Genomic DNA, 60989 nt, shown 5'->3' on the forward strand with positions numbered 1-60989 from the left:
TTGCGTACTATCTTCTGTCTTTTTGCTGTAGCTGACTTATGGCAACCCCTGATGGGGTTTTCTAGGCCAGAGACGTTCAGAGGTGGTTTGCCGTTGCCTGTCTCCATGTCACGACCCTGGAATTCCTTGGAGAATTCCCATCCAAATACTTGCCAGGGTCAACCCTGCTTAGCGTCTGAGATCCGAATCATCCGATGAGGTCAGGCTAGCCTGGGCTATCCAGGTCAGGGCGCCTACTATCTACCCTGTCTAAAATGTGTTGACTGACATAAATATTCAAATGAACCACTAATGCTATTAAATGTTAATAGCTTTATCGGGTATACTGATAAGCCAACAACACTATAATTGAAGTCAATACATTTTAGAAGCTTGTTGTGACAAGCTTTTTTTCCCTACTGAGGGGACGCTCACAGCGTCCTCACATACTTGGTATTTAGGTTTGTTTTGAACCATAAACCTTTCCCTCAGTTATCAGGTGTTCTAACGGAAGCAGTATATAGGCCTTGGGTTCACTGCCATGAGGTACGTTTTGTGGCGTACAAGGAGTTTGTGGAGATCACTGAGGCAGGATTTGAATATAAACAACTAAGATTTATTTATTTACAGGTTCGTTTTAAAGGGACAAACCAGCGGCACAGGTATCCATGTAGACAAAGTAGAAGCCTGGCTCAGGCACATAAATTTAAATTGGTTGTGACTTCAAAGAGTAGTTAAGAAGCAGAAGCAGAAAAGAAGAGTTAGTTTTTATATATATACCGATTTTCTCTACCTTTTGAGGTGAATCAAACCGGCTTACAATCTTTTTACCTTTCCCCACAACAAACACCTTGTGGGGTAGGTGAGACTGAGAGAGCTCTAAGAGAACTGGGACTAGCCCAAGGTCATTCAGCTGGCTTCAGGTGTAAGAGTGGGGAAACCAACCCAGTTCACCAGAGTCCACCGCTCTTAACCACTGCTCTTAACCAGTACGGCATGGTGGCTCCCATACAGGGATTTATTTATAGAACATTCAGCTTGCATGTCTTGGTGCAAGTTAAGCTCAGGGATTGTTACTTTTACTCGGCAAGAGGCAGACAAGTATGAAAACTCAGCAGGTTTGCTGCAGTGTGCACCATCCTAAAGGGAGGGATGAGGAATAGGAACAAAGAGCTTGGGAGAGGGTTTCTTTGTTTATCCCCACCCCAATGAATGGAGTTGCACTTCTGTAAGGGTAGACTGTGCTTCCCCCCATTTTAAAATTTAGATCCATTTTAAATTTTGACAAAAATGCATTATAGCCTTCTCTAGCTGCACACCCGTTATAATTTAAAATTATGTCAAATATGTACTGACACATATATTGATAATAAGTGGATTCATGTATAGGATATTCAGTTTGCATGTTGAATCATTCTTACATAGAAGCTTTTTGTAAACAGAGACATATAAAGTGTCTGTTCTTTAGGCAAGCACATGGTCTCACTTATTACTCAAAATTGAAATAACTTTCACTCAGTTTAGATTAGAGCCTGCATAATCTTGTTACATAAACACTGAAGTCAAACCACATGCTTTACATGGGAATGGGTATACAAGTGGTAAACTAGGAGAAACTGCAGCAGAGAAACAATTAAGATAAAACATTCGCAGGCATCAAAAAGGGAAACTTTGATAGCAAAACCGAAAAAGCAAACACACACATCAAAGTTCTACCTAACTAACAGCCTGTTCCCTTGTGGAATGGTCCTCTCTCCCCAGTGTTTTCCATGTCACACAGCCCGTTTATCGTCAAAGGTCTTAGGAGAAAAGAAATCCTTCTTAAAATATGTCACCTTTTTTCTTTCTTTTATAAAACACTCCAACACATTTTCTCCTGAGTTGAAAATGTTGCATGCCAGCCGCTAAAGCCAAGTTATAAACTTCTAGAACGCAGGATTTATAATGGAAATCAAGGACTACGTAATCACGAGACACATGTTAAAGTATTCTTTTGCCATTTTAAGGCCTGACCTTAGATCTGGGGGTGGAGGGAGTGCACTTCATCAGAATTTCACACTAGGCAGGACAGAACTTAACAGAGAAGCCAAAGCACAGTAACACAGGTTAGAGTTTACATTATAAAACTTTACCTCATTGTTAAACAATGTCATTAGCTTGAGTCATCCCTTTTCAGAAGCACAGTCAAATCTGCCAAAACACACTGCCAGCCCGGCACAGCTGTAGAGGACAATTTCTGCCCACGACGATATCACTTCTTTGCAACCATTCTTTCAATATGACTGCGTCTTTTAAACTAATATTGATGCAGGCTTAAGTTCAGTTCTTAAGAATGCTGCAGTGGTCGTGAGGGTTGAGGCCCTGCGTGCTTTCGCTGCTTGCTCTAAGCCACGGCAATTCCAAAGAGTCCTTCATCATGGCGGTTAAAGCATTTGTACGAGCACAGCAGTATCCTGACAGGCAAGGGGTGCATGTTTCGGCTGGTCATCATTCGCTTTAAAGAAAGGAAAGGGGAAATATTTTGTGACACAAATATTACAGTACGTTACAGATCACTCCACACTGTGGACTTATAAATTTGTGCACGAACCGAAGCCTCCTTGCAAATCTCCCTCACGGCAATCAACGTAGCGAACAATTCCTGACGTCTGTCAGGGCTTACCCAGTCAAAGGGAACAGCAAAGGGACAACAGTCACTATGCTCAAAAATTAAGAAATCTTTGTGTCAAGGTCACAGCTCTGTCCTCTCAGAGCTTGGAGCCACATTTATCACTGAAGAGCAAGGCAATAGGAATTTTGCATCTGTGAAGAGAGATTCATCCAGCACTATGTAATCTGGTGAGGGAGACTGGCCAACAGGAGTCCAGGGAAAGCTAATTTATTGAATGATACTCCAAGAGCTGGATAGTGAAACTGAGACTCAAGATGTCATACCCTGATGATGAGGTGTTAGAAAATAACGTCAGCTTTGCCACTTCAACACAGGCTTTAGAACGGGTAGCAAGCAGTTGCCCTTTTAGAGACCTTTGAAGTGTCGTCTCAGTTTTATGTGGGGATGCTGTTTGAAGTTCTCCTATCTTGTGTCTTTAGTGCACAGTCTAAAATTTAGTCGTTTCTCATAAATAAATAACAGAAGTATGTACCTTCTGTGCTTTGTTTCTGGGTCTATTTGAAGTGTGGCATTGGGGTACACTTAATGTATTACTAGATCTTAGTTCTTACCTGTGGTCACATCCCTCTATTGAAATTACCAAGGAGTGGTGGTGAGTTGTTTATTTTTATTTGGAAAAACCTACATCCACCTCTCCAGACATGTGCTCAAGGTGGTTTGCACCATACTCAGATCAAGTGCTGCATTTTCAGGATTTGCAAGACCACCACTGGCCCAAAGTATCAATATTTGATGTCTAAAAAGCAATCCCAATATTTACTTGTCCAGCTTTTAAAAACACGCAAGGAAACTGATTCCACGCTTCCCTGAAGGCTTTGTTCCATTGCTAAAGTGCTGTAAGGGAAGTTCTTCATAATGTTCACTCTTCTCATTGCTTCTCATTCTTTCCACAACAGAAAGAGTAAATAATTGTCCTCCTCCTCTTTTATAATACCTGAGGACAACTCAGCAGATTCCTGACATAACTAGACCTTTCAGCACTGTTTTTAGAAATAATATAATTCTCTCCTACATAGGACATTTATGCAAAGTCATATGGGAACAGCCAAGCAATTCACAGAATCACAATTCCCACAGTAATTCCAGTACCATAAAATAAGTTGATATATAACCAGCTTTATGGATACATTTAGAGGTCCTGTCATATTAAATACAAATCTATACAGATTGAGTTTTCAGAAATAAAGTTGCTTGCTGTACTTGCCACTCCCTTTGATAGATGCTCCTCTGCGTAACAATTTGGTACGCACTATTAACTGGTACCCATTATTATTTGCGATGTTTTTGCCTTGCCCTGTCTATCCAATTCATTTTTATTTCACCTCTCCTCCAAAGAGCTCAGGGCAGCATGCAGAGTTTTCCCTTTCCCATTTTATCCTCACAACAGTCATATGAGAGAAAGTGACTGGCCCGGGGTCATCCAATGAGTTTCACTGGAGAGTAGAAAATGGAACTGGAGTCTCCCTGGTCCAAGTCCAACACTTTAATCACTATGCCACACTGGCTCTCAAATGCCAAGGAACTCAAAGTCACATGTTATTTACCCAGCAAGCTTCAGAGTCTGACTGGGAACGTGAAGTTGAGCTTTCCTAAATTTAAGCTCAACGTTTCAGCCACTACATAGCCAATGACGTGATGGATGCCATAGCATCTTTTTGTCAGATTCACTTTCAGGAGCTATGAAACCAAACCCTGATACTGAAGGCTTGGTGATTATGGTGTCAAATATTAATTATGTATACCTGTCAGGCATGATATAATAGGAGAGCCAGGCTAGCCCTATCTCATAAGATCTCAAAAGCTAAGCAGGGTCAGCCCTGGTTAGTACTTGGATGGGAGACCACCAAGGAAGTCCAGGGTCACTATACAGAGGCAGGCAATGACAAACCACCTCTGAACATCTCTTGGTTTGAAAACCCTACGGGTGCAACATGATGGCACTTTCCACCACCAAACATCTACAAATATTGTGGTGGTGGAAAGTGCCATCTAGTCACAACTGTTTTCAAGGCAAGAGATGTTCAGAAGTGGTTTGTTATTGCCTGCCTCTGCATAATGACCCTGGTATTACTTGGTGGTCTCCCATACAAATACTAACCAGGGCTGACCTTGCTTAGCTTTTGAGATCTGATGAAATCATGCTAGCCTGGACATCCAAGTCAGGGCTCTAAAAAGATGAAAATGAGTTAAAATCCAAAAACTTGAACACCCTAAAAATGCTACCCCCTTCCAAGATGTTTTATTGTACTTGGCAAAAGTAGCATTATTCACCAACATGAGTGACAGTATGTGTGTGTAAAGTGCTATCAAGTCACAGCCAACTTATGGGGACCCCCATAGGGTTTTCCAGGCAAGTGATTAAGCAGTGGTGGCTTGCCATTGCCTTCCTCTGCAAAGTCTTCCTTGGCAGATTCCCATCCAAGTACTGCCCCTGCTTAGCTTCTGAGATCTGAAGAGATCGGGCTATATTATATCATTCCACATCCTGAGAAATGGTATAATGTTACATAAGTAGTGGAAGGGGGCCAAAGAACTGTACAACTAATTCAGTGCCCAAGAAGGCATTGAACCTGTTTCTCAAACATCAGCTACCCAGATGGCAAAACCACTCTGAAACTGAGGGGGGTCTTTCAAAAAGTGACAGTGACACAGTATCAAGGCTTGCTGCTCAAAGAAAATAGTTTAAAATTTTTCTTGGACATGTCCAATGTGGCTCTTGAGACAAAGGCCCGAATAGTTGAAGGCCATCTCTCTCTATTTATTTAGTACTGGATATGGATACTCAACTATCTGTAACTGAGAGGCCGCTGTAAACCCACCAAAGATAAAATTGTGATGAAATCTATGCATATTATTAGTAAGTTTTAAACCTGTTTAGTTTGTCGCATCAATACTCCTAACACATTGTAATAATTAAAAACCTACAAACATTATGGTTTTCAACTAATACAGCTTTCCATGGTAAACACTATTCCTTGTAAGCTAGAAAGGTAATTGTTATAAATCATGGAAAAATAAATAAATCACAGTGAAAATGAAACCGATGCCCTCTTTATTGGGGCTCAGCTGAATGTGTGATTGAAGAGTGTGCTGTAGTAAAGTTACAATGATTTTTCCAAAATGCAGATCCTCCAAGTCAAACTCATTTGGAGCAAGGCAGGTTCACTTTAATCTCTTTCAAAGTTAGTTTTTCATTACATTACATCATTTCATACAAGGTTGAAAGTTCATTATGCAACACACAAGTAGTTTACTCCCTACAGTTTTAACTTTGAGAGGAACTAGGGAAAAGTTAAAAATTGCACAGCTTAGAGAAATGAAAAAAAAATTAACAATCTGAGCCAGGCAATGGAATTCAAGGCCTTTCATTTCTCATCCATATTATAATCAAATGGCAAATCTCAAATTTGGTTACTAGTCACAGTCAGATTCTAGGAGAACAAGATAATCAGAATAGCTAAGAAACCATGAACAGACGTGTAGATTCATATATATTAACTTCCTAGGGCTACTGAAGATTTCTAAAGCACCATGCACTCAAGTCAAGTGCTAATTTCCACTGACAGAAGAGATTTGCATCAGCAGAACAGGGCTTCCTTGTCTTTCCCTTCCTGCTGCAGCCCAAAATACCACCCGCAAAATGCTGCTCCTAAGGGATAAGGAACCCCAGTACCAGCGTGAGTCAGAGATCTGCAGGGAGGGAAGAGCTTATGAAACATCAATCCATTGATGGAAATTCCATACTCACATACCCTTTCAGTTTGCAGAAAAGCTTCTCTAGATTCAAGCCATTTGCCACAACCCATTTTTAGGTAAAGTCTACTCCATTAAAAAAAAAAATACCTTCATCCTCTTCAGGCAATTATTAAATGACAACCTGACTTGCATGGGCTTCCACTGCTAGCCTGGCTGAATTCAGTGCAAGTGCACAGCCTCCCTCCCCTCCTTCCCCAATTATGCATACTGAGGCTGAAAGGAAGCAAATGAACTGAGACTTCTTCTGTGCTATAGCCACTAGGGATGCCGCAAATGTCTCAGTGAATCTGTATGGCAGTCAAACTTACCCTTTCAACACTTGCAATTAGACTGTGGCCGATCAGGGATATGTTTAGATTGCATCAAGCAATTTGAACAGCAACTCCAACATGTTTGCAGTTGCCTGCTGGTCAAAAGCTAATTTACAATTCATCAGGGGGTCAGCTGGGAGTTGGGGTCTGATCCACTATCAACATTCAGCAAAATAGCTTCCTTAAACAGACAGCCAGAAATCCAAAATCTTCCTGACATCTGTTTCCCCTTCTAGAAGGAGGGATGGGTTTCAACTTGCATTGCTATGTAGCCTGAAAAAACAGTTCGACTAGAATCCATGGAGGGCCAGGAAAAATATACATGAATGTTGTAGGCAGTGAATCCAATATCAAAATCTTCTGTTGACCTGCAAGTACACTCCAGAGTCCTTTGAAGATGCTAGTAAAAGACAGCGTGAGAATCCATCTTGGCTACGCCAAGATGACTTTAACTGACTATTCAGTGAAATCAAACAAAATGAATGCTGACTCATTATGAGGTAACAAGGAAGTTGTGAATCCCCTCTAACCTGCAACTTCATATCACCTCAAAACAGGAAAAGCAGGATAACTGGCACTTATGAGCCATCAGTGGCCATTCCCACATCAACAGAAAAAATCTGGTGCTATATAACAGAGCAATCAAGCTACTTCCAGAATTAAATAACAACAGCAGAGCTTTTCCTGTGCCCAATGGTATCCAGACCCTGAATCACTCCCAGTGAAATAATCTTTATCCTCCTCTTACACCATCTACAGGAGCCCCGTGGCGCAGAGTGGTAAGCTGCAGTACTGCAGTCCAAGCTCTGCTCACGACCTGAGTTAGATCCCAACGGACGTTGGCTTCAGGTAGCCACCTCAAGGTTGACTCAGCCTTCCATCATTCTGAGGTCGGTAAAATGAGTACCCAGCTTGCTGGGGGTAAAAGGAAGATGACTGGGGAAGGCACTGGCAAACCACCCCATAAACAGTCTGCCTAGAAAACGTTGGGATGTGACGTCACCCCATGGGTCAGGAATGACCCGGTGCTTGCACAGGGGACCTTTACCTTTACCTTTTACACCATCTGACCAAAAAACCTGTAAATTTTGAGTTAAAAGGAAGGGCTTTCAAACCAGAAAGCGAGGTACAGTTTATCGCAAACTGTCCTCCACCCCCATGCAGCTACTTCTGGGCCTCACAGACATTGTTCATGCTTTGGATCAGGCAACGTGTGACCCAAACTTCTCTCCTTCATTCCTCTGCTCACCCTCCCAGATCAAAAGCCCTCTTCTTTTCTGTCTCCCCGTTGCTTGCCACATTCCCTTCTGCTATTGCAATCCAAAACCCTCTTCTCTTCCCTCACTCCCCTTCTCCCTCTTCCCCAAACAAACCCTCTGCACCTTCCTCCAACCAGCTCTTCTCCTTCCTCAGAACAGAAATCCTCTCTACCCAAGACTGCAGCCTTTTCCACATGGGTTTTTCCTGTTGTTTCTAGCCAACACTGCTTCGGTTTATCCCCCAATTTCCGCAGACATTTTTGTGACTTTATTTTTAGCTTATTTTCTGTTGTTGTTGTTTTGTTATTCTTTCTTTTTGTTCCTTCAAACCACTTTCACCCTGATCTTTTTCTGGAAGCCAATTTTGAGTCAGATTTTTCCTCATGTGTAATATTTATATTGAGTTTCCTTGTCCCACCCATCTCCATCCCACTTCCCAATGACTGGACTGTCGTCATTGTCAAGCCACTCCCTCTCCTCCCCGAAGACAAGTGGTTTCAGTATTTATTTTTTAACAGCCCTAAAAAATTAATATATCAATGTAGTGTTGTGATGATAGTTTAAGCAGGGTCTCTAAATTCCCAGCTTCCATTAAACAAAAAAAGTCTCTAGTAAATCCCTTCCCTTGTGGAGATATGCCTTTTCCCTTATAGCTCCACAAGGAAGATGCTAGAGACTTACTTTTAAAAAATGAAAGCTGGGAATTCAGAGAATCTGCTTAAACTACTGTCACAACACTAAATCAATGTATCGATATTGTAGGGCCTTTTTTTAAAAAATGAGGGGGATGCTATGACACCACTTGTAACAACACCAATGATGACAGCACCCTCCATTGAAAATCCTCATTATTTAAGGCATGTGTGGAAAAAATAAACTGACTCTGCAACTGTAAAAATACACGGGGAGGGCAGACGTGCCTAAGAACCATGCCTAAAGCGATTTCAATGCTCGTGAATAAACTGCCAAGAAAATCAGGAGTAAGTTGAGCATGCAGAAAAGGTCTCAGACCAATTCTCATCTCTAACCCTTCCCGCTCTCTTATTCCCTGCACCACTGTGTCCTTGTCAGCTGCAGCACCCAGCTCCTCTAATCCCCCTGCTTTCCCTCTTACTGATACTTATTTTCCCTTTGTTTGTTGACACTTTTCAACCAGCTACCAAACCGATGGGCTTAGTCTTTGCTTTTTGTGGGTTGGGTTATAACTGGGTATGATTACTGTTTACACAGTGGATTATATCTCTTTGAGTGGCACTTCAACTGCCTCTTTTCTTACCTTTTTGACACCTTGTAGTCAATAACATTGTAAATTTAGAATTGCCTCCTCTTTTTCCCGATATCGCCGCAAAGCATGCTTGTGTACACACAGATATAAAGATTCTGAAACCACAGTTCGGATTACACTTCTGAAGGCACCTACACACATAACCTCTTGTTAACTCTAGTGCTAAGAAAATGCTACAGCAATCTTCAAGTTTAAAAGCTGCATCATCAGCATTGAAAAAGAGAGAGCCATTGTGATGTAGTGGCTAGAGTGCTGGGCTTGTATATGGAAAGCTCAGGTATGGCGTAGTGGTCAGAGTTTAGGACTAAGATCTGAGAGACTTGAGTCCCAATCTACACTCTACCACGAAGCTCGCTGGGTGACCTTGGGCCAGTCACTCTCTGTTAGCATCACTTACCTCACACGGTTCTTTTGAGGATACCATGAGAAGGAGAGAACCATGAACTCCTTTGAAAGAAGGAAGAGATAAAAATGTAGCAGACATGTAGTAGGTTCAAAACTTCATCCAGCTATGACAATTATTGGGTTATCTTGGGACTATAAACATGCATTATGAGTTTGTTGTAAAGATGGAATGCTTCATTGTAGGATGGCTGGGAGATTTTAAAAAATTGATTCAATAAATGGGAAGAAAGGCTGCAACATATAAGAACAGCAACTATGGCAGACAAACAGAATCATAGAGTTGGAAGGGACCACCAGAGTCATCTAGTCCAACTCCCTGCACAATGCAGGAAATTCACAAGTACTTCCCCCACACACACCCAGTGACCCCTACTCCGTGCCCAGAAGATGGCCAAGATGCCCTCTCTCTCATGATCTGCTTAAGGTCATAGAATCAGCATTGCTGACATATGAGTAAGGCTATAGTAACTCAGAAAGCAGATGGCTAACCATGGTGATGGAAACAGAATGCTGGCCTAGATGGACCTCAGTCAGATCTAGCTAGTCTTTTTTGTGATCAGGAATCATTTATTTATTTATTTTTGTGATTTATAGCTCACCCGCCCTGGCCAAAGCCAGGCTCAGAGTGGGTAACATCATATAAGATACATTAATATAATCAATAATAAAATTAACCAAACGAATCTAAATTCAAAACAATAAAATCCCAATTTAAAACTTAAAAAACTACCTAAACTACAGATGGTGCCTAAATACTACTCATATTTCTGGATATAAGCAGCAGGTTACCCCTCAGTTAACATCAATAATAAAACAGGAGGGGGAATAGGGAGGCCAGCAGATGACATTCACGGCTGTCCTCAACCATAGGCCTGGCGGAATAGCTCTGTCTTGCAGGCCCTGCGGAACTCTTTAAGGTCCCGCAGAAAACAAGGAACTGGCTTTGGAGTTGGTCAAAAGTAGCAGGGCACAGCAGAACTTAACAAAATACTTCAAATATCATTATGTCTAATTCTGAACTGGGCCCAAGAATGTGGACAAGACAATCCACACAATGCAGCCAGGGAGAGACAGGCCAGATTTTTCTACAAACCCAAAGGGAAACTGAAAAAGACAAAGGTCTGATGGGAGAGGAGGAAGCAAGGAAATGGGAGTGAAGAAAGAAAGGTTGACTAGCAGGAGAACTTTAAAAGGTAGTGGTGGGACAGAAGAAAAAGGGCCGACAGTGGGCAGGAAGGAGGGAAAGCTAAAGACCTGGGAAGACAGATATAGGTAGGTAGTTAGGTAGGTAGGTTGGTGGCTGGGTGAGAGGGAGGGAGGAGAGGCTACGTGGGTCTGTCTGGGGGAGAGAAAGAATAAACAGTGGGGGATACAAGAGCAAAATGAGATGCCTCCTGTGGGTTTCCCACTTGTTTTACCTGTTTCACATCTACAAACTGTACACATTCTAGCCACATATTCAGAAAACCACATCCACACTGAGCACATTCTTCTTGCTGAGAAAGTATATCCTGTGCTTCTGCATTCTGCTTGATTGCTCTGAGTAAAGAAAGGTTGTTGCTTTTCAGCTGAGCAAGAATAAATCTTGCTGTTATTTCCTGTTTTATTGGGGGAGAAACCAGAATATCCTGTATTACTGAAAAGATGACAAACTCAAAATTAACACTTCCTACTCCAATATTTAACATACTTTTATACAGAAACCACCAGTTAACGAATTACAATCAAGCTATGTATTAAGCATGCTGCATTTATTCTTTATAATTAATTTAACAATCACTTCCAACAAAGTGGCATGGGTCCAATCAAAAGACTGACATAGCCTTAGCTAGTGGCCACATCTATGAGTAGTGAAATCCAAAGGAAATTTGGTTACAGATAGATAAGAAAATATTCTAGAAAGAATTCATACAGTAATCCAATGAGAGAATTCTCATTGGAGTTTCCTGAGACTTGTTCTTTGTGTAGATAATTATTATCTCAACCAACCTACCCAATGTGAGTAGCTGCAGAAAAATATACATGTGCATCATCATCATATGTCAGTAGTTTTCAGGAAAGCCCAGGAATGATGGAGAACTGGTATGAATTTGCTGTTACATACAAGAATGAATTTTAAAAAATGCTACATTTGATGTGGACATGCATTTATTTATTAACTGATGAGAACAGAAAAACACTTTTAAAATTCCTATTTGTTATAGTCCTTGGGTTGTTGACCTCCAGATAGGGCCTGGAGATCTCCCAGAACTACAACTGATCTCCAGACGACAGAGATTAGTTCCACTGGAGAAAATGGCTGCATTGGAGGGTGGACTCTAGCTATGGATTTATATCCTACTGAGGTCCATCCCAGGCTCCTCTCTCAAAATCTCCAGGAATTTCCCAATCCTAATTTGGCAACTCCTAGATAATGAAAACAAATAGGGAAACTAACAACATAAATTAATCTTAGTTAATATGTTTTATTTGGGTACCTGACTATCTGGTTTCAAGCGGAGTTCTGAGTGGGGCAGTCAAGAGAAACCGAAACTAACTAGCAGGGATGTAATTTCATACAGTCCATCTTCCAAAACTGCCTTCCTCCAGGGAAAATGATCAGTGCAGTCTGGCAATCAATTGTAATTCTGGGAGAACTCCAGGCACCATCTGGAGGCTAGCAATCTAGTGGCTGACGATACAGTACAGAAGTAATGGGGCTTCCACACGGCAGGTTTCCTGCCTCAGTATCCCTACCTCAATCCCTCAGCAACAGTCATTTCCCTCTCCCCTGGGCCACTGGGATATTTAAGGTTGTTGTTTTTATTTTATTTTTATAATAATTTTATTGGTTTTTATAATACAAATTTTCCATGATAGTAAACAACAATAAAAGCAATATGAAATTCAAAATCAAAATTCTAACTCTATGTTGTTATAATTTCTTGAATTCATAACAAAAAAAAACAAATTAGAGGAAAATTTATGACTTCCCCATCACCTCTCTCCTCCTCTTAATAAAATATTCATCCCATCGTAATTGGTCTGATCTTAACTGTTATAAATTCATTTAACTTTCATAAAACATTTTCTATTAATCTATATGATTATAACTCTTAATATTAATTGTATCTTCTAGATCAGATTAATAAGTATTCTTCCATTTTCCCCAGTTTTAATTCATATTCACAGTATTTCATCCAATCCTCCCATTCCCCTAAGAATCGAACTTTGTCTTTTTCATTTAAAATAGCTGTAAGTTTTGCCATTTCCACCAATTCGAACATTTTCCCAATCCAGTCTTTTTTCTCGGGAATTTCTGCCCCCTTCCATTTTGCTGCATAAAGCAGTCTCGCAGCTGTTGTAGCATAAATCAAAAAAGTTCTTTGTATTAGCAAGTCGTCAGGTATCATACTTAATAGCATCATTTCTGGTGTTTTGGGTATATTTTTTTGTACTATTAGTCTCAGTTCATTGTATATCATATCCCAAAAGTCTTTAGCTTTATCACAAGTCCACCACATATGGTGAAAGGAACCAATTTCCTTATTGCATTTCCAACATTTGGGGGATGTCACTTTATATATCTTTGCCATCTTCTTAGGTGTTAAATGCCATCTATACATCATTTTATAAATGTTTTCTCGAATTGATTGCGCATTTATTCCTTTCAAATCTTTTGACCAAAGTCTTTCCCATTTGTTTAAAGGAATATCATGTCCAATATTTTGAGCCCAATCAATCATAGTTGGTTTAATTGTCTCCTGCTCACAATATAATGTTAAGAGTAGATTGTACATTTTAGAGATCAATTTCAGATTGTTCTCTAGTAACATCTTGTGGAAAGGGGACTTTTCTTTAGAAAATCCATTTTTCATATCTTGTACAAAAACTGATTTAATCTGACAATATTGCAACCATTGTAAATCCTCTTTGAGAAATTGAAATTCCTTTAATGAACATTTTTTCCCCTCCCAATTAATTAATTCCTGGTAAATTATGAATTTGTCCGGTCTAAGTGGTCGAAGTGTTAACATTTCTTGCGGTGAAATCCACATCGGAGTTGTTGGTTCCAAAATATGTTTGTATTTCATCCAGATGCGCAGTAGAGAGGACCTGATTATATGATTCCTAAATGATGCTTGTATCTTAATTTTATCATACCATAAATAGCCATGCCATCCACTAATATTATTAAAGCCTTCAAGCTCCAGTAAACGTGTATTTAATAAGGTTATCCAGTCTTTTAGCCATGTTAAGGCTACCGCTTCAGCGTAAAGTTGAAAGTTTGGTAGTGCTAAGCCTCCTCTAACTTTAAGGTCCACCAGATATCTATAAGCAATCCTCGGTTTTTTCCCTTGCCAGATGAAATTTAAAATGTCTTTCCTCCAAGTATCAAAGTATTTAACATGTGATATTATAGGCAAGTTTTGGAATAAGAAGAGCATCCTTGGTAACACATTCATTTGAATTGTTGAAATACGTCCCAATAGTGACAACTTTTTATTTGACCAAATAATCATATCAGTTTTTATTTTACCCCATAATTTAAGGTAGTTGTTGGTTAACAGTTCTTTGTTCTTCGCTGAGATCCAGATTCCCAAGTATTTAACTTTATTGGCCTTCTCCCAATCTGTAAACGTACTGAATTCCTGTTGTTCTATTTCTGATAAATTTTTGAATATTGTCTTTGTTTTTTCTTGATTGACTTTAAATCCCGATATTTCCCCAAAGTCGTCCAGAGTCTCTTGTAGTAACTTCATTGATTGTGTTGGGTTTTCCAGAATTAACAGGAGGTCATCCGCGAATGCTCTCAATTTAAATTCATGTTTTTTAATTTTTAGACCACGAATGTCCTCCATACTCCTTAGTTTACAACATAGTGTTTCCAACACCAACAAAAATAATAACGGAGACAAAGGACAGCCTTGTCTAGTTCCTTTCTTAATTTGACAATTTTCCGACATTGATTCATTCACCAAAATTTTCGCATGTTGGGATGTGTAAATGGCTGATATACCTTTCAAAAAACGGTCTCCAAAATTTAATTTTACCAATGTTTTTTCCATAAAGTCCCATGAGACCATATCAAAGGCTTTTTCCGCATCCAAAAATACAAAGGCGGCTGATCGTTGTATATTCTGGTCATAATATTCTAATGAGTCCAATAAGATTCTTATATTATCTTTAATTTGCCTTCCTGGAACAAAGCCCGCCTGATCTTCATGTATAAGGTCTTTGATAAATTTTCTTATCCTATTCGATAAGATCGAGGCATAAATCTTATAGTCCACATTTAACAACGAAATAGGTCTATAATTTGATGTTCTTTCTGGGTCTCTTCCTTCCTTGGGTATCAACGATATGTATGCATGCGACCAAGTTTCTGGGGCTACTCCCTTATCCAAAATTGTATTGCAAAGTGATACGAAGAAGTCTGCTAAGTTGTCACTAAATGTTCTATAAAATAAAGCAGTTATTCCATCTGGTCCAGGTGTCTTATCCGTCTTTTGTTTCATTATTGCTTCTTGTATTTCTTCCCTTGTAATTGGAGCGTCTATCCATTCTCGTTGGTCTACTGAAAGAATATTCATCTGTATTGAGCTTAAAAACTTATCTATTTTCTGTTTGGAGATATTTTCTTTCTGATACAGCTTAGTGTAAAATGAAACAAATTCTTTTTGTATATCTATAGTTGAATGAACTGGTCCTTTAGCAGTTTGAATTTTTGTTATAATCTTCTTCTGAAATGAGTCTTTCAATTGTGTTGCTAAAAATTTCCCAGGTTTATTAGCATGTTCAAAATATTTTTGTTTGGCAAATTTTAAGTTCTTATTCATTTCCTCCATTATGACCAAATTTAATTGATGTTTAGATACAGAAATCTTCATTTGTATTTCATTTTTCTCTTCTTCTTGTAACGCCATAACAAGTTTTTGTTCCAAATTTTGTAATCCCAAAGTATATTGTTGGTAAGTTGTAGTTGAGTTTTCCTCCACGCTGCATGTTTCTGTATCATAAATCCTCTTAGAACTGCTTTAAACGCATCCCACACTGTATTCAACGTAGTTTCTCCATTAAGATTGGCTTCAAAAAAATATTTAATCAGATCATATAATTCTTTTTGAATCTTGTTTTCCTTTAAAAGTTTATCATTCAATCTCCATCTAAATGCTTGTTTATTGTTCCACTCAAATGTAATCGGATTATGATCAGAAAAAGTTCTTGGTAAAATATGTATTTTACGTAGTTGCGTGAATATTGATTTACTAGACCAAATCATATCTATTCTGGAGTGTGAGTCGTGTCTTGCTGAATAAAAGGTATATTCTTTGGCTGTAGTGTTCATTGTTCTCCAGGTGTCTTGTAGTTCCAATTCTGTAGCCATGGTGAAGAAAGTTTTAGGTAAGCATCCTTCATTTTCGTCTTTTGCTTTTGTTTTTTTGTCCAAAGTTGGGAGAGTAACACCATTTAAGTCACCCATCAATAAAATCTGGTCATTGGCGAACTGAGAGATCAGTTCATGCAATTGTCCATAGAATTTTGTTTTTCCTTCATTGGGAGCATATATTCCTACCACAATCGTCTTTTGCCCCAATATTTTAGTTTTTATAATTACAATTCTCCCTTCGTTGTCTTTATATAGTAGTTCAGGACTAAGGCTAGGATGAGCATATATTACTACTCCCTTAGTTTTTGTTTCAGCCGATGCCACAAATGCTTGTCCAAGCACTTGCCTATCCAAATATTTTTTGTGTTTTTTTGCTATATGAGTCTCTTGTAAACAGATTAGGGAGTATTTATACTTCTGTAAATATTTAAAAATTCTAGCCCTTTTAGTTTTTTCATTCAAACCATTCACATTCCAAGAAATTACTTTTGCCATGGTACAGTGATTGTTGAAGCAAAATATACAGTCTATAATTTAGTTCCTCCTGCTGCTCCCTGTGATTCTTCTTCTTCTTGTTGTTCTTCTTCCTCTTCCTTTTGATCCCCAGTTAATCCTTTAAGGTCTGATTTATATTTTCTCAGAAATTTTCCCACATCTGCTGTAGATGTGATTGTCATTTTCATTTCTTTGTAGGTAAAAGCCAAGCCTTGTGGCATAATCCAACGATATTTAATACCATTAGCTTTCAAAACAGACACAAATTCTCTGTAATTATTCCTCTGTGAAAGTAAATGTCTTGGTATGTCCTTTAATAAAATTAGAGGAATATCTCCTGCTGACACTGGGTTGTCATAATGCATCTTCATGATCTTATCCTTGATCCTAGTGTCATAAAACACTATCATCAGGTCTCTTGGCTTAGATCTTTTCATTCTAGCAGGTAATGGTATTCTGTATACTCTGTTAATAGCTTGGTTCAATTCTTGTTCATCCATCTGAAACAGGTAAGCCAGATTTGGGATTACAGTTTCTTTGTTGTCTCCCATCATATCTGGAAGGTTGCGCAGACGAAGGTTGGTCTCTCTCACTCTCATCTCCATCATTGCTATTTGATCTTTTACAGTTATCTGATTTAATTGTATTGTTTCAATCTGTTTTTCTTGGCTTACTAATTTTTTCTTTGTATCCTTATGCTCTTCCATCACTTTCTTTATTGATAAGTCCATTGTTTGCATGTCTGACTGCATAATGCTCATTTGGGTTTTTACTTCTTTAAGATCTCCTGTTATCACACCCAATTTGTGATCAATAGCTTGAGATGCTTGACCTAGGTTTGTCATCATAGAAGTTAACTGTGCCATCTGTGTAGACATCTGTGTAGACATCTGTTCAAGCTGCTTATTTGTTGCCTCTGTTTGTTTGGCTAACATATCTTGTAATTTCTTATCCATGGCTAAAACTTGTACTGAGTCCTTCAGTTTAGTATAGGCAGGGCTATGCAATGAGCCAGAGCGGGGTCGAGTTCCAGACATTTACATTGGAATAAGACTGGTAAAAGTCATATCTTCAGACAGGGCCCTCCAGGTGGTAGTTAATAGAGGGTAATTCAATGATCAGCTTGATAATTTTTCGGGTTGAAAAGAGCTAAATTTGGCTTTAAAACAGCTTAATAAAGTTTTGAAATACCAACGAGTTTTATTGGACGCTCTAGGTCGGGTCTACCAGGAAGTATTCCGGAAGTTGTAGTTGCCGTGGACCTTCTACAGCCTCATCTCGATGGTTGTTTCCTTTAGGAACTATTTCTGTGTAACTCAAGTGCGACGCGTATCCGGTCCTCCAGCTTGCTTCCTGTTGTTGTGACTCAGATGATAGAGAGGGTGGTATAGAGGGGCTTCCGGTCTGATGAATCCCTTGCTGCTAACGTGGCAGGAAACTCTTTTTCACCAGAAAATCAGGAAGAAATTCACCCTCCCCTTCCCTCGAAGTTGCTTCTCATTGGTGGAAATTTTAGTCCATCATCTAAGCGTCCTTCCAACTCTTTGTTTTGATTTAAGCTGATCTGTCTGATAAGGCTCCTGCCGCTAATCCTGATGGAATTTACGAATCAAACTTTCCCGATTGAGATAAGGGAGGAGCAAGGGCACTGGGAATATCTTCATCTACCCCCCAGTTGTACGGTGATGCCAGTAAAAAACGAAGGGTTCTTTGTACTCACTTGGGCATCGAGAGGTGAGGTTCTTTTCTTAAAATAGTCCTTGTGTTGGTGTTAAGGTGGTGGAGGGTAGAGCCTTGTGCCAAAGCTGCGTTTTGGCGATTCCTTTCCCTAATTGCCCTCGCAGGACCGGCGTCCAAAGCTCTGGGGGACTTATAAAAAGCTCCCTCAGAGTCTTTGGGAGGTCAAACTGCGTTTGCGGGCTGCAGGGAATTCCTGCTGTCCGACCCACTTGCAAGGGTCGGATTGGGGTGCATATATCACCCCTAAATTAGCGCAAACTTGGATTTCTCTCAGGACAGCCTGAGAGAACGTCGTACTCATCCCAGCACACCACCGGAAGCCACTTCTAAGGTTGTTGTTTTTAAATCAGCAATTGAATATCATTATATCAATATAACAAAATGTGTAACCGGTTCTCTGAACTGTCTCTAGCCTCTTCTACTGCAGAGGCTTTCTCCTTATATCTACCTTTCTCCTTATATCTCTGCAATAGTGGGGGATAGAGACTTACTTTTTTAAATGAAAGCAGGGAATTTAGAGAACCCGTTACACATGTTGATATAATGTTATATTAATATAATGATATTCAACTGCCAATTTTTTTTAAAAAAAAACAATGGCCGGGGAGGAAATTGCTGCCACAGGGACAGTGTCATGGAAAATGTCGGCCATCTGCGGGGGGACGGGACGGACAGGACTGAATCCAATCTTTCCTATCCACATGGTAGCCATCTAGGCTTTACTGGAATCTTCTTTACAACTTTACATCAAACCAAGTTTGAGAACGTTTGGAGAAAAGTTGGGGAAACCCTGGGAGGTGCGTGAATGCAGCACAGTACCGTGGGGAAGCAGGAAATTTGGGCACAAAACACACTATTATCTCAAATTAATGTTTAAATTGGTAGCCCTTTTTGGTATAAAGTTTCCTTTAATAAAAACTGCCCATTATTAACACCTGGCTTTTTCCAGAATAAATACTTATTTTGTAATTATGGATGCTGCTCTAAACTTTTCCAAAAGATGGGGTTGCCAGGTCCCTCTCTGCCACCGGCGGGAGGTTTTTTTGGGTGGAACCTGAGGAGGGCTCCAATTGCCAAAGCGGCCATTTTCTCGAGGGGAACTGATCTCTGTCACCTGAAGATCAGTTGTAATAGTGGGAGATCTCTAGCTAGTACCTAGAGGTTGGCAACCCTACCAAAAGATATATGCAAGCCCTGCCCCAAGGAGATTATTTGGTAGAATTTTGAAATATTATGTTCTGTTTCTGTTTTAAAAATTAGATATTGGTATGAGGGTTTAGAAAAATAAAACACTTTTAATGTATTACTTGCTACAAAATCAGTGGTACAAACAAGAATAAAAACACTAGACACATAGGGATTCAAAACTGCTCCTAACAAAAACAGGAACTTCTTTATTGGAACAGATGTTTGCCTAAACTACACAATACGGTGTAATCTGGCACTAGAAACAAGTGGCATTTGCTTAACAGTTCTGTCTGCAAGTGGTAATACAAATTTATTTTAAATGTATATAATTTAGATGGAGCAAATAATTTGACAGAATCTGTTTTTAATCTCAACAAAGACAAAGGCCAGAAAGGATTTGGAAATAGTTTCAGAGCTAGGAAAAGATTTTGCTTAGTGGGTATAATTTGAAAAAGAACCCTGTCCCACCCCCAAGACTTTTGATATCCTGCATCATAGGAATCACAGGTGGTAAAACACCAAAGATCCATGTTTTTTTTAAATTATTCAAGTAATTTTAAAAAATCTGATGCATGCCCACCAGAGTAGTAGTAATTTTCATCATGTCTTTAGAATAATTTGATTGACCAGGCTTTAAATTACTTTGGCATTTGAAAACAAAGCCCTCTGAAAACTACAAGTAAAAAAAAAGTATAATTTCTGTAATTTGTAACCTTAAGAGTCAAAACATCCTCTTCTTGTATGGCATTAACTGGATGCTTCTGAAGCAATGGATTGCCTTCACAGTAAAGTTCCACCAGCTCAAGATTCTGTATCTGTATAATGAACACAAGCAAGATTTTAATATAACATAACAAAATCAAACTTTCCAATGAAATGTTTATACAATGCCATTCTAAATATTTTCCATTGTATTTAATTAACATCAGAACAGAAGAAAAGGGAGGGGAACAAAGGAAGATTAAAAGGCTGATACCCTGCCAGATGAGTGAGTAGATAGACAGACAGACAGACAGACAGACAGACAGACAGACAGACAGATAGATAGATAGATAGATAGACAGACAGACAGACAGACAGACAGACAGACAGACAGACAGACAGACAGATAGATATTTGTTTGGATGTGATGCACAAGACTGATATTCAGCGGTAATGAAAGCAAGATAAAGTTCCAGTTATGTACCTGGTGGTATAAAGGATACAGGACTGTTTCAGAAAGTGTCTTATTTAAGAGGCATTAAGCATGACTCAAAATTCCTTCAGACTTGTGATTGTCCTAACATTAACTCTTGCTATCTGATGAAGGTGGAAATCTTGTGCATAGTTTCTTGGGAAGTAACCCCCACTGAAACCAGTGATTTAATTCCAGTTTAGGATTAGGGCTGTACATCACTCAACAGGCTTGGGCTTGGTTTACTCATGGCAGCAGTTCTCAAGTTGTGCCACAAGGTACCAAATAGTATCAAATATTATTACACAAAAGGAGAATTTGTGCAAACTCATTTAAGCTCTCAATGACTGTCTAGAACAGATTACTAAAATATGTGTTGAGAATATAACATATTGTAACATGACTGTGTAATAAGTATAATTTTTCCATGTGCATTGAGTTCTGGGTTTAATAACTGGTCCATGATTAAAGCAAGCCAACACCTGAAATGGGTAATTACCGTATTTTTCTGTGTTTAAGACTATGGGGGTTGTCTTATACATGGAAGCCCAGCCCGAAGATGTTGCCGCTGGCCCTGCCCGACAGCTGTCGGGCGGGGTGGGCAGCAACCGGTTTGAATGCTGGATGCTGGCTGGCCAGGGCCACCGGCCTCTTGCTCGCTTTCTTCACCACCCGTCAGCTGTCGGGTGGGGAAGAGAGTGAGCGGCGAAAGAGGCCAGTCGCCCTGGCCAGCCGGAATCCAGCCCCTATTGTGGGTGGGGTGGGCGGCGACCAATTTGAACGCCAGATGTCGGCCGGCCAGGGCCACCGGCCTCTTGTTCACTCTCTTCCCCACCCGTCAGCTGACGGGCGGAAAAGAGAGCAAGCTGCGAAAGAGGCCAGTTGCCCTGGCAGGCTGGCGTCCAGCATTCAAATCGGTCGCTGCCCACCCCGCCCGACAATAGGGGCCATCTTATACATGGGGGCGTCTTATACACGGGAAAATATGGTGATATAAGCTCATTGTGGAAATACCCATAACTATTCCAGTTATGCTATGGATCAGCTACCGAAAACCCCAGGACCAAATCTGACTCCTTAAGTGCCACCTGCCTGCCACCACTCGCAATGCTAATCCCATGCAAACAAGGTGTGGACATTTGGTAACAGGACTTGCCATCAGTTCATTTTGCCAATGAGAATGGGGCTCCAAGCCCATCAACCCTCCATTTCTTCAAAAAGTACTTGTTTATTTAAAGAATTTATATCCCATCTCTCAGCCAACATCTTCCAGAATAAAACCAGAAATGAAGGCAATGACCAGTTAAAACATTTAAAAGTGTCATAATTAACTACCATCAATAACAATCAACACCAATTGGCAGCTCGTTAAAAAATTATCGTTTCATAAATAGCCAACCAGTAGAGAAACCATAACAAACCTAGCCAGGCGCAAGACAGAAAGATGTCAGTGCTGGAAAATAGTATCAATAATTAAACAAAGCTAGGAAAAGCCAAGTAGATAACCAGGTTACTATTATAAAAGCTGCTCAGTGTGAAAAACGGCAGAAGACTGTGACTTCATGAGAACACCTGTAGGGAGTTAAAACAAAAAACAAACAAGAAGAGAGGATTCTGTGCAGCTGGCTTATCTGCAGAACCTTTTACAATATTACCATCCAAAATTTATAAAACGTTGAGACTTTTGTGACATAAAAAGTTTCGTGCCTCTAGGGCAAGGTGAGTGAATAGGCAATTATACTCTGGGTCACATGGACTGTAAAAGTAGCAGTCATCATAAAAATATATCAGTTTCTTAGGATATTTTTTAAACCATAACCATGACAGAATCCCTGAGGTGTAATCCAAAATCTCCTTTACAAGAAACATCAAGAGATGACTTCATTCTCATAAAATATAGCGTAGAACAGATCGGTCAGCTTGGAGCTCTACTACTAGCTCAAATTCCACATAAAAAACGACTACTAGTTGTTCATGAAGATGAATTTAGCAGATACTTATAGGTATAAGGTATGATCCAGCTGAAGCTAAAACGTCAAATCCCACTGATTTCAGGGATTTATATGTTTTCTTCCACTGAAAACAATGGGACTTAGCAGCTCTTTAATTTAACTGAATTATGCCAACAGCAAAAGGCACATTTTGATACAGATGACCAGGTACCAGTATTTTCAGCACTGACTTACACATAGGCTGTATCGATTATGACAAATGCAGATCTTCCATCATTATAATGTATACATTTGAGCAAGAAATTCTAATAGGATCCCCTTTTTTTAAAAGTTTAAATAATTAAACAGCACTGACAGTAACCATAGTTCTACGAAGGTGGCAAGTCATACTTATTTTATTCATGTTAGAAAATTAGTATAATTATAGTTCCAGGAAACATCACAAGAGTCATAACTGTTTATTCAAATAAGGAAAACAAACGTTATCCCAACAAATAGTAGGGACAATCCAGCCAAGCATTTTTAAATTGCACAATTATCACTGAGAGCATTTTAAGAACTGCTGTAAAAAGTGCAATTAATGGGCCATGGGAATGTACGTTACATGCAAATGTACATTTTAGCACACCAGCATTATTTTTTAAAACACAAAGTTAAATGTCCTTAATGTTGGGTGCATAGTGTCAGGCTTCTTCCACCGGGAGAAACAATCACCTCCTCCATATCTAGCTTACAAAAGCCCCCCCTCCCTTTTTAAGGCTTGTCTACACTTTGGCGTACAGACAGATTTAAATTATTTTTCCTGCTGGTACTTGAGGTTTATAGACCCAGTGAGCCGTATTTTAATGCCAATGTACACACTGTTTATATTATAGAACACTTGCAATCTGTCATTCCTTTTTAACCTTACATAATTCTAACGCTTGTAAAATCATAGGTCCAAGAAGGATTTTTGGTTCAGAATTTATTTGGTTTTATAATGTGCTTCTTTGCATTTTCATAATTGTTTGAACTTTTCCTTCTCAGATGTGTATTTTTCAGGTGGAGATTTAAAGTTGGATGGAATAATCTAGAAAACGGACTCTGACTCATTTCAGAGTTTTACAGGGCTATGTAAAGGCAATATGCACACACAAGAACCAGAGTTCCTCCAAGGACCTATTTTATTTATGTATTTCATGTATATTCAACCTTTCTGCCCAATGGGGACCCCAAGTGGCTTACATTGTTCTCTTCACTTCCATGTTATCCTCAAACAACCCTGCAAGGTAGGTTAGGCTGAAAATGTCTGACCATGGTTAGGCTGAGAGTGTCTGACTGATCTCCCCATGGCAGAGTGGGGACTCGAATGTGGGTCTCCCAGATTATAGTCCAGCACCCTAACCATTACACCACACTGTCTCTCACTAGACAAGACACTGTTTCTGAGTCTGTGCTGGGTCAAGTGTGTGGGAGCCAATTCAGAGTGGGCCTGTGGCATGCAGGTAGAGGAGCCTTAAGCCTTCCTCCACGTCATTTTTCCAATCTGCTTTTACCCCAGGAACCCACTATTTGTCCTACTGGGGAAACTAATATTTACCAATAATTTTTCCTAGCAGGACAAACTGTGGCTCCTTGAGGGCATTTCAGGCTGTAAAAACAGTACCATGTGGGGCTTAAGGCCCCTCTCCCTCTAAGTCATGGTCCTGAACTGAGTCAGCCTACACACCTGAGAATCTAAGCTTCTGCTCAGAACTCCTAGAGTAATCTGCTTGACAGAAACTGGGGATGGGCCCAGGAACAGTTTACCGTGTAGTTGGGCCTAAAGAAAGGAAGGGCAGGAAATAGGGCATGTTCTACCTGTAGAGCCCTGGCAGGGTCATGGTAGAATTCCTAAAGTGCACCAACGTGGTATAGTGGTTAAGAACAGTGGACTCTCATCTGGAGAACCGGGTTTGATTCCACACTCCTTCACATGAAGTCTGTTGGGTGACCCTGGACTAGAAGAGTTGGTTTTTATATGCTGACTTTCTCTACCACTTAAGGGAGACTCAAACCGGCTTACAATCACCTTCCCTTCCACTCCCCACAACAGACACCCTGTGAGGTAGGTGAGGCTGAGAGAGCTCTAACAGAGCTGTAACTTGCCCAAGGTCACCCAGCTGGCTTCATGTGTAGGAGTGGGGAAACAAATCCAGTTCGCCGCCGCTCATGTGGAGGAGTGGGGAATCAAACCCAGTTCTACAGATCAGAGTCCACCACTTCAAACCACCGCTCTTAACCACGACTACACCATGCTGCGAGTTCTCTCAGAACTCTCTCAGCCCCACCTACCTCACAAGGTGTCTGCTGTGGGGAGGGGAAGGGAAGGCAATTGTAAGCCAGTTTGATTCTCCTTAAAAGGTAGAGAAAGTCAGCATATAAAAACCAACTCTTCCTCTTCTACTACTTAAGATATATAGGAATACCCCATTGCTTAGTACTCCCTAGCTTAAATGTAGTTCTCGGGATGAGCACAGCCTTTTTCTCCCTGTCTTGTTTTCCAAGTCATTCTTCTAGGAATATGCAATGTCTGGTGTACAAGAGCTCAGGGGCAACATATGTAAAGCTAGTTGGACAGGAATGTGGAGATCTACCTTCTTCCCTGCTAAGTTATTCCAGATGACTCTGTTCGGGCCTGATGCGGATATAGGCATGCGCTTAAGAAGCCCTAGGTGTCTGGTAAGATTTCCCGTATCAAATGACTAATCTCCTGGCAAGAAGTACACCTCAATAGTTTCTGGTTCGTTTTGGACATAGTGCGCAAGTAAAATTCTTACTAGAGAATCTTGCCTCCATTTTATCTTTTTATTAAAATATAGTTATTTACATTGACAAAAGAAAATGCTAATACCATCCACTAATTTTACATAGATAATTAAAAGAGAGTGATTATTTGAGCCTATTAATTATTTCTTACCAAAAGTAAACAGGTTACAACCAAGCAGTATCTTCAAAGAAAAACCTCCAGACCAATTCAGTTTTCCATATTTATAGGTTCTCAAAACCTTCCAACAATAGCAAGCTGTCATACCCACTAAGGACTCATATTCTTTGCTAACTAACTATAACTTCATACCAAGTTATCTATAATTTTATACCAAGTTAATCTAAACCCAAATAATTTCTTCACACATATAAAAAAATTAGTTCATTCATGCAACTTTTTGCGATAACAAAGCACATGTCAAAATCGTGAGTATGTTTCTTATCATGATTATCTGTTGCCCCTTAACCCACACATCCCACCTTTGAACTATATCTTTACTTCTACGTTTAGTTGGGCAGTCTTGCCATTCTCAGACACATCTCACACCAGGGCCTAGACACATTATATCTATTGGCTCCCTATTTGGCTCGAAGCTGTAAGACCAGGTCAGTCTTGTTTCTGACTTGCAGAAACACCCACCATGATTTTTGTAGTCAAGAGCAGCAACTGTACCCCGATATTTCTGGTTATATCTGAGATGGTTATTTCCTTTTGTGTCCCCAGAATACTTTTCTCAGGCTGTTGGTGCCATCTTCTCAGAACTCTGCCCTCCCTCCAGCCATGTAGCTAGCACCCTCCCACCTCTCTATCTGCAATTAGCTCTGCACAGGAAAGAAGATGAGTTCAGGTGTTTGTGACTTCCCTTTGTCTTCACCACACCCAACAACAGAATGATTAATTATCTTCATGTGACATGCAATAAATTTGGTGCGCATATTTTTTAAAAAGAGAAATAATTTATAGGGGAAAGTACCACAATAATAGTGCTCGTTACGCTTGTATGGTGCGATATACAGAGACGTCTGTTCTGTATTGGTATTCACATTCTATCAGCCACATAGAAGTCACCATTGTTGCCTAACAGTTGAGGTAAAGTAGAGAAGAATCCACTGTCTCCATATTGGGTCTTGCTTCTCAGGTAACCCATAATGTGATCAAAGGAAATGTGATCAAAGTCGTCTTGTTTGTGGCTTCCTAGAGGCACCTAGTTGGCCACTGTGTGAACAGACTGCTGGACTTGATGGGCCTTGGTCTGATCCAGCAGGGCCTTTCTTATGTTCTTATGGCCTACAGTACGTGCTATTTTCAATTTATTTTTACAGAAACAATTACAGTTACATTCTGCCTTTCTTCCACAATGGTGGTATGGAGATCTCCTGTCCAGGGACCGATCACACCTAGACTTCTCCACTTCTTCAAGGGTGCTGCACCATGCGCCTACAGAACATACCCTGGGACTAGCAGAACTGTTCCCCACCTGCAGGCTCAGATATACGCTTAGGTCAGAGTGAGACTTCTGGATAAGTACATTGTTCTAAGTGAGAAACATTTGAATAGGGGTGCTTTTCTATTAATTAGTTTTCATTTATTGTTAAGAGCTTTGTTCCTTTAAATGAGGCAAGTAAAAAGTTTTTGACACACAACATTTTAATTATGCACACAGTACACCATTTGTCAGCTACCTTGGGCTTCTTTTTTTTTTAAAAGGAAGACTAGCTGTAAATTTCAAAAACAAATAAAAGCATAGATAATGTCAATAAATTCAAATAAAGCAGATTTTAATAATGAATATCAGCATATATATATATATATATATATATATATATATATATATATATATATATATATATATATATGCCTTAGTTTCAATGTTTCTGAAACTCAGTCTAGTAATTTCCACATACTACAGATTATTCAGTGTAAGATAGTTATTTATTTTCATACTTACAGCTGCTGGGAAAATCTGAATTTTGTTTCCTGCTAGATCTAGAACTCGAAGACTCGCCATTTTGCAAAGTCCCTGGTTGAAGAGGATTAAGAAATACAATAAATGCCATAGTGTGATAACATCAAATGTAAACAATTTAAATGCTTATACGTAGGAAGGGAAACGATCTTAAATATATGAAAATGATAGGAGAGTAGAAAACAGTTACCAGTAGAAGAAAAATAACAATATTAAAAGGAGATAGAGCACAATGGGTAGCCATGTTGGACTGTCTGTAGCTGTAGAAAAGAGCAAGAGCCCAATAGCACCTTAAAGACTAGCATTCTAGAAGGGTATGAGCCAGAAATTTTGTTAGTCTTTAAAATGCTACAATTCTAGAGTAAATGCTCTAGCTGTTTGCTGGCAGAGTTGCCACCTTCATTTCTAAACATAGAATATTATCTTAAAAACTACACAGCTTCTGTGTTCCAGCATTTTCTTGGGCAGTTCAAATACATAAGCCTGTGATTTGCATCTACTGGAGCTTTTTCATGGGCAGAAGTATTTCCTCCCAGGAAGCGTGAGTTTCCCAGGGACAGCACATGGCACGGGGACATTTTGGGCTGAAGTGGGAGAGAAAGTTGCACTCCACAGGCAGAAATCCTTCTACTTATAAAAAGCTCCAGTGGATCCAAGCCTATAGTCATAAGTCTAGGCAGACACGACAGCTACCAAGCTTCAATTTCGATCAACCGATATTAAAATAAGTTTCCATCTATGGCAAAACCCTTTTAAATCCCAGGCTAGCCTGATCTCATCAGAACTCAGAAGATAAGCAGGGCCAGCCCTGGTTAGTATTCGGATGGGCAACCTACAAGCAACACCAGGGTCATGACGCAGAGGCAGTAAAATAAAGCTTGCATTAGTTAAAGTGATTGGCTTGATTCCTATCTATGCACCTCACTGTGGCTTATATTACTGAAGCAGCCCCAGTTTGGATACTCCTCCTGGTGAGGACCACTGGTGAGGGGCCAGGGATTAGGAGATGGTGGTGGTCTACTGAAGAGAAAGGCTCTGAACCCCATGTAAGAAGAGGTTTGGGAGCAGAGAATTACTGCTGGGACCTGTGGGTTCCCTCACCACAATGACTCCCTCCCTAGCTTCTGAGCAGGGCTGGGCCTTGCTCGCTCAACAGCTGATTACCTGAGCTGGAAGCGAGGGTGGCCTACTGGGTGCTGGGGCGGAAGCGTTACAGCCTGAAATAATGGCATGGGGTGGCTCCAACACTCCTCCAAGCAGCCTTCCTTCAGCGAAAGAATAGCCTCCAACGGAAGAGCCAATTAATTTGGAGGAGGGTTTCAGAGTTGAACCAAAAGGAAAGGTGTGGTATAAATATTTTAATAAATCTACATGAATAAATAAACTTTGCTCAGTAGAGGGTTGGTTGATGTAGGAGTCACCCCATGGTCATAGAAATATGGCAATATCCAGCTTGTCAGATTCTATGTGTGTTCATTTTGTTTTGTTTAGCATGACTTTACCCGAAATAATGTAGAATAAAACAACGAATTAAAAATGGAAGGTTGTTAAATGTCCAAGTTCAGCTTTAAATATAATGACAGAATATCCAGTTAATCAGCCCCTCTTCCAGGACTATGCAGTCTAATTTCAAGATCCAAAATTCTGTCAAACCAAACAGAAATTAAAAAGACAGAAAAAGACCTAGATGTTGACAGTCAATTCCATCACTATGTCCAAGATACTATTCCCAAGGCAGGAAACCATCTTACGTGAGCTCAATGCTCCCAGCTCACACAAGGAGACCATTCATACAAACTGTGCTTGTGCATCAGCCCCAATCCATTCTAAAAACAGAAGTATTTTTACTTATCATATCTATTACATGAAAAAGAAAGTATATTGGCAGCCCAGACAAGACTGAAATGGCCAGGCCACTTAAAATTATTCCTCTGCAGTCAAAGAAAGATTTCTGAATGGTATCAAGAAGAGGCTGTTTCCCAAAGCACAGAGCCACTCACTTCAGGGAGCTCTTCTATTTGATTTCTTGACAAGCGCAAGATCTGGAGTTCTGCCAGGTGTTCAATCTCTTCAGGGAGTGCCGTGAGAGAATTGTGGGACAAATGGAGCTCACGCAGCTTTTGGAGACTGCACAACTCTTTGGGGATACTACGCAGTTGGTTATTGTTTAAACTCAAGCATTCAAGATTTTCGAGCCTACAGAAAAAAACACAGTGGTACAAGAACCTCCAAATCTCTATTGCTTTGGTATATTATGCACTGCTTGTATATTGTCATATTTTAATTACACAGACGCACAGTTGGAAGCTGTTAATAAGTCTGGATATACCTCTGTTGCCTTGCTGCACAATAAGCTATTAATTTTATTTATATTCCACTTTTCTACCTAATTGGGAGCCAAAGCAGCTCATCACATCGTTCTCCCATCCTCCAATTTATCCTCATAACAACCTTGTGAGGTAGGCTAGACAGAGAGTGTGTGATGGGCCCAAGGTCACCTGCCAAGCTTCCATGGCAGACCAGGGATTCAAACCTCGTTGTCCCAGCTCCTAGTCTGGCACTCTAACCTCTATACCACACTGGCTTTCAACGTCCTGGAACATGTAGGATAAATCCAGGGGCTGTAACTTGAGTTTCCATTTGGAAGGGTAGAGCCACTTCTGTAATTTATCATGGACAAAAAAGCCACTACACGGCTGGCGGGGTGGGGGGGTATCACTGTGCATGTAATGCAAAAAGTGGATGAGGCTCCATCTGAAGCAATGGCAGCTGAAACGGGAAAGATAAACCCTATGCAGAAGAGTACAGTCCTGTGGAACACTCCTGCCAGACGTAGGATTTCTTTCACCTATATAAGAAGCAAGGGCCTCTGGATGAGGCTGTAGGTACTTTCATATGTAAATATATTAGGTTTTAGAGCAGTTCTTTAAGCTCGTCCCCGTTCTTGAGATGGGACTTCTGTCCCGGGACGGGCCAGCTGGCCGGCTCCCGGGCCGACATCTCTCCCGGACCCACAGCCCCGGGCCCAGGCTTACCCGCTGGAGAAGCGGAGGGGGTACAGCCTGTCGCCCAGCCCCCCCCCCAGAGAATAGGGGGAAGCCAACGCTGCTCCTTCTCTCTCCCCCAGGTAGCCGATCAGATGGGGCCCGGCAACCCAGGAGCGGAGCGGCGGCGCCGCAAATCCCGAGGCCCGGCGCGGTCAGAATGACGCGGCCGCACAGACTCTGCCCCCCACAGCTGTTGAGCGGGCGGGCGCGGCTGGGGCGGGGGAGAGCGGCCGGCGCAGCTGAGGCCGATCGCTGCAAGACGCCGGCAACGCCCGGCTGGGGGGGGAGCACGGGGGCGGGACGGAGGTGTGGGGAAAAGGGGCGGGGCCTCTCTGGCTGGAAAAGGTGATAAGGCGAGAGGGGAGCCGCGGCCAGGGAGGAAGCCAAACGGAGGTTGTGAGGAGGCTGCGAGAGAGGGAGCCGACAACCTGGCAACGTCCGAGAGGGGAGAAAGCTCTGACTCCCCCTCGGACTGGTCTGAGGCCGAGGAGGCTCCTCCGCCCCCACCCTTGGTCCAGGCAGAGACCCCGGGGGTCCCAGAAGCCCAGGAGCGGCGTGACAACTTCTCACCTACTGCTTTAGAAGCTCCAGGGGGAACCCCCAATATCTACTTGAGGGGCCCCCACCTCTCCACTGTTGGGGGGATATGTGGCTGGCTGAGGAGGGCAGTCTGTTCTCCGTCTCTGCATTATCTTATTTTTTCCAGATCTGCACATACTATGACGACACATAGGATTGATCTTTAGCCTGCTAACCGCCTATCTGCCTGGCCCTCCTCACTGCCACTCATTTGGGCTGTTTCTACATGGATGTTCTGCTCCACCTTGACCTCTTTACAGCAGTGTTGTTTTGGGGAACATCCATTTAACAAACAAACAAACACACACAAAAAAAGTCAGTCTCTAGCCCTTTTCTTTGCAGAGTTATAAGGCATAAGTTGTACATTTCCTTTTCACAACAAAATGGGCTAGAGAGTTGATGTTTTAATGAAAGCTGGGAACTAGTACACTGTTTTAATAGATCATTACAACATTATTACCCTATAACAATCAGTCAATTACCAATTTTTTCAAAAAGCCAGAAAAAGCCCTCTAGTGGCAGCAGAGGGAATGACACAAGTGCTAGGAAAGCGGCTGCTGTGTCCATGCGCCATTGCCATTCTGAATGCCTCGGCTTTTGGAATGTGACCTACACAGAGAATGGTCTAGTCAGGTTAGTCTCCCTCTTGTCACCCAGAGTCTCTTGTTACACCCCAAGATCCTACTACATACCTAGATGAGGTGAAAGCCCTGCCATGTGAAAGCCCTGTTGCTGCTGTGCTTTATCAGCAGCCGCATCAGTGACAGGGAAACCACATGAGCCCATCCCCATGTGGAAACCACCCTTGTCTCCAAACTGATAATCTGGCATTGTTGCCAGAAGATGAAGCCAGGGACAACAAAGGCAAGGGGATGCTTTCTGATGATGTTTAGTATTTGACTCTTGCTTCTTGAAAATACGGTCTCTAACTGCAGTGCACAATTAAGATGGTTAATTGGATCTGTACGTGGTTTCCTATCTTTGATTTGGAGGACTTTCATTCATAGGGTCGCCATGAGTCGGAAGCGACTTGACGGCACTTAACACACACACGTGGTTTCCCCCCCACACTATCTGGTTTGTTTGTTTGAATCCAGCAGGACTGCAGGAGATATTCTTCATAATTACAAATATTAGCTTGACAAATGGGAGTGGAGGGGAAGTTCCAAAAGCATCCCCTTATCCCATCACTCCTTTTAAGACAACATTAGATAAACAGTCCAGATAAACAGGACTGAATGCTGAATCTCACACCAGTATATACTGGCTGTTAAGAAAATCTGCACGGTATAGAGTTGCTAGCAACCTGGAGGGAAAAAATGCCCTACCTCTTTAATAGGCCTAATGGAATGTTATTTACATTTTTTTTTTCTCCAGATCGTTGGTAACCTTAGTATATAGCCAGTTCAGGTGACGCTTCAGCCGTGCAGAAATCAAAGTTACCTGTGTATCTCTGGAGGAAGATAGCTAAACAGGTTGTTGTTCAGATTGAGGAGTACTAAATTCTGTAATCCACCTATAAAGAAGCATTATGGTAAGCGTTTATTCTTCATAGATTATTATTTTAATGGTTGTGCATTAAAGATTTTTGTACTATGGTATTTTGAAACTCTGATCCCCAGCTTTTATTTGTATGTCATTTCATCAATGCTTGTGTGCCTGGCAAATTTTACTAAAGGTGCTCCATAAGAGAAACACTGCACTGTTAACAAAATAATTTTACACATTTTAAGTAATTACTACCAGATATATGTATTATTTAGTTCTACAATGTTTATTTGATTAAACAAAACAAACAAACCCCAAAGCTGCCCTTGACTGATCAAGCAGACATTTTTCAAATTTTACATTTAAAGTACCACAAAAAACACCATAGACAGAATATACTATCTTAGGATAGACTTCCCCCTTATATCTCAGGGCAGGTAATGGTTTGGTTTTTGGATTGTTGCTTTTTATATGCTGACTTTCTCTACCACTTAAGGGAGAATCAAACCAGTTTACAATCTGAGAGAGCTCTAAGAGAGCTGTGACTAGCCCAAGGTCACCCAGCTGGCTTCATGTGGAGGAGGAGGGAAACAAATCCAGTTCACCAGATTAGCCTCTGCCACTCATGTGGAGGAGTGGGGAATCAAACCCGGTTCTCCAGATCAGAGTCCACTACTCCAAACCACTGCTCTTAGCCACTACACCACGCTGGCTCTCTAAGATGACAACTGCGGAAACACTGTTAATTCATTCAATATGCATATCTTTAAATAACAGTGAAACCAACTGTTTGGAAGAAGACAACACACTTCTTTGTCTTGGATGGAATCCTATGCACACTTACCTGAGAGAAACCACACTGAACACAATGGGGCTTATGAATAACCAAAGCATAAACACAGTCTGTGCATTAGCACAATTGATCAACTTTCTTAAATTGGGTAAGTATTACACACTCTGCTACATATTCTGCACAATATCTGATTTTGGCACGATTTGTTTGATCTTACCACACATTAAGGGTGACATGGTGGTAATCTTGTTTCCAAACAAATGAAGCTTCTGTAGAGATTTGAGGCATGTCAGCTGCTCTGGAACTTCTTCAAAAATATTGTTTCCCAAATTTAGTACCTTCAACTATAATCAGATGTTCAATTAAATGGTCTCATTTAGCACAGCAACAGTACTTACATGCATGTGTTACCAGTATTTTAAGTTAACGTTACATCCAGAAATCTGGAAATGCAACAAAGTTTTTTTAAAAAATACAAAAGGTTTGTGTGTACTTGCACATCACCACAATGACAACTTTGATTTCTGTGTACAAATTACAAAAACAGCACAGGGGGGCCACCCACAGACAAGTTTATTAACATGTCCAGAGAACTCCCAGGGATGCAGAAAAATATCGGCTTGTAAATTAATCTAAAGAAAAAACAACTCCCCCTCCCCCAAGCCTGATATTCTCTAAGCGTATAAATTGAAGCATCAACTGAGGGAAGAGGTATCCTATTCAAGTCCCTAGGAGTGGAGAATCCTAGAGGGGGAGATTTGAGTGGAGTGGGGTTTCCAAATGATTGCTTCCTCCCACACTCAGTAGATGACATTGTGTATGTTTTCAAATTAAGAAATGGGCTATAACAAATGGACTACATTATTCTCTCAGGCAAAAATGGTCCCTAGATTTGGAATCCAGCAACAAACACACAGCTGCTATTTAGGATTTGTTATCTACAAAAAAATCTAGAAGCACCACAAACTAGAAACAGAAAGTCCAAGTAGCAAAGAAACTTCCTCCAGCAAAATTAGTTGGTGAGATTTGCACAGGATGTGACTGAACATCATATTTGGTTTAGATGAAGTTTTCCACAAGGTCAAAGTGGCTAGTGCAAATATTGGGATTTTGCCTTTAGTTGTAGAATGTGGTTTGGCTTGTTTGCTTGAGAAATCTGTGACTATTTTAATTGCGGGGACGTTTCTGCAATACACCTGCCAATTGTTCACAGCATGCTATGGTTTTAGCCTACATTTGTGATGGGCTGGTTGGACTAGTTAGCTTTAAGTCCCTTCCAGTGCTGTGGCTAGCATTCAAAGAGTTATAAGTGTATCCAAGTGTTTGTACTTATTCAACAAGATTTTTAAATTACTTTTTAACTTTATTTTTCTTTGAACAGTAGGTCCCCAAATTCTGTTATAAAACAGCTTTTCAAATGATCCGCATGTTGGAATGTCCAGGAAGGCTTCTATTTCCCACCCACAACATAAGTTAGGAAGGACAAACTTGTAGGAACCAGATGAAGCTGCACCTGAATCCATTATACCACAAAGGAGAAAACATAATCTTGCTCACATTCCGAGAAAAGAAGCTGGCAGAGCGCTTCTCAAAATAATGTATTCTGGTATAACCAACACTTTCAACAATGCTGCTTTCTGCATAAAGCATAAATATTTTACAATTGTGGAAAAATACACACTTTCTTGCCACAGTCATCGGGCTTTGTGAAAGAATGTTGAAGTAATCTGAGATTTACCAGAACATTTCTTTAATGTTGGTTTTCAAAAAGTACATATTAGTTCCAGGTTGAATTATAATACTGCCAAGGTTCAGTATGTCATAAAAATAAAATTCCATAACCACTTTTATGACCCTTTAAACAAACAAAGGCTTAGAATGAAAGATGTAGCCACCCTCCTCATCCAGCTGTTCACAGTCAGTACATGATTCATGTACAACTGTAGATTATCCTGATTTAAACTGATATAAGCCTCCAAAACGAATGGACACAGTCCTTGCGAAAGTCAGGCACTTCTGAATCTCATGATTCCAATAGGAAAGTTCAACATGTGCTTAAATCTCTTCTGTCGAAATCAACAGAACATTAATGTGCTTTTTATTGTTCAGGCCCTGTATTTTCAGCCATTAAAAATGTAACAGTTGTGAATTCCATGTTGAGATAAAGTCTTATCACAAAGAAAAATTGTCAATCTGCAGAATGGTTTATAAACAGCTGCACTGTGGCTCCCAAGTCTTTTAAGGTTTTTTTTCCTCAGAAGACAATGATCCCCAAATTGTTTACAGAATGAGCATCTCCTATTTAAGAACCTCCCTAATTCCAAATCACAGTTTGAAAGGCCGAGATGATATACAGGCCTTACAATAAATACTGCAAGGAGGATGAATAAATGTGCAACCTGCTACTACAAAGGCTGTGCAATTCTCTTCTCCATGAAGGGTTTAGGAAACCTTTTATCATCCCTGAGCAGTGCTACTTCCAAAATTACAGAATTTACAGGCCCCAAAGCATTTACCAGCAGCTAGTGGCCCAACAGAGCACAACTCCTTTGTAAGGAGCGCAGTGTCCAGCAGAGGCTCGACTCACCCCCCAGCCAGCAGGAAGTAGTGGGCATCACCTCCTGGATCCACACCACTGTTGGCTAGGACCAAGAGATGCCTTGGAGGGCTTGGCTCAAACCTGGCCAGTGGCAGGAGGCAAAGTTTGGGGTGACAAAACATCTTGTACCATCCATCGCTGAGTCCAAACAGCTTAAAGGCCTTCTCCCTTCTTCTTTTTTTGCTACAAAGTGGAGTGTAGATGCCAGCCCAGAGAGAGGGAAAAGCAGCAGTTGTTGTAGATTCATGATTCCTAGCATCCCCACATAGCTGGATATTGCGCTGCTGTTGTGCTATAGCATTCATTTGCTCCTGTTGCCAATGGCTGCTGTAGCGTGGATGCAACTGTTCATCATATGCCTCCCTCCCTTCTCTCCTACCCCTCCCTTTTAACAGCGGGAGACAAGGCCATTTGTGCCTGGGAGGTTTTGCCTTGGATTTGCCGCTCTCGAGGGTGCACATTTTCAAAACTTTGCACGGGGGCTTATTGTTGAGTTTTGAGAATTTGGGTGCAGAAAATGTGCATCTAGAGCGGCCAATCCAAGGCAAAACCTCCCAGGCACAAAAGGCGTTAAGCAGGCGCGATTTTCCTTCCCTCCTCGCCATCTAGAAAAGCTACACGACAAGGGCCCGGCCATCTTTTATGAGGCTGCTACTGAAGCAGGGCCAGAAAGAAAGGAGCAACCCTAGTGCCGACCGTCAATGGGTAGGGTGGGACGGAGGATTAAATCGGCACAAGCATTTTACATTTATATGACTTCCAGTTAATCAAATGATTGATATATACCGAATAGCACCATAATGAGTAATAGGCAATGTTTTATCCATTATGTTCCAACCATTCGTCATGTAACTCCTGGGTTTTCAAACGGTATAATACACTTTTATTATGTAATAGGTAGATAATCTGATTGATTTTTATGTTTTTCTACAATTACATATTCAGATATATGTTATTTTACTTGATTAATATTCATGCTTGTTATATGGTATTGTATTCGACTAAGTTTATTTTTTCTTTGAATCTGCTATACTGTTTTTGTATATCAAACGGTTTTTATCCTTCCCTTCTTTTCCCTTCTGTATCCCCTTAATTATAAAAATAAACTTTAAAAAATCAAAATAAATCAATCGGCACAAGCAGAGAGGCTGCCTCGGACGGCGAGGGCTCTGTAGGCCAACCTCACCCGCCTCAGGGCCTCCATGTCCGGGGTCAGCCGACACAACCTGTTGTCCCGCAAGTTGAGGCATTCCAGGGCCTTCATTTTGGCCAAGCCCCAGGGCAGGTTGTGCAACCGACGCGCGGTCAGCGAAAGCGACCGGGTCCCATGGCCGCCTCGAAGCGCTCGCAGCAGCGGCCACTCCGGCATGAGTCCGTCCTCTCCGGCCGGAAAGGCTGCCCAGCTGCAGCGCCGTAGAAACTACTGCGGCGGCGAAGAAGGCCGCCTGACCCGTCGCCATGGAAACAACAGCGTCTCCGCGTTGAAGGCGGGAGGGCGCTCGTGGCCATGGCAACGCCGGCAAACTACGGGGGCCGAGAGGCAGGAAAAGGAGGAGCGAAGCCTCGGTCGGTCCGGAGATGGGAGACGCAGGCCGGACTTGAAAGGCGCAGGAAAGACGCGCTTCAAAAATTTAAGAGCAGCGAATAAAAATAACGCTTAATTCATTATTTTTTAAAAAAATTAATATAATAAAATAATAAAATAATGTTTCATATAATAATAATATAATAAATAATAAAATGTTTAATTCATTATTTAAAAAAACAGTCAGCTGTATTTAAAAAAAGCACGCTTCAAAAAGTTCAGAGCAGCAGGGAAAGAGGGGAGCTTGGCTGCTGCTCCGTGACAGTTATGTTAAGCATAAGTAATTTTGGTTTAATTGCAACGCCCCAAAACGCAGGATCTTGAGCAAACACTGTATGTGCATCTTTTTTTTTTTTTGGACGTGTTCCTTCTCAGCTATAAAAAGTCTCATTATAAATAACTCTGCTAGTGTTTGCATTACCCTGAAATAGTGCTTTACAAACATACTGGTTATTCTTCCACTTCTTCTGAGAAACATAAGGTAACACACAGTTTCTCCTTTTTCATATTCATCAAAAGCCTGAAAAGCAGTAATTCTTTATTTCTAAATATTACTCTACTTTTTGTTGGACCTACTTCAAAATTTACTGTGGTTTTCAGGCCCGTTTGAAAAGCATGTCCATACTCCTTTGCGCCTTACATAAAACAAGAATTTCACACCCATGAACACTTAATATGTTTATATTTTATTTTTCATTTTTAGCATTTATACATATATTATTAAGCAAGTGGTATACTTCATGGCCATTCTACACATAATACAAAGGTAGGGTTGCCAGCTCTGGAGATTTTGGGGGTGGAGCCTGGGGAGGATGGGATTTGGGGAGGGACCTCAGCAGGGTATAATGCCATAGAGCCCACCTTCAATTTCTTGATTGTCTGCAGAGCAACTGTAAGTGGGAGATCTCCAGGTACCACCTGGAGGTTGGCAACCCTATACAAAGGCAAACCCACATTTGCCATGGAGCTTCCCAAAGCTTCCTCCCTCTTCTTGTACACCCTATCCCTCCCTGCTGGCTCTGCAACCAACCTGTGAGAGAGCTGCAGCCCACTTTCATAACCTGACCTGCCATTTGAGAACCACTGCTGTAAAGGTAAACTGGGATAAAAGATAGTGACTGGCCCAAGATGAGTGTTGAAGCTGAGCAGGGAATTGAAACCCAGATCTCCCCAGTCCACCACAGTCTGACTCTCCCATTCCCTCCATGGACCCAGTGGCATTATAAAGTACACAGCTCTTCTATGAATAGTTTTTCAAGGGCCTTTTAAAAAGAAAAGAACTACTTTGAGCATCAGCAGGACATGCAGTATTGACTCCTATGCAAGTCTAGTTCCCCCCCCCCAGTATGCCATTAAAAAAAAGAGGGAGTTGTCTTATATTTGCATATAAGTAATGTCCAATAAAAAAATTGTAGGTATTACTTTGGGTGGGAGGGTTGAGCACATACAGAATCATGAGTAGTTCTAGTTCTCTAATAATGTTGAACAGCTGACAACCATATTTAGGAGCAGGTTTCCAAGACCAGGTTTCTCCTATAGGTCTCCTATTCGAATACTGTTTATATCATTATTTTAAAAAACTGTGAGTCAGCTGTATTTTTTTTTTAAAAAACCTAAACATGCCAAGAGCAGAGCAACCAGCTTTTTGATTTTTGCTTTGTTTTTATTAATTCCCACAACCTAGCATACAGCCAGTGTAGAATTTACAATGGGCCTAGGTAAGATTCTTCTGCATGTCAACATACACTACCATACAAGTCCCCCCCCGCCCCACCATGACAAACTTGTCTAGGACCTTAAGGAACTCTGACAAGTAGAAGTAACTGGGATGATCCTAGTCAAGGGTACTAAAGGTCAAAGCATGATGGGGAGGGGGAAATAACACAGGCCTCAAAAGTTACAAGGGCGCATGTGAATAGAAGGCATCCAGTTTGACTCAAAAGACTGATTGAACCTCATAGCTTACAAAGTGGTAGGTACATAATTTATCTTTAGAGAGACAAACATGGAACTGCCTCTTTTTCCTGGAAAAATAGTGCTGCAATTCTGAGTGCACTAAATTTCTGCATTTCAGCTGAAAATATTTAGATACCATCCACTTGTAATGTGGATGCTCTGGCTTGATTTTAATGATGCACTTTTATATTCTGGCTTCTTTTTAATGGCTGTATGGTTTTATTGTACTGTTTTAATTATGAGCTGCCTCAAGCAGGTCTCTGAAGTGGCACCATAAAAAATTCTAAATGCAATATAAATTAAACTACCATGATATGATAGTTCTAAATACAATGAAGAAACAGGAACATATTTCAACATTATGGATTACTGCATGTAATTGACCTTTTGTATGTAACAGTCAATATATCAAATACACTACGTTTGGATACACCTTTACAGTGCAGTTCTAAGGAGAGTAACACCCTTCAAAATCCATTGAAACCAATCAGCTTAGAAAAGTGTAACTTTGTATAGGATGACATTGTTTATTATGCCTTCACTGTTATGAAGGAAAATGTAATTATATGCAAGGATTTAAAAAATAAGCAGCTTTATTTCAAACCTAGCATGGATGCAACAGACTTTGATCAGTAGCAGTTTTTAAGCCTTAGATGCAACTTTAAAGATTCAGGCTTTTGCATCATACAAATGTTAGACCTTGCAGACTGACTCAGCTCTCCTGAAGGTGACATCTGTGTAAACTAGTACTTCTAGGTGGACAGTGTGTATGCTATGTGGCACCATTTCTGACCCATCAGACTCAAGATAGCTGCGGGTACACTGTATCTGTGTTGTAAGCTACTTTGCACAAATTGTGGAAGAGTGGGAAAAAAATGCATGCTTTTCCCAGGTAACCACGGCTACCCATTGTGATCTATCTCCAGGTTACCATGTAGAGGCTGTACCATGTCTGAAATGCCAGGGCCAGCAGCACGATCTATTCTTACCTATGTGTGTGGGAATCGTTTCTACATGTTGCTGCAGAAAGAAGCAGTCAGGCTATTTAATAATAACAAAGAAGAAATCAAAACTCATTTTTAAAAGAGCTAATGCCGATAAAAACCAGACCTAGGTTTCTGAGCCTCTGAGTTAAATGTTAATCAAATCAAGTAATGTTCAGCACTTCAACCACTATTCTGTGAGAAGTTAGGCAAAGAAAAAAGTCACGAGTATTGTTTAAAGCACTTCAACCATAAGAGGCACCACAGAATTATAACACTTCAATAATGTTTCAATTGCACATTGCTAAAGCATCTTAATTTATCTCTACTTGCATCGAATAAATTCTGTTCATAGGAAATGTACTGCAACATCAGCCTACATACCACTGACTTTGCCACCAAGCAGAATTTGCAGTGCGAACCAAATATTTCATAATATACAATTTATTTTGAATTGCATTACAAACAGTTTAGGGACAATTTTCTAAAACACGATTGCATCAGAATCTATACTGCTTAAAAAATGATATATGCACACATACACACACAAAACCATCTGTGTCTTATTTTAAAAAGGACAGAATTAATTTGCTTCAAGACCTATCCAATGGTGAATAGCTTAAAGAGCAAAATATCCATCATTCATATCTTCGGAGGAACTGTGTACTAGCATTCATTATCTGTAGTCATTTCCGACAGAGGTTTTACAGAATTATAATGTTCTCCTAATCCATAAGCATGTCTCATATACCTAGAACCAAAAACAATAATGAATATTCAAGACATTTCTTCCAAACAAAAATGGTAGAGTATAAGTTACATGCTTACTACTGAATGTGAGAAATATATATACAAAACGAATATCAGGAATACATTCAAGCACAATGAAAGGTTCAGCAAAGATAAAAACCCTCATTCCCCCCCTAAAATGCACACGTGGAAATTAACTAGTTGAATCAAAATTGTACTTTTACAAAGTCTTTACTAATACAAAGAAAGAGATAAGCAATTGCAACCATGAGAGTGGCTTCTAAGAATCTGAATGGATTTCTCAGCTCTGGGAAGGCTGCCATCTAGAATGCAACCTTGCCTCCTGAAACGAATGGGCTTAGACTGGAGTAACTCTCCTTAGGAATGCACTGCAAGTCATCAAAATTTAGAAAAAGTTAAAACTGTGGCAAAATTGGCTAGTTTCAACCTTTACTGTATTTTCTGAGAACCAAGTTACTTCTCCATAGTAACAAAGAAACTAGAAAAATTCTTTAATTACTGACCTTCCCACATTTAGCTGTGGTTAAGATTTTACTGCCAGCCTCCACTGGAGGTATGGAATGTGAAATAACCTTAATATTAACCTTCTGCCTACTGTTTATACTCTGCAAGACAGAAAGGATCCTGATCTAGAAAAGTATCTTTTTGCACATATGTCCAACACAGAACTGTTGACAGTCTTCTGTCAGCGGCCACACCAGCAAGTAACAGAAGTTGAATGCATTCACTCTTATAAATACTTGCAGTCCAAAAGGGGTCGCCATAGGTCGGCTGCGACTTGACGGCACTTTACACACACACACAATCCTATGAACGCTTACTCCAAAAATATGTCCTACTGAATTTAATGTCTTATTTCTAGGTACTTCAGCCCATACAAATTTAACTGATTTCAGTGTACTTGTGAAAAAATATATTTATGCACTCATGTAAAGACTTATTCAAATATTAAAGAAAAACCTTAGAGATTTTATTATATTTTCAAGCGTTGGTCGTTTATATGGCCTTTTAACAACACTGAACCACAAGGGTTAAAATATCTACTTACACAAGTATTAGTGGCTTCCTACTGTATTCTTCACCAACAGTAATGGGAGGTGAATCCATCTGTACTACTTCAATTGGCGTTTGCAAGATGTGCGATAACGCCCTTAACTGTAAGACAACATTACAGTGCACAGATCAGATCTTTACACAGTATTATTCTGGTTAAATTTATAATAGTTAGCAAAGCTTAAGCTGTTTTAGATATTTTTAAAAACTCCTGATAAGGATGATGCCTGCATCTTTGACACACCTTGAATATAAAACATTTTGAGCATGTGAACGTTCATATAACACCTAAAAGTCTGAATCTACCAAATGCTGAACTGGACTGAACGGCAGCAAACAATTAAAGGTAGTTTGCCATGGCAGCCACGGACTAACATGACTCTGAATTCTAATCCTGTTCAAGGGACCATACTAGCATACTATACACTGTCTGTTGCACCATCAACTACCATATTAAATTCTGCCAAAGTAAAATGAAAGTCAAGTGCAAAATCACAAAATCCATTAGCTGAACTAGACTGGCCCTGTTTTAACAATTACAACTCCAAACTAGCATTGCTTCTCTCTTTAGTGTCATTAGTAGCAAAAATGTTGACTAGCAGCTTTGAAGCACGAGAAAAGGCGGGGTATAAATATTTTAATAAATAAACAGGTAAAGTTCACTAACGGCGGTTTATAATAAAACAAGCAATATATTGTTATCAGTCCAGGATCCAGTATCAAAGTCTTTTAATGCAACAATAAGAGAGTAATATGAGAAAATTATTAAATATGGATCTAAAAACATTATGACTCTCATATAATCATTTGCAGAATATGCTAAGGAAAGCTACATAACTTTTTTTAAGTTCAGATAAATATTACCTGCAGCATAAAATGCAAACTCACTTTCTGTATAGGCAATAGGAGTCCTCCCTAGGACCTTCAGGTAAGGCAAAATACCCCCTTTTGGATCCCACTTCCTTTCTCCTCACTTGCTCCCCCAACCCACCTGCCACTTTCTTGCTTCCCACAAGCCTTACAATGGAGCTATTTTCTCCCTCCCTCCTCCCTTTCTCCCATTGCTAATGTTGTTTTCTCCCCTTTCCTTTGGCTGCTCTTCGCCCCCTTTTTTAAATGCCTGGTTGTATGGGGTTTCTAGGCAACCCTCATAATGCTAACCATGATCTTCCAAGATCTTGTTTGGCTTTTTTAAGATGCAATGTGTGCATAAGTGCTCACATTGCTTCTCTGTTGGGGGGTTAAATCCTCCCCAGGATTTTTTTTTTAAAGTTTTGGGATACTTTTCCAAGCTTTGGGGTTTTTCAGAGGAATATACACCTTGGAACAGTCCCAGCAGTGGCATTGATCTTTTTATGAAGTATTTCTGCCATATACTATCAACTGAAAAGGTAAAATAAGGCTTGCGTAACCTTTAATCAATTAGGTCATATTATTGTTTTTTACAAATATCAGGCATTGGTATTTAAAACATTATTTGTGGGATGCATGCAGAGGTTATACTTACTTCTAACTGACCACCCCAAGCAGCTGTGGTTGCTATATCACAACAGTATTTTTCAAATTCATCTGTGAGGGAAAATAATTGAATTAGTCTTTTAGTAGAATGTCGGAAGAGAAAAAAGTGAAGCTAAAATGGAAGGAACAAACAGAAAACACAGATTGAAACAGAAAACACAGATTGAAAAAGAACTTATCTTCATATAGAAAACAGATGATGCAAAGAGGAAATAAAATGCTCAAAACAAAGATATCACATCCATTGCAAGAAACAGAAATGGGAGTAAAGCAAGAGACAGGTGATATGACAAAGGTATGAAACACAGTAAAAGAATAGATTTGCCAGTAAATCATTCACTATAATAATTTGCACCATTTATAAATTGCACAGTGGTCCTGATTTGGGATTTGACCTTTCTCCAATTTACAGATATGGTTTGGAGAAAATGTTACCTCAGATCCAGTTGCTATGATGGGCTGGATCCATTCTGGTAGCCAGGGCACTTTCCTCCAGGCGAGGAGACTTTCCTGACATAAGCCTCTTGTGGCAGGGGAAGGCTCCTTGCACTGAAGGGAAAGTGCCACCGCTACTGCAATAAGAGCCACAGCATCCAACCCCACATTTTAAAAGTTTCAGGTCCTCACCTTTAGCCCATTGACCAGGGTTACACATAATGACTTTACTTAAGGCACTGGAGTATCTTTCCACTGAGGAAAAACTAAAGAGCCTGGGCCTTTCCAGTACAGAAAAAAATGACAACTGAGTGGGGACATGATATAGGTTTATAAAATTATACATGGGGCAGAGAGTAAATTCTTCCCTTTTCCAAAATACTAGAGCTCAAGGGCACCCAATGAAGTTGATGTGAACAGATTCAAGACGGACAAAAGAAAATTCTTTGTTAAGTGATTAAAATGTGGAATTCACTTTGAGGACATAGTGATGACTACAAGCATAGATGGCTTTAAAAGGGGATAATCCATGGAGGATAGTTTCATTGCGGGCTAATAGCCATGGTGACTAAAGGGAACCTCCACTTTCAGATGCAAAAAAAACCCCTCTGAATACCTACAGATGTAAAAGCCTGAGGGAAAATGGGAGGACTTTCTCTTTTCAATTTTTCCAATGGAAAAAAACTGGAATATTTGGGGAGCACTGACCAAAACAAAATGAAAAAGCTCCTGTGAAATATTTACTCTTTTAGAATGAGTTAAAATGCTTCTTAAGACAAGGTTTTTCAGCATGAAAAAGTCTGAGGACAAAATGTATGCAAGTTTCTGGCTTTTGAGGACTTCAAGCCTGAGGACGTTTTCCAATAGAAAAATTGCGAAGTACTGAAAAAAACCTGTTATGAACTCATTTACCTCTGTGAGTGAGAAAATGCTTGTCTTATGATGCATTTCACTTATGCCAAATGTACAACATGAAAGAGTCTGAGGACTTTTGCGGTTTTTCCAATGGAAAAACTGAAAATTCTGGGAAGCACTGTGAAAGAAAACATGTAAAACGTAAGCTTTTTTTTCTTTGAATGTAAATAATTTCGGCAACTATTAATATAATATAATGTGTCTAACCATAGTACATTATTTAAAAGTACATCCTAATTTTCAATCAATGTTACAAAGTTTAGCTTAATATCCAAATAATGCACAACCTTTTGCTTAATATGTTTTCTACCTTCATCTTTTATCTTTTTCTACTTCTCAGAGGGCAAAAATTAAAGATATATGTACTATGGTAACATAAGGTACAGTAATCTACAACCCTTTCTCATGTACTAGGTATACTTGAAGTTTTTCTTATAGAAAATGAAGAAATATATGCAAAATAGTACAATTCTATATGCTAACTAAATAATAAATTATGCATTTTATGTTGTTAAATAAGTAAAAGGTTAGGTATGATAGGCAAGTAAGTATTGCATATATTATGTTCCTGTTGCAACTGGTTTACTTTAAGCATTCCTACTTGGAAGTAACATTGAAAACCACAGGGCTTATTTGTGAGTAAATAGACACAGGTTTATGCTGAACATATCCAGTAGCTAGTTGGAAGTCCTTAAGATTTGGCACAGTCAAACTATGTAAACAAAGCATGACATACAATTGGCATCAATCTAGTTTACCTGTAACAGGAGCTGACTCTATGCTTACCATAGTAGAAATATATAAATAGCAGAAATGTAAATAGCAAAAAACTATTTACTTACCCTGACTGTACAGATCACCTGTGTTTGGATTCGTCAGGAATGGTAAGAAGTCATCCGCATGAGTTCTCATGTACTCTGCAGTTTGCGCTCTAAGAGTTGCAACAGTCCAGGAGTTTTGTCGCTCCTTGAGCTGATCTTCAATCGCTCTGTACATGCAATGGCCATCAGAGGGGATCTGTTTGATTTCCAGATGCCTTGTTGACAAAATGTGTGTAAGTTTCTGGCTTTCAAGGTGTCTAGCTCCCGCTAAATTTTCTATCTCAGCTTCTGCTATTCTTTCTTCTCTTTCCTTCTCCAATGTAGCTTTTTTATCCTGCAATTTGAAAACAATAAAGCACATTGAAACTTCACATTTATCCATTCTTATATGGTCTTACAGGTTTGTGACATAGTAAGTACTACCTGGACCTGCTGCTGCATGTATTATATTACTATGTGACATGTCATGTTAATTCTGATGTTTTGTTTCAGCTTGGTTTGGGGGTTTTGCAGTTGTAATCATATTACATTGCCTATTGGATATCCCATCCTTTTGACCGTATTGATGCATACTGTGTATCCCTACTTGAATCTCTGAGAAAGGCAGCCTATAAAGAATATAAAACCAATACATAAAAATTATTTTATTATTTATTCAAATAATTATATCCCATTTTCTCCCCAATTGGGACTTAGAGCGGCTTACAACATCATTTTCCTCTCCTTCTATTTTATCTTTCACAAAACCCTGTGAGGTAGGTTAGGCTGAAAGAGAATGACTGGCCCAAGGCCACATAGCAAGCTTCCATGGCTGAGTGGGGATTCGAACCTGGGTCCCTCAGATGTTAGTCCAACACTCTAACCACTGCACAATGTTTACCTTATCCATAACAACAAAGCAATAAAGTAGCCTAAACCAAAGGTGGTACTAAAACGATCATAAATAATTTTAACTGGATATCACTTATCTTTCAAGAAGAATTGATAAATGGTTACCCAATGCATTATGCTTTATATTTTCAAGTGAAGGTCCTTGAAGACATGGGTAGACATGAACATACCTGCCCACCTATGAATAATCTAAAACAGCTCACATCATAAACAAGACTATTCCCAAAACTATGGAGGATTTTCATGATGTACTCTGCTAGAACAGAAGATGTTAAAAGGTACATTTGTTATAACACCCTGTACTTTCGATTTCAAGTTCACAGTACTCACTGGCACTTGTATGCAAACTAATATGGCTGGATATAGAGCATGTACAAAGCAAAAATTGTTAAGATGCCATCCCAAATACAATGAGTGCTGCACTCTAATTAATAAAGAAACTAAAAACACTATAAGTATTAGTAACTGGATGATCCACAGATGAATTTCATATCAGACGAACAAACTGTAAGCAAAATCCCCCATAACCCTCTGGGCTGGGGGACAGGAGAGTGTTGAGTGATGTTTAATTTGCTCACTCTAATATAACATCCAACCAGTTTCCACAGAAATAGTCAATTCCATGTCCACACTGAGACATCATAGAAAGCTAATGCTACAAATTCACTGTAACTAATTAACCCAACTGCTGGTATATGGGAGAAGTCTTAAAGGCCAGAAAAGATTACTGAGATACTGAACAAGGAGCTGAAGCAGATTCAGAGCCATCACTACCTGAAGTATGGTAGCGTATGCTGATGGCATCTTCTGTTTGAACCATAGGGCTGGATTTGGGTCCCAGAATCAACCTCACACCATCCATCTGTGCTGGCCTCACATCAAAGCTGGAATCTTAGCACTTAGAATCATAGAGTTGGAAGGGACCACCAGGGTCATCTAGTCCAACCCCCTGCACAATGCAGGAAATTCACAACTAGCTCCCCCACACACACCCAGTGAACCCTACTCCATGCCCAGAAAATGGCCAAGATGCCCTCCCTTTCATGAACTGCCCAAGGTCATAGAATCAGCATTGCTGACAGATGGCCAACTAGCCTCTACTTAAAAACCTCCAGGGAAAGAGAGCTTACCACCTCCTGAGGAAGACTGTTCCACTGAGGAACCGCTCTGTTAGAAAATTCTTCCTAATGTCTAGATGGAAACTCTTTTGACTTAATTTCAACCCATTGGTTCTGGTCCGACCTTCAGGGGCAACAGAAGACAACTCAGCACCATCCTTTATATGACAGCCCTTCAAGTACTTGAAGATGGTTATCATATCACCTCTACATCTTCTCTTCAGGCTAAACATACCCAGCTCCTTCAACCTTTCCTCATAGGACTTAGTTTCCAGACACCTCACCATCTTTGTTGCCCTCCTCTGGAGGTCTTGGTCTTACTTGGTCCTACATGTTGCTCATAAATATAAATACAACACCAAGGGGGGGGGGGAAGCCCTTTCAAATCTGAATCTTACCCGCCTTTTCTGTGCTTTTGATATTCGAGGAGGCTGAACCTGTTGTGTGTTTTCCAGCTCCAAACTTGCCATACTTATAGCTGCTGAATCCTCCTAAATGATAAATAAAAGTTACCTAATTATATATAAACAAAGCATGGAATTAACAACTTATCAATCTTTTCACAGTTCAACTTCAGGGTAACTACAGGACACTTGGAAACTGACATCTTTCGGATCCATACACTACTAAGTATAGTCCAGAAATAGCAGAAACGCTATTTCATCATTTCATCAATATACTTGAACTCTTGGGTTGAATTCAAACCCCTCTATTTCTTTTACTATGATGCATACCTGAAAACTCCAGAACATTATTCTGATTAAACAAATGTTAGAAAACACCCTCTACAGCCAACTTGATTATAAATCAATATAGTTCCTTTCTGAGATTTCGCCTTAGAGACCTCCAGTGACCCCCCACCACCATCACCACCGAAATAAGCCATGTACCACTCCTAAGCAAAGATTTCCCTGGCATAAGAACTACCATGGTGTGGGACAGTGGTTTTAGTGCTTGACAATATTGCACAACGTGCAGCTGCCATCCACATATTGTGGCCAACTAGCCAGGCTGCTAGAAAAATAAGAGTTTACGAAGCACCTCGCAGATGCTGTGCGCAAGTTACATCTTCAATAGATCGGGCAGAGGAAGAATAGTAAAACTGCACTCTAACATCCCAAGGAAGCACTGATGACAGTCAACTTAATGCAAGCTTCTCTAACCAACACAGAGCACTGATTTAAATCCCAAACAACACGGATAGAGAGTCAGACATTTGCTATTCTACAAAGCAAAACAAATAAAATCCATTTACTCCTGGAGACTGGAATACTTATCATCTGTATCTTCCTGGAGAGTACCATGAACACCTAAAGCATGTGAGTGTATCTCACACAACTACCTTATTTGTCTACGTTTTATGCAGTAACACTGCCAAGAATTACCTGTGAACTTCATAAAATTACTCATGCACTGCACATCTCAGAAGAGCACAAAAATTTACCGATACCAAGATCAACAGACACCAATGACTTCAGGATGAAAACCTAATTCATTAACAAATGTAAATAAAATCTTATGCTAAGACCAAGAATAAAGTGTGCCTATGGGCCTTCAGAAATAAAGTTAGCATACCTTACTCTCCTCAGGTACTGTCTCTTGCAGCTTATTCAGCTCCTCTTTATGCTTCTGTTCCAGATCTGCCTCCAGTTTGGCAACACTGTCTGTGAGCTGTTTTCTTCTCTTTTTATCATTCTTTGGAACAGCATTTTTCATCCCTTGGATTTTAGCTGCAATAAGATAAATGATAAGCCCGTACATTTATTCTCAAACCACCGTTAATAATTAGGAAGTTTAATACTTACACCTAACATGACTATATCATATATCTGTCAACGTACATCTACCTATTCAGACTACAACGTAAAAAGCCACTTTATTCCAGAAAATATATGTATCAGTTTAGCACATTACTATTTTACTTATGAATTTCAAACATAATGCACAACAACAGCTTTCCAAACTCAGACACAAAGGGAGATTAGTTTTTAATGTAATAAAATCCAGTGTTCTTATTATTTAAAACAACTCAACACAAGAGTTAATTTTTTTAATGTTATGTTCTACAGGAAGTTTCTATTTGTATAATTTACAATGGGCTTAACAAGAAGCTTTTTAAGATCAGCTATTACAGAGTGTTAAGGCGGGGTGCTAGTTGAGTACGTTTTGTGCTGTCACATGAATCCCTCAGTGATAAACAATCACAATAAGCACATATTCAGTTCTATACTTCGGAGAAGCTTTTTTAAAAAAAAAAATCTGAATGGCTTGTTCAGACTACTCATGAGATTACATGCATTTTTATGCAACATCTGCAGAGCCTTGCTGTCTCCTTGCTATCTAGTCTTGGGGTAACAGAGCAAGAAAACAGTCTCTCCTTTCCCAGTGCTGAAAGCTGAACTTGCTCCTCTACTAAGACAGCAGCTGCCATAACTATGGCTCTTACCAGGCTTAGCAATGATCTTCCTACAACGCAGGGCAACTGCAGCATGCCAGGGGATTTTGCAGGCAGGACTCCAGCAGTACCTTATGCTGCATCCCAAAGACCAGCGGCAGCCCAATTCCGTAGCACAGATACAGCTTTTAAGAGTTAAACAAGGCAGCATCACTGTACCACATACCTCCAGCATAGGATAGCATTAAACTGTTCCATCAATAAGCTTCTGAGCAGCACCAGCTAAAAGTGGTTAATGTACGATAGCAAATGTACTTTGCATTCCACAAGGAGAGACACATTCCTGGCAGCTACTGGACATCCCTTCTTCCCCCAAAAGTGGGCACTGTTGCAGTGTGTCACACAGGAACACTATACATTCTGCTGCATTTTTGGCTTGTCTCAAACATATGTACTGCAAATTCTCTATCCTCCACCGCAAATGAAAGGGTGGTTTGTGAAAGATGATCTCCTACATACCTGCATTCTGATCATGTGTGACTTAGCTTGCTCTGTGCTGACAGCTATAATAAGATAAGGTTTTTTTTTTTTAAGGAACAGCTGTGACCCACAAAAGCAACATCCATGTATTCAACCATCAGATTTGTATGTTTGCCCAGTCAGCTGCTATTGTGGCTTCTTTGCTCTGGAAACGTGGCATGCAGGAGGAGTGTCCAAAGGTCTACACCAAAGGGCCCAACACACAGCCCTGTATTAGTCAGAATCAGTGAACTGACTCAGTACAGGATAGATTCTACCCTCTAGGGTTTGCCAGCTTTAGAATCCATGTGTCCAGCTGTCCCTTTCATTGAAACTTGATCTGTGGCGGCAGCAATCAGCAGAGAGAGGGGCTGTGGTTCAAACGTGAAACACACACTGCATGCAGAAGGCCACAGGTTCAATCCCTGGCATCTCCAACCAAAGGATCTCAGACAGTTAACTGGTGAGCTTCCTTTGCCTGAGCCCCTGGAGAGCTGCTGACAGTGACAGTAGGCAAGACAGATGGCTTAACGCAGTTTCATATGTTCGCCTTCATTAAAAAAAAAAAACCCCAACACTGCAAACTGCTTTAAGAAATGTAATTGATTTTTAAAAAATAATTATTTGTTCTCTTCATTTATTTATTTTATTTATTTCATTACATTTCTACCCTGCCCTCCCCAGCCCAGGCCGGGCTCATCTTTCTCCCCAACGGGGACCCAAGGCAGCTTACACTGTTATCGTCGCCTTCTATTTTATCCTCACAACAGCCCTGTGAAGTTAGTCTAGGGTGAAAGAGTGTGCTGGCCCAAGGCCATCAGGCAAGCTTCCGTGACGGGGAGGGGCCGTGTCTCAGGGGTAGAGCATCTGCTTTGCATGCGGAAGGTCCCAGGTTCAATCCCCGGCATCTCCAGTTAAAGGAACTAGGCAAGTAGGTGATGTGAAAGACCTCCGCCTGAGACCCTGGAGAGCCGCTGCCAGTCTGAGTAGACGATACTGACTCTGATGGACCGAGGGAATGATTCAGTATAAGGCAGCTTCATGTGTGTTATGCGGCAGACGGGGGAATCTAAACCGGGCCTCCTAAACCCTAGTCTGACACTCTCACCATGACACCACACTTTGTAAGAAGAAGAATCACAAGGACAGGAGCAGGCCAGGCCTGTTCCTCCAGCCACCGACCTTCTCTTTTTTTTAAAAAAAAATTATTATTATTTTCTTATTAAATCACATACAGTTTCAATATTGCCATCTGCAGAGTTACATAAAATAAAACAATTTCAAACTAATCAGCCTAGTCAGTATTAACGTTTTCTGACTTCCCCTCTCCCCTCCTCTATCAAGTTAGTATCTATATAATCCCCTCTGTATTTGTTTTCTAATTCAGGGTATCATTTCTATAAATTACACATTCTCATTCTATATACTTTAATCGTTAAACACCTCCTCCTGTCAACATTAATCAATTGAATTAGATTAAGTCACAGCCTCTAACAGGTTCCCATGTTTAATTCGCTTTCACAATAGGTTATCCATGCCTCCCGTTCTCTCACAGATCAGCCACCGACCTTGCCAGCCGATTCGCCCGCCCAGGCATCCGGGGGGGGGGGTTCTGCTTCCTCTCCCTCCCAGCCTAGTCCCCCCCCCCACGCCCCAACGAGCCCTCCGGGCCGCCTCACCCTGCAGGTCGCGCTTCTCCTTGCGCTGCCTCCTGACGAGCGAGGCCAGCGCGCCTCCTCCCTCCGCCGCCGGCTCGTCTTCCTCCTCGCCCGGCCTCTCCATGCCGGCCGCGCCGCCACCTGCCCGCCACCTTCGTCAGCGACGCCGCACCGCAAGCCCCGCCCCCGCCGCAGGGGGGGGAGAGACGAGCCCGGGAGGCGCGTGGAGCCCCACCCCCGCCACTCGGGAGGGGCTGCCATAGAGAAAAGCTATCGGGGGGGGGGGGGGAGAAGGAATCCGTCCCATTAAAGAAGTGCGCCTCCTAATGGCCTATTATAATACTGCGGCTCCAAGTAGGAAAGAGTCCAGTAGCTCGTTAAAGCGGGATGGCCCAGGCTAGCCTGATCTTGTCAGATCTCAGAAGCTAAGCAGGGTCAGCCCTGGTTAGTATTTGGATGGGAGACCACCAAGGAAGTCCAGGGTTGCTGTGCAGAGGAAGGCACTGGCAAACCAGCTCTGTTAGTCTCTTGCCATGTGAACCCCCCCAAAAAGGGGTCGCCATAAGTCGGCTGCGACTTGACGGCGCTTCACACACACACGCACACAGCTCATTAAAGACTTAACACAATTTCTGGCGGGGTGTGAGCTTTCCTGAGCCGCGTAGCTCACTTCTTTACGTACCGATGTGACTCCGAATCAGTGCCGGGTTTACGTATAAGCTAAACAAGCTATAGCTTAGGGCCCCACTCCCCTGGCCCCCCCAAAAAAATTAAAGGAAAAAAACAACTAGGTGTACATTTCCAAATTATAAGATAAAAAAACAATTACTTTGATAAAATACATATTTTGTTATGTGCAAATGGCTTTAGATACCTATTAGGTCCACACATTACCATATAGCATATATTCAACACAAAAAAACAGCGACAATTTGTTGTTGACAAAGGACAGCTGGACATCTAAAGGGCCCCATTACCTTCAATAGCTTAGGGCCTCATCAAACCTGAATCTGGCCCTGCTCCGAATGATTGACTGTAGATAGAGCACACACACAAAAAGAGATTCTTAGAAATGAATAACTTTCCAGAAAGATCACCATGGGTACAGGGCTGGTGCTACCATTAGGTGAACTACGCGGTCGCCTAGGGCGCAGACCTAAAAGGGTTGCAGAACTGGCCGGAGGGGCACAGTTTTTAAACAAAACATTTTCTTGACAAAAATGCAACTGACAATTTATATATTTTTTATTTTAAGATAAGTACCACAACAGTGCTATGGCACAGAATTAATTATAACATCTTATAAAACATTTTGTGCTTTTATTTTTTCTGCAAGACATCTGTTTTTCAAAATTGGTTAGCAATGGGAGGGGCACAAGTAGTTTGGGTGCCAAAATGACTGGTGCCAGCCCTGCATGGGTAGCCGTGTTAGTCCGTCACTAGTGGTAGCAAAAAGCGGTGTCACACGCAATTTTGGCCCACATTTCCTGAAGTACCTTGACAGATGTTTCTCTTTACAGTTGTGGCATCTATGGGGGATTCTGTCACCCCCCACAATGCTTTGCCAATACAGACCTAATAACACTGGGCATACATTTCTTAGGTAGGGTTGCAAGCCTCAAGGTACTAGCTGGAGATCTCCTGCTATTACAACTGATCGCCAGCCAATAGAGATCAGTTCACCTGGAGAAAATGGCCGCTTTGGCCATTGGACTCTATGGCATTGAAGTCCCTCCCTTCCCCAAACCCCACCCTTCTCAGGCTCCGCCCCAAAAACCTCCCGCTGGTAGCAAAGAGGGACCTGGTAACCCTATCTGTGGAGTATAATGCTGTAGGGTCCACTCTCCAAAGTGGCCATTTTCTCTAGCAGAACTGATTTATGTAGTCTGGAGATAAACTGTAATTCTGGGAGTCCTCCAGTTCCCATGTGGAGGTTGGCAACCCAATCTCAAGGAGACTGTCAGGAACCCCCAGTGTTCAAAACAGGGATGTAGTAACCTATGTTTGCTTGATCTTACATTGTTGTGTGATACCATCCTGCTTATAACATCTTGCTAAAACCTAATAAACACCACCTTAATCACAAGTGAGTCGTCCTCTTCTTGGCTATCCTAGGAACCCAAAAGTAGAGACTGACAGGCACTGACCCTAAAGAAAGACAAGTACATTGGCATGCAGAAAAGTAGCATAGAAGTGTATTTTTAGATTATGCCAGCAGTTTTTCCCCCATTGATCACACTTAATCTTTCCAAATCACTTTAAGCATTGGCCTGGACAGTTCTTGCATTAATCTAAAAATAAGGTTAAGAAGAATAGCCAAAGTTTTATAAAAGAACCTGCAGAGGCACCGTACAGAATAGATGATGGCAATAAAGGAGCATTGCAAGAGCACATGTTTCACACTAGGGATCCGCTTTGTGTAAATTAAGACATGGTTGTTGCCATAATGAGGGCTGCTGTCACGGTAATTTGCCTTAGTAAAAGGAATTGTGTTTCAGCAGCATATGTCGACTTTGTAATGTAATCTTTTATATAATGTAGGGACTTTACTCCATTGAAGTGTTGCATTAGCATTTAAATATTTGGGCGTAAAGAACCATAAAGATGTCATCACCATTACTGTGATGTCAAAAATGGAACTGCTACACTGCAATCCTAAACAGAGTTAGTTCTGTCAAGTTCACAGAAGTCTTAGAAAGGTGTGATTATGTTTAGGATTGAACTGTTAGCTGGTGTGGTCTAGGACTTAGACCAGGAATACCATGGCTTTGAAACTCCCTAGGTGGTCTTGAACATTTATTCTCTGCCATCCTAAACTATGTCGGAAGGCAGTTGTGAGGATAAAACTGGATGTTCCTATCTATGCTACTCTGAAAATTTGAATACTGGTAGAAAATGAAGGATCCCTGCTGATGAAAGTAGGAGCTGGGATCCAAGAGACTCTTAGGCCTGTGAGTGCACGTCCATGGATTAACACCCTGAATGCAGATCTTGTGCTCCACTGGAGACCTATTCATGACCCCGCCCCCTTCAAATTGCTGGGTGGCTTTGGGAGCTGCAGTTGGAAATGGGTCTCAAATACTACATCATGTGCAACATAGCGACCTAGAAAGTTTTGAAATGATTGCTTACTTCAGTTAGTTTTCTGGACAGGCAGCTAGAATTGACTCCATTTAAAAAAAAATAAAACTCCTCTTCCTTCCTTCCCTCCCTCCTTCCAGGGTCTGATTCCAGCACTAACACCTCTCCTTCCTCAAGCCAGGATCTATCATCTGTAGGGTTGCCAACCTCCAGGTACTAACTGGAGATCTCCTGCTATTACAACAGATCGCCAGCTGATGGAGGAGGGGGGAATCAAACTTAGTTCTCCAGATTTGTTGGCAGTTCAGACTACTCATAGCAAGTAGATTGCTGTAATCTAAGTGACAGCCAGGTGATAGCTGGCATCACATGACTGCTCAATGACATGGCAGTAAATCTGGGCCGAACTGGTCTGTGCAGGTTAAGTCCTGGCAACTAGGCAGCTTACTGGTGATTGGCTGCTGGACAGAGCCAGATGTGTATATATTCTGTACAACACTTGTATAGGTGTGGAGTTGTGAAATGGAGATGCTAGGCGGAGCACTTTGTCACTGTAAATAAAAGAGCACTGGTTTATACGTGCTGAGTCTGCTGTTTTCACTCGCTACTGGGCTGACTAGAACTTCTCACACACGCCAATAGATTAGAGTCTGCCACTCTTAACCACTACAGCATGCTGGCTTTCTGAACTGTTTTAGTAATTCAAATTTCCCTTTCTTTGTACCCAATTTGAGCTTTATGTGAGGCAGAATGAAGCATTAGCCACCTGTTTCATTACAATAAAACTTTAATTACAAAAAGAAAAAATATAGAGAGTAAGAAAATGAGTAAGTACTGAGCAAAGAGTAAACAACAATAAGTGAACACAATTCTCTGTCCCAAGATATAAAACTTGGCTCTATATTGGTAAAGTAAGATATCTTTAGAGTGCAGTCCTATGGTGAGCCCATTGAAATCAATGGACTTAAACTGGAGTAACTCTCCATAGGACTGCACTGCTAATCTTAAAGTTACCAGTTTTTAGTTGCCATTTTCTTTGGTCCTGATTCAGATGTCAGTCTCCTATAGAAGCCATGTTTTTCCAACCACCCATGTTGCTCCTCTTCTCCCTCACCCAGTGAGAGCAATAACATACACAAGCATCCTTCTCAGCATCTCTGAGAATTCTCCAGTTCCCTCGTAAAAGAATTACTCTTTCTTTTATTCCCATCAGACCTGACCCACCCTACCTGGTGGAAAATTCTAGCCTTCCAGTTCCAGAAGCTACAGAATATGCTCTTTTGTCTTGTTGACAATTCATCATTACTGTTGCCAGTTTCAAATGCCGCATGTGCACTTACCTGGAAACTGGCAACCACGTGTATTAGGAGCACATTCTCCTGATTTGCATGGTCACCAAGTTTTCTGAACAGGAGCGCTATGTGTATTTTGTATGCTTGTACGGCTTCAGTATGCATGGTTGCTGGCCTCCTGGTGCAGGTGGACATAGGTAAGAAAAGGGCTATTGTAATGTATTTTGTTGGTTCAAGGACTATGCTGAACTATTGATCTGCTGAGCTGCTGAACTCAGCGGTGCTGAACTATGTTGAGCTTGAGGCTCTGCTCCAGGCTCCATCGTCTGTTTCTCCTATTGAACGGTGGACTTTGGCCGTCCAGCCATGGAATGGGTGTGTGTGGCTCCAGGTGGTAGGGAACTATATATAGTTGGGGTGTTTTGCAGTTAAGTTTGTTCTCTCTTCCCTGTTAACTTGAATAAAGCGGTTGTTGTTGGAACTCTGTCTCCGGCCTCGTGTATAACCTATGCATACATAATAGCTATGATCTTCTGCAGTTCTTCCATCCAGGCTGATTCCAAGCTGAGGGCTAACCTTGAGAAAGGGGCTCTTACCCTACATAGGAAGGCTATTTTAGGCTAGCTTCTGAGCATCAGCACATAAATATTTCTCTTCCCATCCTGTATACTTACACAAACTATGTGTGGGTGTCATTTAACCACACCCTTGTCATGCCTTCTCTCTGCCCATTTCCTTGCTGCAGAACAGCAATGCTTGCCACTGCGCTACTGCATTTTCTGATGATGGTTCTTGCCACTGGAAATGGTAATAGCACACGATGTTGTACCAGATGAGGCTAGCGATGCTTTTTATTTTACATGTAAAGCTCTTTTTACAGACTTCTCCTAACGTAAATGCAAAAGGTGCTGAAGCCATTGTACCTATTTCTAGGTTGAAACCTGCATATCATTAATGAGTCACCACCACATGATTTATTTTTCAAGAGTCCACTTATCAACAGAGCAGCATCCAGAAACCTTATGCTGGTTTATTTCCCCCCCTGCAGAGAAGCAGGTATAATAATGAACCGTGGACCTAAAATATGCTGGCTTTTCATTTGTAATCTTCTGTGAAAAATTCGGATGCTACAAAAGATAACCGTGAGCAACATAAGGGAATGAATAAAAACCAAGAGTGTAGTCATCTCAAGAGAATACAGGTGTGGAACTCATTTACCAAACTGATATTCGTAGGCTTAGATTACGAAAGGGCTAATCATGCATAAAATCATCACCAAGCCTAAAGAAAAAAAAAAGTTTTGCATCCTAAGTCTGCCAATCATTTTAATCCTGTTTACAAAGAAGAGAATTTCCAGAATCATCAAACTGATTTTTACCTGAAAATGTAGTTGGTACCTAAATAATCATGTGCTAATTATGAAACAAACCAAAATATCAGCGGCTGCAGCTTCTTGTAACTGACAGAATCCTCTACATCAATCTGTTGTTTGAATTGCTTTAATTCAGTCTGTTAGGTAGGGTATTCTAAGTGGAGCTGACTTCAGTGGACTTAGAAGGGTGTAACTCTGCTTAGGATTTCACAGAAATTATCCTTCCTCCACTCACCTTTAAGTGTGAGTAGGCACAGACAATCTGATCCATAAATCCGCAGTTACATAGGTTCCAATAGGTTTAATTAGGAAATAAGAATCTGTCAGTTATTTCAAAAATTGGCTGAAAGGCAAGGAACAAAGGATTCTAGGCATCAAAAGTCAATTTTTGTAAGCCATATGAGAGCATAGAAGGCCAGCCATAAGCCATAAATATGCCCAAATATGTATTTTCTGAGAGAACAAAGGAGGAGAAACCAAGAAATTACCCTAATTCCACAAATACATGGTTGGTTCATCACTTCAGCTGGAATCTGTGTTCGTTCCAATAAGATCAGAGTAAATCAGGTTTGGGGAAAAGGACACTGAGGATGGGCAAATCTGGAAACAGTATTATTACAGTATGATGTATGAAAGCTCCAAAGGGGAAAAAAGCACTCCAGTGTGGAAGCCAAGATGAAGAAAAAACTTGGTGTAAAAGGAGCCATTTGCAGATTTCATCAATGCCTTCAAGAAGGCCTTGCAGCGCCTCTACAGCGCCTCTGGTCTGTGACTCTCAATTAGTCTTACTAAGTGCAACAATATTGCTCCAGATAAATGGGTTTGAGCTTTGCAGCCAAATTTACTTCTGAGATCATCCCTGCATTGAATCCCATTATCTGGCAGTGGCAGAACTGAAATGCATAGATCTGAAAATAGTTTTCTTGAATCCAAAAATGGGCAATCTGGAGAGGAATTTAAAAATACAAAAGAAAACAGAGAGTGGGGAAATGGTCTAAAGCCCCTTGAAGGGAGGATTAGGATTGGAGGGTGTATGCCCATTTGTCCCAGGTCCAGGATGCTATATGATGACCTTGAAGCCAAGAGGCCTGGGTGATACTATGATCAGAGAGAAAACTTTTCTCCAGGACCGTATTAATTACCCCCTGTGAACTCTGATCTCCTACAATGGAGTAACATTAGGATTGAGATGCATGGCCAAAATACCCCCTTCTAGTAGGGTAGCCAATCTCCAGCTATGGAGATCTCCTGCTATTACAACTGATAGCTATGGAGATCTCCTGCTATTACAACTGATCTCCAGCCAACAGAGATCAGTTCACCTGGAGAAAATGGCTGCTTTGGCAACTGGTCTCTATGGCATTGAAGACCCTCCCCTCCCCAAACCCCGACCTCCTTAGTCTCCGCTCCAAAAACCTCCTGCCGTTAGCAAAGAGGGACCTGGAAAGCCTAGCTTCTAGTGCTATACCACTCTGATCCAAGGCAATATGAGCAACTTCCTGCTCTTCTTTTTTTCCTTTTTAAATTTTTTAAAAATGTTTTTATTAAAAATACAAAAGTAATATTACATTGCTGCACGTATAATTAACATATATACATTCAGTTGGGAGGAAATTTTAAAAAATAAAATCTGTGTTGTAGCCAGTCCTAGTATACTGCTAATGACCCAACAAGTCTCCCAGAGGCATGATTGGGTATATCATTTCGTTGGTGGGAGGTGCCCATACTCAGATTTGTTCAAACTTCCTGCTTTCCTGAACCCCATAAGTAAGAGCAATTGCTCTACAATACTAAACTTATTTCTGAGGTTCAGGAATAGGGGAGCAGGAAGCTGGTCATCTAATCCAAAATCTCTGTAGCATCTTATTACTGCGCTGCTAATCCTTCCCATGCAATCCCTTGTGGGTCTCTACTCGTTATTACTGCCACGATTTCTTTTATATATTATTTAAACTGTTAATGTAACAGGCATTTTGGCTTGTTCTTTTTACCCCTACACCTTTATAAATTTTATATAACAATTGTACGTTTTTTTGTAACATATTCAAATATCTAGTAACGGGCAGGATACAATACGTAAAGAAAAACAGTGAAAGAAATGACACACTGAGATTTTTTTTAGCATGGTTCAGAGTGTCTGTCCATCTGCCTAACATGCACTATTGAAACTAAGTGTCTCACCGGATAAGGTTACATTTGCAATGACAAGGACTGAAAGCGCTGCCTTGAAATCTCTAATCTTCCGATAAGGTATCTTGATGACACAGGGCTGCAAACATCTGTCTAATTGCTGCCCAGGGGGAGAAATGCAGAAGGACAGGCCCCAAGGCTCCCAGAGGGATACTGTGCAGTTCTAAGCAGAGATATCTTTCTAAGTCCATTGACATCCGTGGGCTTAGAAGGGCTGTAACTCTGCTTAGGATGGCACTGTCACTCATGACGACTTGTGTTCTCTGAAGACTTTCTGACACCTGGAAAGCAGTGTAAACTTAAATGGTGTGGATTGGAATGTTTAAAAGGACAGGGGCCTGCAGAATGGGGCCGCTGCACTCCTCACCCCAATACAAAACTCAAGTTTCACCCACGCAACCCTGTTTCTCTAAGAAGGATGCTGCAGTTGAAATTAAACTGCCAACCTTCTTCTTCAGACCTATAATTACACTGAAATTTTAAAAATAATCTAATACTAACACTTCCAAAATTGGACAAAGGAAACAAGTAGTCTCTATGAATATACGTTTTGTGGGTTTTAACTGTTGTAAACTGCTTAGGACCCTGACC

General features: G+C 40.8%; 2 protein-coding genes across 2 annotated transcripts; both read right to left on the reverse strand.

The window, feature by feature from the left end:
• Positions 1-2362: 2362 nt before the first annotated feature.
• On the reverse strand, positions 2363-37214 carry LRRC69 (leucine rich repeat containing 69). Its single transcript, XM_056854891.1, has 8 exons — positions 37032-37214; positions 33464-33590; positions 32409-32481; positions 29340-29535; positions 27322-27393; positions 20173-20274; positions 11076-11264; positions 2363-2473 (listed from the first exon to the last, which is right to left on the reverse strand). Exons 1-8 carry the CDS (start codon positions 37212-37214, stop codon positions 2363-2365), a joined length of 1053 nt encoding a protein of 350 aa, XP_056710869.1.
• A 3708-nt stretch (positions 37215-40922) lies between these two features.
• OTUD6B (OTU deubiquitinase 6B) lies at positions 40923-52587 on the reverse strand. Its single transcript, XM_056854394.1, has 7 exons — positions 52485-52587; positions 49467-49621; positions 48290-48382; positions 45904-46216; positions 43701-43762; positions 42189-42295; positions 40923-41120 (listed from the first exon to the last, which is right to left on the reverse strand). The coding sequence occupies exons 1-7, from the start codon at positions 52585-52587 to the stop codon at positions 41036-41038; spliced, it is 918 nt and encodes a 305-aa protein (XP_056710372.1). The 3' UTR covers positions 40923-41035.
• Positions 52588-60989: the final 8402 nt, after the last annotated feature.

Source organism: Euleptes europaea, chromosome 8 (assembly GCF_029931775.1).
Source record: "Euleptes europaea isolate rEulEur1 chromosome 8, rEulEur1.hap1, whole genome shotgun sequence".
Taxonomy (NCBI): Eukaryota; Metazoa; Chordata; class Lepidosauria; order Squamata; family Sphaerodactylidae; genus Euleptes; species Euleptes europaea.

What these genes read in the sequence shown, in the direction of transcription:
- OTUD6B (XM_056854394.1), bottom strand. Translation starts at nt 52,587, where the DNA reads ATGGAGAGGCCGGGCGAGGAGGAAGACGAGCCGGCGGCGGAGGGAGGA. An exon ending in GGAGAAGCGCGACCTGCAGG is followed by an intron (nt 49,622 to 52,484) that starts GTGAGGCGGCCC and finishes ATCTTATTGCAG; the next exon opens with CTAAAATCCAAGGGATGAAA. An exon ending in CTTGGGGTGGTCAGTTAGAA is followed by an intron (nt 42,296 to 43,700) that starts GTAAGTATAACC and finishes GTTGTCTTACAG; the next exon opens with TTAAGGGCGTTATCGCACAT.
- LRRC69 (XM_056854891.1), bottom strand. Translation starts at nt 37,214, where the DNA reads ATGCCGGAGTGGCCGCTGCTGCGAGCGCTTCGAGGCGGCCATGGGACC. An exon ending in CTTCCTCCAGAGATACACAG is followed by an intron (nt 29,536 to 32,408) that starts GTAACTTTGATT and finishes TTTTTTCTGTAG; the next exon opens with GCTCGAAAATCTTGAATGCT. An exon ending in AGGATGTTTTGACTCTTAAG is followed by an intron (nt 11,265 to 20,172) that starts GTTACAAATTAC and finishes CCAATAAAACAG; the next exon opens with GAAATAACAGCAAGATTTAT.